Genomic DNA, 72,089 nt, shown 5'->3' with positions numbered 1-72,089 from the left:
TATTATATATCTCAAATATCATCTTTTAAACCTGGCTTCGTATTACAAAAGATCAAGTTTATATTGATAAAAATAGAAAATAAATGGTCTAAGATTTTAAATTTTTAATGAAGATGAAGATATATAAAATATTAACAAGTCATTTAAAAAAATTGGCGATGTTATATGCACAAGCGTTTTTATAATCAAGTCCAACTAAGTTGTCACAATTCTAGCAAAAAAACTCACACATTTATCATCATTTTTCTTTTTTCACTCTTATGTTGTTAACAGTAAGATATTTATCTTTAGCAATCAAATGTAATTAGTCAAATTAATTTATGAATTAATTGGCTTCAGTTAAAATCAATTAGGAATGAGTTAGTTATTTCCTACATTGTGTGGTTTGCTACCTAAGGAGCCAGCACCCCTTGTATATAAATCCAACTATGCAGTATAATAAAACTAATCTTTTCATTCCGATCATTCTCACAAAATCATTATCCTCTCTGATTCAATATGGTATCAAGAGCAATTTCTCAAAACCACACCTTCTACGATGTAAATCCCATAAAATTAGCGAATAATTGGTCAATAAATTAATTTTTAATAAAAGAGATTAGAAATATAAATTTTATATTAAAATAGGATAGAGTTAATTAAAACGAGAATTTGGACACTAATTTCAAAGAATTTGACCCGAAATTAAGCCGAACGGGCCAAACCGAACCCATAGGCCAAACCAACTCATTATATATAATGAGATGAAGCTCATTTAATTCCCATTTCAGCATGCAAAACACGTTGGGCAGCTAGCCAAAGGGAAGAACATGTTGAAAAATTCCAAAACCCTTGATTTCATTCAAATTCACGTAACTTTTGATCCAGAGCTCCGATCGCCGCACCGTTTGCGGCCACGCGATCGTAGCGTCGAGCTCTACAAAGCCCAGTACATTGTAAGATAAGAAAATCACATTTTCTTCCTCAATTTTCTCAGTTTCAGTTTCAAAATTCACGTGCAAAGAATGTTGAAATTTGTTAAATTTCGGTGTTTAGGATCAAATTAACTTGGCGGACTTGCCGAGTCTTGTCCCAATTTTCCGTTAGTAAAGTGAGAATCCTAGAACTCTAGTTAATTCTCTAATTTTGTGTGTTGGGTATTAAATTTGGATATGTATATATGTGGTAATGTGAAGTTAGGTGTATATATATTAATTGGAGCTTGATTTGTTGACACTTGAGACTTGATGGAGGTTGGGTGATGTTGCCTTGGTGATTTCGGACCTCTTGGGGCTGTGTTCGGTGCATTAGAGGGTTGTCTCGGAAAATACGTAGAAATCGACCAAGGTATGGTTTAAGTTTCTCGTATTTAATATGTAAGATTTTGTGAAAACTTAGGCTAGACGACTTAAGATTAAGTGTATTAGGGTGTTACAGCGTGCATTTTTTTTCTTTTCTCTTTTTCTTTCTTCATCTTATTTTCATGCCTTTTCCTCCATTTTCTTTTTCTGAAATTCATCTCTCTTCTTTATCCCATTTCTTATCACCTCACACTTGAACTCATCCGACAGAATTGATGAGAGTTGTCTTACTTTTTTCAAGTTCCGAATGCAACATAGTGGAGGTGTAAGGGCTCCGATCACAAGATCGAGTGTGAGAGGCTTTTAATTTCCGTTTCTTTCTCAAGAACAGACACAACTTCACTCATACGGATTCATACTTTCTCTCATCGGCCGATCAACCAGTCCTCATTCTTGTTGCACAACAGCTCACAGAGGAGAACTATAATACATGGATCCAAGCTATGCAAAAGGCGCTCAATGCCAAACGCAAGCTTGGATTCATCAATGGATCCATTCCACAACTAGATCCTACAATTTATGCAGAGAAATTCGAGACATGGCAATGCATCAAAGACGTCGTCAGCACCTGGATCCTCAGCTCCATTTCAAAAGATATTGCAACTTCTTTGGGGTACACTAATTCAACTGAGAACTTTGGAAAGATCTCAAAGATCATTTCCAACATGGAAATGGACCACGAATCTTTGAGATCAAGAGAGAACTCGTGAATTTGCAACAAGGCACAATATCGGTGTCACAATACTTTACCAATATTAAAGTTCTTTGGGAAGAACTTAGCTCTTATCGTCCAATTTTGTGCAATTGTGAAGAGTTTAAATCGTTACAAGATTTTCTCAAAGCAGAATATGTTCATTGTTTTTTTATGGGACTCGATGATTCATATGCTCATATTCGCGGGCAAATTCTCTTGATGGAGCCGCTCCCAGCGATAAAAAAAAGTCCTTTCCTTAGTTGTACAAGAGGAGAAGCATAGAGTTATTGGTTCTTCCTCCAATCATAACTAAGTTATCTTCTTAGCAAGAAATCAGCCTTACCTGTGCAATTCGGAAGAGGCAGAGGAACTATAAAGAAGGATAGGCCTTTGTGCTCCCATTGCAGTATTCTTGGGCACACTGTTGACAAATGTTTCAAGCTTCATGGCTTTCCGCTAAGCTATGGCAGAGGGAGAGGTTCCCCAATGCATGGCAAACAGACAATTCACAATGTGGTCACTGGAGAATCTCCCCCAGCATCTGAACCATCTCCAACGCTCACATTGAGTACCTTCCAAATGCAACACCTCATACAATTGTTGAACAACCAAAAGATTCAAGAATTTGCTTCCAGTGCAGCTACACAAGTAGTTATACCTGCAGGTATAGTCCTTAATACCTCACAAGGTCAAATTTGTCAAAACAAGACTGGATTTCAGATAGTGGTGCTAAAATTCATATTGCATGTGATCTATCTCTTTTTCAAACCATACACACATGACAAAATTATTCAGTTTCTCTTCCAAACAATGAACAATTTTGTGCCAATTTTATCGGTACAATAACCATCAGTTCTAGTATAACACTGCATAATGTTATTTATGTACCTGATTTCTATGTCAATCTTTTGTCAGTCTCCTCCTTTCTTTCACACACTTCACTTATCATCACCATAAATTTCCTTGACTTCAAAATTCAGAACGAGAAGACACTAAAGATAATTAGGAAGGGTGAGCTACATGAGGGAATCTATATCCTCAAAGCAACATCTCCTTCCAAGCAATTGAAATTAGAGTCTCAATCTATCAATTTGTGTAATTTTCAACTTTGGCATGCACGTTTAGGACATGCTTCAAATAAAATCATTAAATTAGTCATTTTGAATTTCAATTTGTCCACAATAAATTTCTTTACCAGAGTCTGATTTCTTAGACTGTCACGTGTGTCCAATTGCAAAGTTTAAGAATCTTACTTTTGAATCAAATAATAGTCTTTTTCCTAATACTTTTGACCTTGTTCATTGTGATGTTTGGGACCATACCATATTCTTACTTATAATGGAAAGAAGTATTTCTTGAGTTTAGTTGATGATGCTACAAGATTTTGCTGGTTATACATGTTGCAACATAAGTCTGAAGTTGCAAGTTTTTAAAAACCTTTTATGCCATGATAGAGACACAATTCAATATAAAGATAAAATGCTTCAGGTCTGACAATGCCAAAAAGCTAGCCATGACAGAATCTTTTCAAGATAAAGGAGACCTTAGCGTGGATTGAGCTCTATACTTCCAATCCCAAGTTCTGCTTACTTTTTAGGGAGAATGTGTTACAACAGCTGCTTTCTTGATTAATAGAACACCAAGTCCTTTCTTCCAAATGAAATCTCCTTTCGACCTTCTATTCAACAAGTATCCCGATTACATGTCCATGTCTTGCTTATGCTGCTACCAACTCACATTCCAGGACCAAATTTGACCCAAGAGCAAATCCAATTGTATTCACAGGCTATCCCATTGGCTACAAGGGATATAAATTATATAACCTTCAAACCAAGCAAATATTCATCTCCAAAGACATGACATTCCATGAAGACATCATGCCCTTTACCCAAAGTCCTCACACCACACTAAACAATGATAGAGTAAAGTATCGTTTTTGTCCTCAATATTTGGGATAAGTCCCAAAGTTGTCTCTAACGTTTAAATCGTCCTATTTAAGTCCTTAACATTTTAAAATTGACTCAATGTTGTCCTGCCATTAGGGATCTATTAACAGAATTGACAGCAGAACAAAATTGAAACAATTTTGAAACGTTAGGGACTTAAATAGGACAAAAATGTTGGGGACAAAAATGATACATAGAAATAAATTTTAATTTTATCCTTCAATAATATCACTTTTTTACGGTACATAATTATTCAATTATTTTTTAATCACATCTAAGTAAATTATGCTTAATCACATTACTTTCATTCTAAATAAATTTATTTTTATATAATGTTACTCTTAAAGATTTTTACTCATCATGAAATATTTGTAAAATGACTAGTACATAAACTTGCGGAAAAGAAAAAAATGATACATGATGAGTTTACTAACTTTGGGACTTTGTTCTCCTAAAGCCATGCTTAGATCCTAAACTGCCTAACCTTAAACCTAGGCCTCACTACAAGAAAATCGCTGAGTACCATCGGATTTTTCGTCAAATTTAGTGTCGCGTGTCATTGTCGGATTTAAAGGTAGAAATTGGAACTATTTCTTCGTGTCAAACATTTATCGTCGGATTAGTTATTCCAACGATAAATTCGCTGGTAATAATTAGAGAGAAAATGAAAAACTTGGCACGGAGTCATTATCGTCGGATCCGATGGTAACTCAATTTAGTGCGATGCAGCATTTTGGTCACCCGCAAACATTACCGTCGAATTTATTCGCTAGTAAATCTGATAGTAACGTGCCCTAAAATTCAAAGCATGAACCCTCTCCCCTTTCATTTCGAATCCCCCTTCTCTCTCTCTACCCTCTCTTCTCCCACACTCTCTAACCCTCTCACGTCGCTCCATCAGCCCCGTCGGTAGCCCCTATATAGCTCATTTTCACTGCCTCTTCTCCCTTTACCCTCTGCAACCTAATTTCTCTCTAACCCTCTCCCTTTACATCCTATCCGCTTGCCCCTCTCCCTATCGCCGCGCCATTCACCTCTGCCAGCTACCACCAACAGTTTCGGCCTTCCAACATTCGCCAATCGCCGTTGTCGTTGCTGTTATCGTTGTTACTACCGTTGCTGCTGCCGTCGTTACTGTTGCTTCTCTGTTCCCTTCTCTACTCTTGCATTCCAGGTTCTTCTTCATTTTCATATTAATTTCAATCTTTGTTTTAGGTATCCTTAGTATTATTATAGGTTTTAGTTGTTTATTAGTATGATGTTCGAGTTGGATTTAAATTTTAGTTTTAGAGAATTTAGGTTGTTCATATATGTTAGATTTAAAATATTAGGTTTTAAGTTTTTGAAAAGTGTTTAGAATTGTGAATGAATTGATCGATTAAAATTGTTTGTTTGGATATTCTGCTAAAAATGTTGTGAATTGCTGCAGCTAATATATTGTTAATGTTGACTTCTTGTCAATTAGAGTTGAAAGAATGCTTAGTTGTGCTTTTTGATACATTTGATGCTTTTGCAAGCCAAGTTTTCAATAATATGTCTCTTGTAATAATTAAGTTTTTGGTGCGTATGCAGTGATATAATGCCATATTGGTTTGTTTGTGAACTTACTTTCAACCACTACATATCACACTTTAAAACTTTATGTTTGCACAAATTCACGATAAATTGTTGTTGTCTTTTGTGTGTATTAATATTTTTAAATTTGGTGAACTTAATTGAGTTTTGACTAATGTTGTGAATTGAGGTTGGTTGGATTTGTGGGAACCGTAAAGGTGGATATATGTCCACTTTTAGGAGAGGTTATGTCAATTTTTTTTTAAAATAATATAAATATTGAAGGATTTGTATTGTATATACTGATTAATGTTAATTGGTATTCTCTTTGCAGATATGATGACAGGTAGTAGAGGTGTTACGAGTCGGTCTCGTGGTCATGGTAGAGGGAGGGTTTTCACTGGTACTCCAGAGACTTCTCAGTCATCTCCCTCTACCCCGACTACCCCGTTGACCCCTGTGACGTCACAAGCGGGTCCTCCAGTCTAGCAGTTCGTCATGATCCCGAATCCCAACTACGTGGCTCCTTCTACTATGCCCCTCCAACTCCAGCGACAGAGATCGCGGTGCTAGAATCCTCTAATGCGTGATGCGTCCCAGTCAGATTCCCCTCCACCACCGCCCGTCATACGAATGAGGATTTAGCTTAATGGCATGACAGTGTGAGTATTATTTTAATGTCTTTTATCCGTAATCTATTTTGAAATTGTGAAGTTTTATGTCTTTTTATATATTTGCTAATCTTAAGTTTTTCATTCATAAGTTTGCACCAAATAACAATGCATGTACATAGGAGAGCTCTAATGTGATTAAATCCATGTACGACAACCTATGACTGAGCTACACGAAGATCCCTGCTGATACTAGAGAGCGATTATTTCAAAAATGGGCGGTAAGAACCCAATGTTGTTGAACTAACTGTATTTTATTTCAACTAACTAATGTTGTCGAATTACTTTGTGCAGGAGAAATTTATATGGGATATGGAACATGATCCCATGATCAGGAAGATCTACAACCACCAGATAGCTAGACGACTTCAGTAGTTGATGCTGGACGTTCGTGAGGGGCGCGACCACCTCACGATTTGGATCCGTCTAGATATTAAGAGGGTACTGGACAACCATTTTAGTACTGATAAAGGGTTCATGTGTCATCGTCTGACGAACAGGGCTAACAGGGCATTGTCGAGGTCATCGAAGTTTACCGGTGGGTCAGTGACTTTCATGAAGATGAAGAGTAGGATGGTATGTAGTTTGCTAATCTTTGTTAATTATTACTTGAATTAATTGTTACTTGATTTATTTTATTACTTGGTTTCGATATGTGTAGTCTAAGTCATTAGAGCGTGAGGCAACATTAACGGAAACCTTCAAGTACACCCCTACGTTGAAGGCCAACAAGGAGAGATTTGCTGATTAGCGATTTGCAACTCATTATGTGAGTTTTTAATTAATTATATGTTTGAAATGTATTCGGTTTAAAGTCAATTAACTGTCATCTTAATCACAATGTGTGTTATATAGGAGGACTACACGCAGAGAATGGAGGCCACGACCCAACAATCTCAGCATTGGGGACGACCTCAACTCCGATGCCTCAATCATCGATGCTGATAGGGTTTGGCGTGACTTCGCCTCTGAACCCTACAAGAATTACGTCTATGGGTTAGAGTCATTCTTCACAAGCGGCCTCTATACCTCTACATTGGCGGCTTCATCTGCCTCAGCCATCAGTCCTACCAATCCCAAGAAAATCATCGATTTGAGAAAGCAGGTGCAAAAGCTCACACAGGAGCTTCACCACCAAGCTCAGCAGTTTGAGAAAAGGTACAACGAGCTTCTTGCACATGTGAGAGACACTATTTCCCTCAAGCTACAGTTGAGGGAGGACTTGGAGTGGCTAGAGCATTTGTGAGACCAAATGATGGTGTACAATGAGCAGATGCATGTTGGAGGCAGCAATGCTACTGGTGGGATACCAACATCACCACCTAGTCCGCCTTCAACAGGGGGAAGACGACAATGATGATGATTACCGAGATCCATAGGGTTTAGGAATTTTATTTATTTTATGTCATTGTATTTTAATTATTTGAATTTTTATTATATTTAGACCCTTGATATTTAATAAAATCATTACTTGATTTCTGGTATTTAGAATTTGTACACTAATTTTGTAAAAAAAAATTGAATTTCACTACTAATTGTGCAAAAAAGAATTGCATACTGTTGGATTTACCGCCAGAAAAATCCGACAGTAAATGGGCACCACGAAACATAATATGGTGCCGAAATTACCGTCAGAAAAATTCTTCAGTAACCAACCACTTATTTTCGTCGTATTAATTGTAAACTTTGACGTAAAATCTGCCAGTAATTAGCATCGGACAAAATAATCATCCAGTTAACATCTTCCAGTGTCGTTTATATCATCAAATATTTTCCGTTGGTAAATCCGATGGTAAATGAATTACCAGCAGATTTATTTGATAAATCTGCCAGTAAATTTGACGGTTCTCAGTGTTTATTTTACAGTACCTCCAATTCTAGTTACACAACCTACAAACTTAAATCACAACCAAACACCTGTTCTCCCAACTCCACAGCCACAAATTATAATTTCCAATTCCACCCAACTTCGAAGATCCACTAGACAAAGACACCCTCCCGCTTCCCTTAACGACTGTGTTTGCCACACCAAATCACCTTACCCGATCTCCAACTTCATAAGTAACCACAGATTGAGCCATACTTACCACCATTCCTTACACCAAGCAAGTACCATCTCGGAACCTCAGTTTTATCATCATGCCATGAAACATAAAGAGTGGAGACTTGCTATGAAAAAAGAGCTCGATGCTTTGGAGGCTAACAATACTTGGAAGTTGGTTCCATTACCTCCCACCAAAGTTGATATTGGATATAGGTGGATTTACAAGGCAAAATTGAAAACGGATGGGAATGTTGAGAGATACAAAGCATGGTTGGTCGCAAAAGATTACACACAGTAGGCATAGATTGATTTCAAGGGTACCTTTAGTCCTGTGGCTAAGGTAACAACAGTTCGGGTCTGACTCAGTATAGCATCCATACACAATTAGCATTTAATCCAATTAGACATTAATAACGTCTTTCTTAATGGGGACTTGGATGAGGAAGTGTATATGGAAGTTCCAATGGGGCACCTTGAGAGGAAGATGGGACTGGTATGCAAGCTTACAAGGTCACTTTACAGTCTCTGACAAGCATCGAGACAGTGGTTCCACAAATTTTGCTTTACTCTAAAATAGAATGGTTTACTCAGTGCAACAGTGGTTACTCTTTGTTCTCCATAGGCTCAGGTAGCTCTCTCACCTTCTTGCTAGTCTATGTTGACGATATAATAATCGTGGGTGCAAGCCATGACATGGTTAATCAGGTCCAACTCAAGTTGCAATCAATCTTCAAACTTAAAATCTTAGAAGATCTAAAATTTTTCATAGGATTGGAGCTTGCTAAGTCTTCTAAAGGGATCTTTTTGTCACAAAGAAAATACACCCTTTCCTTAATATACTAATTTCTTAGATTGCAAACCATCCATAGGCACTATAGATGAGAATGCCAAATTGAAAGCAAAAGAAGTTGTTCCAGTTACAGATGCTTCTGCCTATAGACAGATGATCAGGAGGCTCATGTATCTTACAATCTCTAGGCAGATCCACGAGTTCTACACCTTAATGTTGTCCATAAGTACTGAGGTACCTTAAGTCTGCACTTGGACAAGGCATTTTTATCTCTTCTACCTCTAAGTTTAATCTCTCCATTTACTCGGATGCTAATTAAGGGAGTTGCCTTGACACTAGACGCTCAAGTACTGGTTATTGTGCATTCTTGGGAGATTCTCTAATCCCATTTAAAAGCAAGAAGCAATCAATAGTGTCTCGAAGTTCAACAGAGGCAGAGTATTGGTCTATGGCTAATGCTAGTTGTGAAGTAGTTTGGCTAATTGGGCTGCTCAAATTCACGAGAATTCAAATTAGTTCTGCCATGTTGTTCTGTGACAACAATTTGACGATACATATGGCAACAAAACCTACCTTTCATGAACAATCGAAGCATGTGGAGATCGATCATCACTTTATAAAGAAGAAAGTAGAAGGTGGTTTCATCAGGTTGGTTCATATTCCCCCAAGCACCAGCTTGCTAACATCTTAATCAAGGCTATTCCTCCACCTCAATTTGGGTTCCTTATGTCCAAGTTGAGAATATACAATTTGTCTACTCCAATTTGAGGGGAAATGTTAGCAATAAGATATTTATCTTTAGCAACCAAATATAATTAGTCAAATTAGTTTATGAATTAACTTCATTCAGTTAGGAATGAGTTAGTTATTTCTTGCACTACATGGTTTGCTACCAAAAGAGCCAACACCCTTGTATATAAACTCAATTATGCAATATAATGAAATTAGTTTTCTCATTCCAATCATTCTCATAAGATCATTATTCTCTCTGATTCAATATACGCTACACATAAATTTTTTCATATTGATAGAACACAAAAAATTTTGCTGTAACACAAACTTATCGATATAGTATAAAAAATTTTGCGCATACCACATAAATTTTTGTAGGTGAGTCAATGTTTTGGCTGCTGGTCTTCCAAAATTGCATACTAAAATTTCTATGCTATGTACTAAAATTTTGATATTATACACCAAAATTTATATGTTGTACTAATTGAGTGTCAATATTTTGGACATATAATTCTTTAAAAAAAATTTGTGTTGTACATCAAAATTTTTATGTTATACATCTAAATTTTTGAATTGTACGTATTTTATTAGTTAGTTTCAATGTTTTGAAAATATATATTTTTTTTAATTTTTGTGATGTATACTAAAATAGCAATAGATTGACCAATATATAGTAGTAACCAATACTAAAGATATTATCAGAGTCATATGTACCTATCTAATAAAAGAGATCAATGAAAAATGTGATAAAAAATTTTCATTGAAATTGTTACTTAAATAATTTTTTTATTAGCAATAATGTAAATTTAATTGTAATTAATTTTGTAGTAGAAGTACATAAGGTATAATCACCTAATATATTTTATTTAGATTTTTACTAGTATTTTTATTCATAATAACATTACGGGAATATAAATTTTTTAAATTTACGATTTATTTTGTTCTGACAGTATAGATTATGCATGGCACAAAAAATTTATAAAATAAAACTACTTTTACAAAAAAAAGCTGTAGGTTGACAAAAGTCTTTGGCTAAGAAGACCAAGATATTTATAGATAAAAAATCAAATAATAAGATTTTTAGTTATTATTTTTATATAAAAAAAGTCTAATTTTTTATTAATAATTAATTTTAACATTTGTTATCTAAAATTTAAAACAATTTAATGTGTATACTTTTACATTTAATTAGGTGTTAATTGTTAAGTCTGTTACACAAATAAAAATAATTAATTTTTATACTTACCATTTAAAAATAATATTTTTCTCTCTATGTATATAAAAATATAATTAAATATTAGCATAAAAAATTATACTGATAGTTATAAAATTAACTCAAAATTAATTTTTTAAAAACAATTGAATCTTGATTCTAACTTTTAATTATAACATTAGTATTCTCTCCAAAGTATATGTAATAAATATTTGAAAGAAGAGGAATGAAAATATAGATTAGAAAGATAAGCGGTGAAAATTTAAAACTAAATAAAAAATTAAAAAAACTATATATAATAACAATAAAAATAATATTTTTTATTTAAATTATATTATTTTGTTAATTTTGTTTTCTGTAGAAGAGAAAGATAGAAAAAATAGAGAATGAGAGAAAAGAAAGAGAAAGATAAAGATGAAGAATGAGAGTGAGAGTGAGAGTGAGAGTTTGTTAATTTTAGAAAAAAATTTATTTTAATTGTAAAAAAATATTAGATGACATATTTTGATTTGTCAAATTACTAATATAAAATATAAATTATATATAGAGTAAAAATAGTAGAGAGAAATAGAAAAATAGAGAGAGGTAGATAAGAGAATTTAAGAAGAGAGTTTATTAATTTTGAAAAAAATTATTTTCTCTCAATTTTAATAAGAGAGTGTCATGTGACACATTTGATTGTTAAATTAGATAATAATATATGATGCATAATATAGGTATATTTGAATTTCAATTTTAATTTTAATGCAATTAAAGAATGTCATGCTGCACATTTTGATTGTCAAATTAGTAATTAGTCATTGATATTGATAATGATATATAAAATAGATAGTGGTTGAAAGAATGAGAGAAATAGAGAAAGAAAGAGGGAGGAGGGAAGAACTCTTTAATTTTGGAGGGAACGATTTGATTTCAATTGCAATGAGGGAGTGACATGTGGCACATTTTGGTTGTAAAATTAGTAAAGAAGAGGCAAAAATTCTTTAATTTTGGAAGAAAAGATTTAATTTCAATTACAATAAGAGAGTGACATATGACACATTTTGGTTGTAAATTTAGTAAGAAGGAGAAGAGAATTCTTTAATTTTGGAGGAAAATATTTTATTCCAATTATAATAAAAAAATAACATGTGACACATTTTGATTGTAAAATTAGAGATATATAATAGATAATACTTTTTTAAAAAAATTTAAAATAAAAATCTAAACAAATATTTATTTATACTTTATGTACTCTTTATATATTTTTACTAAAAAATTAATTATAATTGAATTCATATTATTGCTAATAAAAATTGATCTAGATAATAAAAATCATTGAATTAAGATAAATGGATTGATCTATAATAGGATCAGATTGCTAAATATATCTAAGCCTTAATTTAATTTTAAAATCAAACAAATCAATTCAAGTTTTAAATTTAAATTTATATATAGTTTACTTTTTTTGGCGGGTGTATTAAATAACCACTGAAAAGATAACAATTCCCAGCAAATGTGAAACTGATGCTATTGTAATCTCTATACTTCTGTTGGATTGAATTCCGACGGTAACTTAAACCTATATCTTGGTGTTTTATTATTCTGTGCAATTTGAAAGTAGTATGCTTTGATAGAACGTGGCAATTCAAGACAGGAGATTCCTTGCTGTTTTTTGGAAGGCTGTTGTTGCAACTTGCAATTTAAAAGATGTATGCTTTGATGTAACGTGCCAATTGAAAAGGGGAGGTTTCTTGCTGTTTCTTTGGAGACTATGATGCTGCAACCTGCAAAAAAGCTATAATAAATTAAAGCATTGCATACTCTTCGTGCATGTTTGCAGAATTTTGGTCTCATTATAAGAACGTTGAATTTTCAAATATATATGTATGTAACAACAATATATTATTAAAATTCAGACCCCACGTGCAAACAAAACATGCAAATACATATTATGTATATAAAAAAAATTATATATTTAACGTTTAGTTTTGGGATATTTTACTGAAATAAAATAAAAAAAAATATTATTTTTCAAAAATCTATTTTTTAATTTTAATTTTTTAAATATGATTTTTTTTATGTAAAGCATGTTCGCTATATCTCTGGTGAATTCTATCATTTTTATAGAGTTCGGCTGATACCGGCGAACTTCACTTCAAATTCCAAAAAAATGCAAAACTCAAATTCTTAAGCTTTACAATGGACAATAGTAACCATTATCATCATCTCCAAAGTACATAGGAATACACAATACACAGAAATAAGTCATATTTTTATTAGAGAAATAATAGTTTTTTAAATTTATAATGAGAAAAAATCCTTGTTAAATATGGCTTATTCCCATGTATCTGTGTTTGTCATTGCCGCTAGAAATGTTGAATAAGGTATAGTTGTTGTCGGTGTATTTTGATGTACTCCTATATACTCTTGGAGACGATGATAATGGATTATAAATTTATGCAAACTTTATAAATATTATAGAGTTCACCGGGAGTACGGCGGACTCGCTCTAAATAAAAAAAATCGTATTTGGCAAATTAAAGTTGAAAATACAGATATATAGAAATAATTATTTTTTATTTTATTTCTGAAAAAAAATCCTTTAATTATGATGCTGTAAGACCGTTTATATATTTTATTAACATAATGATATGTAATTATATACATTTAAAATTATTTTAGATTAACAATTTATCAAAATTAAATTTTATCTCTTACAAATATAAAAAAAATTAGTGACAAATCATACTATTTAAATGATCTTCATTCACTTTTATAACTAAATTTTATAGGCAACCTAAATAACTTGAATAGTGATTAATTTTATGTTTATAAAACATTTGATTATTTTGTTCTCAAAATTTTAATTATTTTTATTCTTTGATGATAAGGAGTCTGTCTCTATTATAACTCGTCATAAGAGAAAGACAGTCATCCTATCTTTTTCATAAATGAGGCATATGCTAGATTTTAAAGAATATGGGTGGATATCTGTAAAATATACTCCGACGTTTAAATCAGTAATAATTTAAAGAACAGAATGAGAGTAGCTCAAGTGAGTATTAAATTTTTAGATGTAGTTGAGTTTGTACGAAATATTATCATATTTATTACTAATGACCTGTGATTGAGTTTGTACAAAATATTATCATATTTTTGAGTTATGGGTCGAGTTATAACTTCTTTGGGCCGAGATATAAGTGTCATTGATCGAGTTATCGTTAATAGATTCTATTTATTTGACTTTTTCTCTGAATAATAAGGGCAACTACAAAATAATATGGAATAGATCAGATTGTAACGGTTAAATTATAGGTACAATGGCCGAGTTATAAGTATAACGCCAAATTATCACTACAAAAAAAATATGTTTTAGCGACAAATTTTTAGTGTCAATAACATAATGGCCCCTAATTCTTTAATTTAAGTTATGTTTTTGCGATAATTATATATTTGTCATTATTACTATATGTTATAGTAGTCATTATTACTATTGCCAGAAAATTATTATCTTTTTTATTTGTATTTTTATTTTTCTAAATTATTATAACAGCCATTACCATTATTGCCGCTAAACTTTTGTTATCAATTTTTTTTAATATCTTACCCTAAATCAAATTGAAAAGTGGAAAGAGAGAGAAGAGTTGAAAAAGAAAGAAAAATATCGCACTAGGTTAGTTCGCGTAACTTCCTTCCATCGCTGATCACCACCGCTGTAACCGTTGTCATCGTTGACAGCCGCCGTCCATCATCCTACTCCTTCGTAGAATATTTTTCTTTTTATTTTTAATTGTAATTAACTGTATTTTGTTTGGTTTAAATACTCAGAAACCTGTGATTCTCTTTGTGTTATTACTTTTACGTTATTTGCTTGCTTGATCCTAAAATCGAAGTTGAAATCGAAGCTCTCTCTGTTTCTCGATCGATTGATCTTCCAATCACTCTTCGTGTTTTGCACTCTAGCTAGGGTTCTTCCTTTCTTTGTTTACCTTTTTCTTATTGTTACGCACTTTCCGTTTTCTCTCTTTTCTTGCTCAGAGAATTCGCATTTGTGTTATTCTTTGATATTTATTATTATTACTATTTCAAATTTTTAGTAGTTTTTAAAATCTACATCTACAACAGCTGGAATATGTAAATACATCGAAATCTGTGACGGAAAAAAATGTCGGTAAAGAATTTCTCAATAAAACTGCGTTGCAAGTATATATCTAAACCGACAATTAAACCTCAATCAACGTTTAATTTGTTTGTCACTTAAGCAAACCCAATAAAATTAACCAAAGTATTTAAACCTCAGGTCGTCTCTCAAAGAATTGTATGAAAGTGTATTTATTATTGGTTATAATGTACTTCATTTTGGGATTTTGAAATAAGAAATAAGAAAGTAAAATGGCAAGAAAATAAACTAATAACTAAGAAAGCTCGTAGCAAGGAAAGAGAATTAGAAGTCCTATCCTCGTTATCATCGTCAATTGTGATGGTAAATGTAAATTGCTTTCACTTATTAGTTAACCTCTAACCAATGAAGCAAAGTCAAGTGCATACAATCAACTTGAGTTCACAAGTCCTAGTCAACTCATAGTGAGAGACTAGATTTAGTGAAGTTCAAGCTAACCGGCAATATTCAATTACCAATCAATAAGAGACTTTGACAATTCAAGAGTCTCCAAATCATCAACCCAGGCCAAGAATACAAAAATCTATTTTAAAATTCGACCAAGCATTTTATCAAACACTTGGAATGCACAGAATAAAAGCATATAAAATTAATAAGAGATAGTAAAATCTAAGACTAATAAATGCAAGGAATCAATAACCAACAATTAAAGAAAGAAGCCATAAACATGAAACACTTCTAATTGCATTAAAAGAGAATTAAATCTAACAAGAAGCGTTCATAAACTAAATTGAAAAAATAAAGAAATCAACAAGAGAAGATAAAGTAATATACTAGAACAATAAAAGGTAGAAGAAAACTAAATTAAAGCAAGATAAAATTCTGAAGCTAAGAAAAAGTAAGACTAAAAACCCTAAAACCTAGAGAGAGGAGAGAGCCTCTCTGTCTAAAAATCTACATCTAAAACCTAAAGTGTGAATGAATGAATAGTGAATTCCCTGTACAACTCTACTCCCCAACCTCTTGTCTTCATTTTTGGGCCTGAAACTGGATCAAAAGCAGTCCAAAAATTGCCCCCAGCGAATTCTCTTTACTGAGACACGTGACGCTTGTCACGCGTACGCGTCAGCCACGTGTATGCGTCGCTTGGATGAATTCCTGGTCACGCGTAGGCATCAGCCACGCGTGCACGTCATTTGGTTATGGCTTGGTCACGTGTACGCGTCAGCCATGCATACGCGTGGACACCAGCTTCTCAAAACTTCAATTTATTGTGTTCCTTTCACTTTTGCATATTTCCTTTCCATCCTTTATGCCATTCCTGCCCTATAAAACATGAAATCACTTAACAGACATATCACGGCATCGAATGGTAATAAAAGAAAATTAAAAATTAGTAATTTAAAGACCTAAAAAGCATGTTTTCAATTACAGCACAAGATTTAGAAGAAAACTTAAAAACATGCAAATTATATGAATAAGTGGGAGAATAATTGACAAAATCCACTCAATTCAATACAAAATAAACTATAAAATAGTGGTTTATCAATCTGGCACGTGTTGTTTCCTCTGAAACGAATTGGATCGAAGATATTATCTGTTGCGTGAATTTGCTATTACGGCTAGTAATTTCTCAGCTCATGATGGTTGTTGAAATTGTTGCCTTTTTTTTCTTTGTGCGGGGGAAATTAGATTTTAAAGTTGCCGGGGAATCATGCTCGGTATCATAAGGCGGAGGGTTTCTTCTAGTAGCCCATATCCCTTGGTGAGTTTTTCTCTTACTAATCTCTTATGATGAAATTTCAAATTCAATGGAGACATGGAGGGAAATGTGAAGGTAGTTGATCCGTTGATATTTTAAGTGAAACCTGATGTTATTTTTTTTATTTTTTCAGCTTTTAAGCCAGTCAGCGCGAAAATTCTGCTCTGGCCCCTCAGCTCCTACCAGAGTTTCCTCCATTGTTGAAAAGGAGGTAATCTTTATCCCTCATATTGAGAATCGTGTATATGTGTGGTTCTGTGATTCTTGGACAGTTTGAACTGTGAATTAGATCATAGTTGCTTCTCTGTAAGATTGGTTCTCTTCTCTGTTCTTTGAATTTTGTCCAAAATATGATTGGATATACAAATTTTTTTATTACAATTCTAATATAAGAAGTAGATGAAATGGAAGATTCCAAGTTCAAATTAAATGGAGGTTTTAGACTTAGTTGATTTAGCAAACTTTAGTGAAACTAGATTAATTGTTTTAGAGAAAAGGGATCTTTGGGAAACATTATGGTCATGCTTTTGAGGTAAACTTCCTTTTCTTTCAAAAAAGAAAATATTTTCCTAACAGCTCTCTAAAAATGCTCTGAAAAGTTTATTGACTATATACACTTATTTGTATGCAGGCATTCAAGATAATTGTGACTGATCCATGTAAATAAAACTATAGAAGTACCTGCCATGTAAATCACACTGGTAAATATCTGAAGCTTTAATTTTTTCCATCAAAAATCCCATTCAAGTATTTATTTTCATGCTACCACATGCTCTTCTAAAACCTACACACATCAAACTTTCATTTTTAAGTAAATCCATGCTTTCTATTGTCACTCTTCATTAATATCTTTTTAGTGTGTATTTGGTTCTGATTTTGTAAAATCTTTGTTTTGTAGTTTCTCTACAGAGAGAAATTCGGTAAGTCCATATTTCCATAAGAAATTAGCTGTGGCTGCCACATCCTAATCATACCTGTTGGTATATATATACAAGTTTGAAACATAATAGGATGCATAAAATTAGTGATAGAATAGGAAACTAAGAAGCTTATTGGTGTTCAGTACGTAGGTTCCTGTGGCTTGGTAGTTCATTAGATCACATAATGAAAGAACCATTTGACTAGTTAGTTAGAGTAGTTGTAGTGTGGTATACTATTTCATAGTTTGTGATTATAGAGAATGTTACCATTAAATCTAACTTTATTTTTGTGTCTAACAGCAACTTGAAGAAATTTAGCCTATATTATAAGAAGATAAAATAACCAGCATTCATTACAAGTTATTAGTAGAAGTATTCAGATTGTTATAGTTTCGTGAAATTTTCAATTAGGTCCCTATATTTTTTTTTCTTTTAATTGGGTTCCTACACCAATTTTTTTTTCAATTGAGTCCCTACACTTTTTTTTCCTTTTATTTGAGTCCCTACACCAATTTTTTCTTTTTAGTTGGGTCCCTATACAATTATGCCAATTACTACTAAGAGGGACCTAATTGAAAAAAAAAAATTGATGTAAGGACCCAATTAAAAAGAAAAAAGTTATAAGAACCTAATTGAAAATTTCGTGAAACTATAGGGACCAAAAGAGTAATTAAACCAAATGCTTCACTTACTAGATAAAGGAAATGGTGTAATATAGTCATCCCAGGAAGCAACTATGAAACTAGATAAAGGAAATGGTGTCTGTTTCTCCTTTGAATTTCATGTTGTTGTGCTTAATCATGTTGATTCATTGTTAATTGACTCATTATTGTGCATTATTATTTAATTATTGATAGATGATAAGTATAGTGGGGAAAGCTAGCAGCAGCAAGCGGCGTTAGGCACATGCCATATATACATTAAGGCAATTCCAATATAAGAACTATTAGGTGGTTCATTTTAATAATTCACTAACAGTTGGTACGTAAACTAAGTTCCTTTTTAATTATTTATTTAGTTCTGTTTTTTCTTTAGCAGTACTTGAACTTAAGATTAACCAAGGGATATTTTTCTGTTGTGTGCAAGTTTTGGACTCAACGTTGATCCTCGAGCTCAAGTATGTGTCTTCTAACATGATATATATGCTTACAAATATTATTTTGTATGTGATCCAAATGGTGTAATTGTGATTATATGCTTAATAATTGATAATTGTTTCTTTCAAGTTTAAAAAGGAAAGTGATGATGCTCTGAGTACCTAACTTATACTGGTGATTACTTAATCTTTAGTCCAGTCTTGTTCATTATGGTAGCATTTAGTAGAGAGACAGAGACTAAGAGACAGAGACCGAAATAAATTTCAGTATTCTATTTGATACAAAGTGAGAGACAGAAATTGAAACAAGAATAAAATTCTAATTTAATTTGCACAAAGGATAAAATTGGAATTAATTAATTGAAATGAGAGTATTTTAGGTATAAAATATTATTAAAATTTCAGTATCCGTCTCTAAAAATTTCAGTCCCTGTGTCCCTACTTTTTGGAGGTACTGGAATACTGAAATTTTAGGGATAGAGACAGAAATTTTAGTATCAGTCTCTGAACCAACAAACATGATATTGTGTCTCAGTCTCTCGGTCTCTGTCTCAATACCTCAAAACAAACGCTACCTATACGAGCCCTGTATGAGTGAATTGGAAAGTACCTCATATTTTGTTTGTTTTACTTTTTATTTCTTTTTTTAAGGTGAAACACTATCTTAGTCTAATTTATCCCTTGCATGCAATTACCTCGGGATGCCATTTATTTTATTTTTATTCTTTTCTTCATTCACTTCTTGCTTTTTGTTTCAATTATGTTTTTGTAAGAACTTTGTTTTGAATGCACATGATAGATAACTCATTCTAGCAATGTCTCTTCTCACCTGTGAGGAAAAGTACTGGCAAGCATTGAGACTATAAACTGCTTTCTACTATTTCTTTTGTATGCTGGTACTGCCTGATGGTACTTTTTCATGATAATAGATGTGATTCTTTTAACTCGTACTATTTCTGAGCTTGCATTGAAGGCCAAAAGCATTTAGTCTTTGTTATAAACAACATTGATAGACAACTAGAACTAGATTCATTGGAATATTTGTTCACTGAAATCATATAAGAATAGAAGTCATTACAAATCTAATTTTTAATAATTCTAATAGAAAACTTCTTGCAGGTGTGTGACTTTTGATCAAAGACTTATCCACAAGGAAGTTTGAAAAGTGAAGAAAACAACATGCTCTATCATTGTTCTTCTCGAAATTTTGTGATAGGTTTTAGTATCATTGTAAATGTTAATGCTTGAAACTCAAATATTATATGCAATCACATCTTATTATAGCTTTGCAATCACAAGATATTTTCTTGGATGTTACTATTGTAATTTTCTACATTTTAAAACATACTTCTTAGATTAGATATGTAGACTTATTATTGCTATTGTGTTTAATAAAATATTTCATTTTGTAGTAATTAATTTGAATATATTTATATTATGTGAAAATAATAATAATTGTCTTAAAAAATAATTTGAGATTTTAGAAAACAAATAGGTTGTTAGCTCTAATAAAATGAGTATAATATAATTAAAAAATGACTTAAGGTTTTAGCGACAATAACAATAACAACTAAAAGTGAATAATATTATAAACTTAGAATTATTTTTAGTGGCCATATAAATTACCAAAAAAATGGTCACAAAAAGTTATAACTTTTAGCGGTCATTAAAAAGGTCTTTACCGGCCATTGTATAATTGCCGCAAAAAATTATAACTTTTAGCGGCCATTAAAAAGGTCTTTATCGGCAAATGGATAATTGCCACTGAAACCTTTTAGCGACAAAGTATAAGACGGCTAATGTCTATTTGCTAGTAAATATATTAGTGGCTATTTTTATTGCTGCTAAAAACAAAATAAATTACCGCTAAAAGCAAAATAAATGGCCCTTAAGCACCAGCTTGCTAACATCTTAACCAAGGCTATTCCTCCACCTCAGTTTTGGTTCTTTATGTCCAAGTTGAGAACATACAATTTGTATGCTCCAATTTGAGGAGGAATGTTAGCAATAAGATATTTATCTTTAGCAACCAAATATAACTAGTCAAATTAGTTTATGAATTAACTGCATTAAGTTAGAATCAATTAGGAATGAGTTAGTTATTTTTTGCACTACATGATTTGCTACCTAAGGAGCCAGCACCCCTTATATATAAACCCAATTATACAATATAATGAAACTAATCTCCTTATTCCAATCATTCTCACAAGATCATTATTCTCTTTGATTCAATATATACTACACATAAATTTTTCAGAAAAACAAATAGGTTCCTAATCTTTTTTTCGCGAATATTTTCGTCTTCGAAGAACGGAAAACTTTGACGTGGCAAACGTGGAACTGACCTATCCGTAACGAGTTGACACGTGGCTATGAACTTTTGGAAAAAGGACAAATTAATCCCTAGGCATGAAAACGATGCCGTTTCGCTACCTTCTTTGGAGTCACTACCTTCTTTTTACCTTTTATACTTTTTTTCTCTTGCCACCAGCAACCCCGCCATTGCTATCAGTTTTCGTACTGTCGCTCTCAATTCCAGGTGGTGGAGGTTTATACAACACGTCTTCCGTGCTTTCGTACCCGTTATTTGAGGAAGAGGATGTCTTCAGTTCCTCTAAACTTTCATCTACCTCCACTACAGTATCTCTGTCCTGGACAGCATCATCAACAACCTCGGGATCATCAACAGGGTGGTCAAAGTATATATGAAACTTAGCCTTCTGTTGGTTCTTCATTATGTTTTCTCCCATTGCATTGATTCTTACATCCCCAGTTAATATGTTCAGCCCGGATTCAATGTCAGTGCTTGTTGGATCATACCATTATACTGCCTTGTATGACTGGTATCCCAAGCCCTTAAACAATCACAAGGTCTCCGAAATTCACAAAGTCCAGGTCCATCTCAGGGAACCTCTCTTCCTTTCCATTTTGATAAACCAGGGATCCATCACTTGCTCTGACAAAGTTACCTCCATGGTGAAAAATCGGCACCACAAAAACATCAACCATCTGAAATGAATCCATGAACAACTACGTGTAAATTCAAAAAACAAAAATACAAATTATGAATGAAACACCATTGCCCTAGTACAATCCCTCCCTCTAATCCTACACACGACAATTTATAAACCTTTTTTATAGTTCATTCCACCATTGTTACCCACACGGTAAATATGCACACACTATGCCTTCACAACTAGTTCACTCATGAATAACTGAAACTTCATCGTTAAACAAGGCGATCTTACCTTCTGACGAAGACAGCAACCACGATCTCAGCGCAACCTTCTTCTTAGCCTTCGATACCAACTTCAACCCCGCACCGATTGCTCTTCTATGTGTTGTAATTTTTGGAGGGAGAAACAGAGATGAGGGAGTTTAATCGTTTCTTTGCTTAGGATTTTCAGTAATTCTGTAACTCAAGTATGGGTCTTCTGGGTATTGCATAAGGGGATTAAAGTGTGTTTGGAGGGGAGGTAGCGAAACGGCGTCGTTTTCATGCCTGGGACTAATTTGTCCTGTTTCCAAAAGCTCATAGCCACGTGTCAACCCGTTACGGACAGGTCAGCTCCACGTTTGTCACATTAGAGTTTTCCGTTGGCCGAATTCAACGGAAAGGTTAATTTGTCTATGTTTTACACGGGTCAGGGACAGGAATGTATTTTTCATTCTTCGAGGATGAAAATGTCCGCGGGAAAAAAGATCAGGGACCAATTTGTCATTTTCTCTAAATTTTTTCATATTGATAGAACACAAATTTTTTGGTTGCCCACGGTATCCCCCAACCCGACAGGTCAAGGACTAATCCGTCGTGGATCTGAGCGCCATTTAAGGGTCTGCCGCTGGCCAATAGGTTGATGCACACAAAATATTTTGCTGTAACACAAACTTATCAATATACTATAGAAAATTTTGCACATATTACATAAATTTTTGTAGGTGAGTCAATGTTCTTGGCTACCAGTCTTCCAAAACTACATACTAAAATTTCTGTGCTATGCACTAAAATTTCAATATTATACACCAAAATTTATATGTTATACTAATTGGGTGTTAATATTTTGGACATATAATTTTTCAAAAAATATTTGTATTGTATATCAAAATTTTTATGGTATACATCTAAATTTTTGAATTATGCGTATTTTATTAGTTGGTTTCAATGTTTTGAAAAATTTCTTTTTTTTTTTTGAATTTTTGTGATGTATACTAAAATACTAATATATAGTAGTAACCAATACTAAAGATATTGTCAGAATCATATATACCTATCTAGAAGAGATCAGTGGAAGATGTGATAAAATTTTTCATTAAAATTGTTACTTACATAATTTTTCATTAGTAATAATGTAAATTTAATTGTAATTAATTTTGTAGTAGAAGTACATGAGGTATAATCACCTAATATATTTTATTTATATTTTTATTTAAAAAATTAAAATGAAAATCTAAACAAATATTTGTTAGATAATTATACTTTATGTACTCTTTATGTATTTTTATTACAAAATTAATTATAATTAAATTCATATTATTGCTAATAAAAATTTATCTAAATAATAAAAATCATTGAATTAAAATAAATGGATCCATCCATAATAAGATCAAATTGCTAAATATATCTAAGCCTTAACCTAATCTTAAAATCAAACAAATTAATTCAAATTTTAAATTTAAATTTATATATAGTTTACTTTTTTTGGCGGGTGTATTAAATAACCGCCGAATAAATAACAATTCCTATCAAATGTGAATCTGACGCTATTGTAATCTCTGATTCTCTGTACTTTTATTGGATTGAAACGTAACTCAAACCTATATCTTGGTGTTTTATTATTCTGTACAATTTGAAACTGGTATGGTTTAATGGAACGTGGCAATTCAAGACAGGAGATTCTTTACTGTTTCTTTGGAAGCTGTGTTGCTGCAACTTGCAATTTGAAAGATGTATGCTTTGATGTAACGTGCCAATTGAAGAGGGGAGGTTCCTTGCTGTTTTTTTGGAGGCTATGATGCTGCAACCTGCAAAAAAGCTATAATAAATTAAAGCATTGCATACTGTTCGTGCATGTTTGCAGAATTTTAGCCTCATGATAAGAACGTTGAATTTCTAAACATATATGTATGTAATGACAAATGTTATTAAAATTCAGACTCACGTGCAAACAAAATAAGCAAATGCATATTATGTATATAAAAAATATATATTTAACGTTTAATTTTGATACTGATAAAATGGTTTATATATTTTATTAACATAATGATATGTAATTATATACATATAAAATTTTTTAGATTAACCGTGTATTAAAATTAAATTTTTTTTGTTACAAATATAAAAAAAATTAGTGACAAATCATATTATTTAAATGATCTTTATTTATTTTTATAACTAAATTTTATAGGCAACATAAATAATATGAATAGTGATTAATTTTATGTTTATAAAATATTTGATTATTTTGTTCTAAAAAAAATTAATTATTTTTATTCTTTGGTGATAAAGAGTCTGCTCTGATATAACTGGTCACAAAAGAAAGAACGTGGTCCTATCTTCTTCGTAAATGAGGTATACGCTAAATTTCAAAGAACATAAGTGGATACTTACAAAAGGTACTCTGCGTAAGTTATTAGTAATAATTTAAAGAACATCATGAGAGTAGTTCAAGTGAGTATTAAATTTTTAGATATGATTGAATTTGTACGAAATATTATCATGTTTGTTACTAATGACCTGTGATTGAGTTTGTACAAAATATTATAATGTTTTTAAGTTATTGGCTGAGTTATAGTTTTTTATGGTTTATGAGTCATAAAACTTCTAATATTCTTTTGATTTAATTTTTGAACTATAGTCTATAGTATAATTATAGGGAGCAGATCAATTTTCTTATAAAATTTTGACTATTTTAATAATTAATTATGAAAAAATATATAAAATATATATATGATTAAATATAAATACATAATAATTTTTTTTTTACCAAAAATATGAGACTCAAACCCGCAACCTCTTAATTGAGTATGGGAAAATTATGCCATTTGAGCTATTACTCATTGGCATAAATACATAATAATTTATTTTACAAAAATATTATTTATACATTAAAGTAATGACTAAAATCAGTCATTAATATATTTATGTATAATTTAATTTATTTTTAATGTTAATTTGTACTAATGACTAAATTTAGTATACACGTAATATGATTATTTATTTTATGGCTAAATTTTCCTATTCATATAGTTTAAGAAAAAAAACATATTTGATAAAAGTTGAGGCTGCTATTGAAACCGCATGTTATTGTTGCGATCTCACCACAGCCGCTAGCATTATATGTATGTTGCAATGTTGCAACATGAAAAGGGTATTATTAGGACTATTAGATTGAAAATCAAAATAAACAACTTATTATTATTATAAAAAAAATATCTATTCTTGAATGATTAAGTGGAAACTTTTACTTTGATTTATTCTATTGTATTATCATTCACCAGTGTATCTCAAGGAGCAAAGTTGGAATCATGAGACGACAAAAACACATTAAACATGAAAAATGGTGGACAAAAACACATTAAACATAAAAACGGTGGCACTAAGCATGCATGCATGCATCTAAATAGACGGCTAATATTATATATTCATTAAAGTGATTTAAATGTGAATGTTAAAATTGACTACTTTTTGAATTGCACATATAATGTGATGTTGTAATGTATTATTTTTCATGGATTTGAGAAGTGGATTAAATCTGCTTCTTCAATTAAGTTAGAAATTGGCTATTAAATTTGTTCAAATTAAAAAAAAAAAAAAAAAAGTAAAAATGAGTAGATTAGTTGCATTGATTATGTTCTTGTTGTTAAAGGGTCTATTCAAAGTATAATTTCTTGTAGAAGAGATGTTATTTTGTCTTCTCCACAAATGAACTACATAATACTCCAAAAAATATTAGATGGATGGATATCTGTAAAAGTACTCAAGTCGGTAATAATTAAAAAAAAAAGACTTGAGTGAATATTAAATTTTTATATATCTTTTACTTTGATCTAATATTATTTTATAGGGATAAGTATTGTTTTGGTTCTTAACGTGGTAAAAGATTTGATAGTTTCAAAACGTTTGGACCATTAAATGGTCCCATAACAAAACATATTTTTTAAATTTTTTAATAACTGATAAATAGTCTTTATCTAATTTTAATTACAAATTAATTTCATATATTTTATTTAATCATAAAAACTATTTTTTTATTTTATAAATTATTATTTTATCATTAATCTATTATGTTTATTAACAATCAAAAACAAAAACAATAACGAATTAGATCTTCCATTGATCGTAATAAACTTTTTGGCTATTCCAATCGATTAAAAGATTATACACTACAAGAAAAAAGAGCTATTTTAACATGATTTTTTTTAACAGCCATAGTTAAGTGTAAAAATTAATATATATTTTTGACAAATATCACAAATGTCAAATTTTCTATATTTTTTGATGAATAATTTGATTGTAGAAAATTACTCCTCAATTTTGACACTCATTTGTTTTCAACTTACTCCATTATTCCTTTTCTTCGTTGAGTTCCGTCAATTTTAGCATCACACTGCTCTCAGTTTGAGATCATACTACTTATTCTTCATCTTCAAAATCTCAGCTTCAATTTCAAGATCTCATCTCATTCTTTGTTAAAAATTTTTGTTGAGATATTTTTATGGTCAATAAATGTCAAAATAAATAGTATTTTTTACGGTTAATAAGTATCACAAAAAATATATTCTCAAATTTTTCTAACAAATTATTTTTTATGGCTAATATTTATCAAAATAAGATTTAAATTTTTTTTATAATTACTTATATGTTAAAATAGTTAAAATAGTGTCAAATATTATTTTTTTTGTCGAATTTTAAATTTTTTTGACACATAATAATTCTAAAAAATAGTCTATATTGTTGTAGTGATATTTGATCCATGACGTTCATCCAGGACTGTGAAATCGTGTTTCTTTAAAAATCAATCGATTGGATTATCAAAACAATCGATTGAATTTCAGGTTTTCCATAACTCAATCGATTGGACTACAGGTTGTTATCACAAAACAATCAATTAAAAATTGCAAGGCAGCATGGTTTTCACAAAAAGCAATCGATTGGTCATATTACCCAATCGATTGAACGATGATTAAAATGTGGATTTTTAATAATTCAATCAATTGCTTATACTACCCAATTGATTGAATGCTTCAAAACAACCTGAGGTCTCACAATTCAATCGATTGGTTGTATTACCCAATCGATTGAAGTCGTCAAAACAATATGGATTTGCATATCTAGAACTTGATATTAATGGAAAGAATTGAAGCTGATCCTAATCCACTAAGAATTGCATCTTGTCCGTCTTTTAGTTTTAGCTATATTCAGATCTTAGAACTGTGATATCAATTTTGCATTCTTATAACATTGTCTTCTTGAGCTTATTCACTTGAGCATGTGAACGTGATTGACTGCATAAATGAATGAGACTCCAAACTTTCAGTCTTCTTTAGGGTAATTGGTTATGCATTCTCTCTTTTGGATAAATAATAATATATTATACGTATTTGAAAAGACTTGTGACTTTTTGTGCCTAGGAATTGTAAGTGATGGTTAATCAATTTTATATGTCTTTTATGTATCATTTACTGGGTAGCACAACCAATCGATTGAATTCGGCAAATCCATATTGTTTTGATGACTTCAATCGATTGGGTAACACAACCAATCGATTGAATTGTGAGAACTCAAGTTGTTTTGAAGCATTCAATCGATTGGGTAGTATAAGCAATCGATTGAATTATTAAACCCACATTTTAGTCATCGTTCAATCGATTGTTTTGTGATAACAACCTGTAGTCCAATCGTTTGAGTTATGGAAAACCTGTAATTCAATCGATTGTTTTGATAATCCAATCGATTGATTTTCAAAGAAACATGATTTCATAGTCCTAGACGAACGTCACGGATCAAATATAATCTTTTAATCGATTGGAATAGCCAAAAAATTTATTACGATCAATAGAAAATCTAATTCGTTATTGTTTTTATTTTTTATTGTTAATAAACATAATAGATTAATGATAAAATAATAATTTATAAAATAAAAAATAGTTTTTATGATTAAATAAAATAATGGGGTTAATTTGTAATTAAAATTAGATAAAGACTATTTATCAGTTATTAAAAAACTTAAAAAACATATTTTGTTATAGGACCATTTAATGGTCCAAACGTTCTGGGACCATCGAATCCGGTGCCCCCTAACGTTGAGGGTCAGAATCGAAACCGTCCCCAACGTATTCCATTTAGAATCATCCTTAACGTTTTTTTTCGTATTAAAATCGTCCTTTTAATTTTTTTGGACAAAAATACCCTCACCACTACCAGCACAATTACCTTCTCCTCCAGATTCAAAAAAAATTCATCAACAGAAATTACATATCAATCACAATATCAAATTCCAGATTCAGAATTTCAAGCAAAAATTCAAATCCAGTGTTTCATAGTAGACACAACAGAAAAACCATCAACAGAACACGAAATCAAAAAATTAGAAGCTGAATCATCAATCGAAATTCAAGATCAAGCAAAATTACAGACTGCGAATACAGAAATTACAACCTCAAGAATTCAACAATCTAATTCAACACCTCAACATCAGCTTTTAGCATCAAAACAACAATTCCATTTCTGCAATGGGAGATTCTGATTCAGGAATCAACCTACCTGAATGTCGAAACGCGACCTCTGAACGCCGACAATAGTACGTGGTGGGAACAGAACCAGCTGAGGAAGACGGACGCGGCGGTCGTAGGCGAAGCAGCTGCGAGAAAGACCGCGACGAACGACCCGGTGGCAGTAAGCGGCGCCTCCGCGAAGGAAAAGCTCGCGACGACCCGAGTTGACGAAGCGGCGAAGATGAGAGGAGGAGGAGGAGGAGGCAGAGGTGGCGAGGCGGCGAGGTTGCGATGCGGCAAGGCGGCGGTAGTGGCTCGCATCTCCTCTCTCCTTCGCGATCCCCAACGGCGACGGGTTGGCACTGGGTTTCCTGACGGCGACGGCGGCTCCAAGTTTCGCCGCCAGCGCCGTCCCCCCTTCCCCCTTCGTATACCCTTTTTCTCCCCCCTCCCAACGCGTTTTTTTATTATTTTTTAAAAATTTTATAATTTTTTTTAATTAAAGTATGGTAATTTAGGAATAAATTAAAAAAATTTATTAGAAAGGACGATTTTAAGTCAAAAATTACATCAGGGACGATTTCGATTCTGACCCTCAACGTTAGGGACCAAAACAATACTTATCCCTTATTTTATATAAACTTAATAGAGACTAAACATTTTGAATATGCTCAGTTAGCAAATCATAAATTACGGTTGTGATAAGAATCACAATATGGTTACCGTGATATTTTAAATATCTATATAACTATTTTATTGAATTGTTGGATGATGAGTATAATAGAGTCATCATGTTGTTGTGCTGAATATTATCATATTTTTGAGTTACGAATGAGTTATAATTTTTTTGGGCCAAGATATAAATTTCGTTGCATGAGTTATAGGTAATGATAATAGATCAAGACTTAATTTTTAAGTAATAAGTGACACTTACCGAATAATACGAGACGGACCAGATCATAAGTGGTGATTATTTATGAATCATAAAAATCTTAATGTTCTTTAATTTTGAACTAATCTCTAAATTATATTTTATAGCCACTAAATTATAATGACTAAATCAGATTTGATTATTAATAATTAACTATTTAAAATTATAATACCTATAAATTTTATATTTTTAAAAGTATATATTTTATATATAAAATATATTATTTTATTATATTAGATCTAATTTCAATTAAATTTTGATTAAATTTTTAAACTTTTAAATATATAATTTGAGTGATTCCATGACTCAGTTCGGTTTGAGAACATTAATTATTTCTCTTAAATAGTAGTAAAACAATGTCAATAAATTGAGAAATTTTATTCTAGTTCTATCTAATCTACGTAACCAAAGCCATGGACAAAAACGAGAGTCACTGAAAACAAGTGTGGAAATTAAATGAGGAATAAGACTTTTTTTTATGGCGGCTAGCATTATTTTATGTTGTTTTGGTGAATTCAACGGTGAATAGCGGCAAAAAAATAAAAAATAAAACTATAAAAGGCTACTTAACTCAGATAGATGTTGCCGCCCCTATATAGTGACCCCTTTTTTTTTGTCAAGCGGTTTCTCATTAAATAGTGCACATAGAAACAAAGAAACAAAACGTGTTCAATTCATTTAGACAACATAGCCGCTTCATCAAGAATGAAAAGGAAAAATCTGGTATGAACTATGAAAGGTCAAGCCAACCCACTACTATATATAACTTTAGTGGGATTTTTAGTGATATTTGTACTTGATTTAACCCGAATTATGCTGCCCTTTAATTTTGTACCTCCAATAATAATATAGCTTTTGTGTCTAATCACATTATAATGGAACTAGTTAATTGTTTGATTATTATTATTATTATTTATACTCACAACACATGATCATGGTTTAAGATGTCCCACCAATCTTCAATTTGAAAAAAGTATCCAATTTCAATCAAAGAATAAGTTTTCCACAAGTCTATTGTTCGGTATCCGATTAGATTCTTAGGATAATTTACATAATTAAAATATTTTAATTAAAAATGTTATTTGTATACTAAAATTAGCTACTAATATATTTATGTATAAATACATGTATAATTTATTAATTTATTTTAAATGTGTATTTATATTTTAATATATATTTTATACTTGTAGTTGATTTTAGTGTATATGTAACATAATTGTTGAAATATTTGCAATCCAGTTTTACTCAAATATCATAAAACATATTGCACTATAAATTTGTCCTATTTTTTATTATGTAAAACGTGGATTTTGCTAATGAATTAAAGTTGCTCAGATTCATGGAAAAAAAAGCAACAATAAGGAAAAATTATTGATGAAATAGTAAATAAAAATTATTGATATAGCTTGTAAAGAATGTAAAGAATTGGTATTGAAGAACTCAATTACATATCTCAATCTATAATGGGCGCTTGGTGGTGGTTGCTGTTAAGAAGAAAAAAAAAAATCTCTTTTTTAATTAATAGTTGACTTAAAGAGTTTGATTTTCATTTTAAATAAAAATGAAGAATTTAAAAGTTTGAGTCAATTATCTTATCATTAGTTTAGGAGTGTGTTGCCGTTGGTACTTTCTTTTATAATATCATAGATTGTTTTTATTATGAGTTGTTTTGGGAGTTATATATTGGTTTTAATTTGTATGAGCCTATGAGGTAATATTTGTGTAATTTTGGAATTGACACTTTTTAAATGTTATTATTATGACTTATAAATTGTTGGATTTGTGGTTTAATTTGTGTATGATGACTAGGACTGAAAGTGAGCCGAGCTGAGCCGAGTTATACCAAATTCAAAGGCTCAAGCTCGGCTCACGAAAATTGAGCTTGGCTCACGGTTCAAGCTCGGCTCACTAAAAGCTCACGAGCTGGCTCGAGCTCACGAGCTGGCTCAAATAAGAGAAACATAGATACATAATCTATAATTTTATATCAATAAATTATAACTTATATATTTTTAAAAATATTTAAAAAGATCAATTTTATATATTATTTATCTATCAATAAATTATAAATTTTTTATTTATGTCTTATATTAAAATTATATGTAAAAAATAAATATAAATATTAAATAATTAAGATTGTTATAATATATATATATATATATATATATATATATAATCGAGCCAGCTCACGAGTTAATGAGCTGAGCTTATCTAAACTTAAATTCGGCTCATTTAATTTATGAGCTCAATTTCAGGTTCAAGCTTGACTCACCAGCTCACGAGCTTAGCTTATCGAACTGTTAACGAGTCGAACTCGAGCTGGCTCATGAGTTAGCTTGACTCACTTTCAGCCCTAACGATGACAATGCTAACAGAATAGGTTACGAATTAAAAGTCTGTGTTGCTGTGTTCATGGGTAGAACGTGTATAAATAATTAAAAAATATTTAAAAGTAAAAAAATGATCAATTGAAAATGTTCTCGAATTGGGATAATAGCAAAGTATGCATAAAAATTTCTGTTTAAATTTTCTTACTTTGTGTTTTCTTCTATCTGAATATGTATTGTGTTTCTAAGACATATTTCAAACCTTAAAAAAAGTAAAGAAACTATTAATTAACGAAAATAAGATGAAATAGAATAAAAAGAAGAAAAAATGAAGAATGGATAAAACAAAAAAGATTTTCATCGTGACAGGATCGGACTTCGGAGTCCACGAGGTAATTGAGAAATCAACCGACTGGACCCAATAAGATTATCAAAGATTTTCAATGTTATTGACTAGGCTGTATAACTGTATATCGCTTAAGCAAATTACACAGCATCTCGTGTATTGTCAATGTAACATCCCTTTTCCCTTTAATAAGGTGAAAATTATATTTATTTTTAAGTTAATAATTAATAATTATTAAATAATAATTTAATTCAATATATTAAATTATTTAATAATTTTTAATTATAAATTTTATATAAAGATAATTATGTGTATCTGAATTTTTAACTTTTAATGATCACTACTTACTTTCTCTTTATATTTTTTGTTAGAGAAAAGAATAAATACGTCCCTGACCTTTTGTCTCGCGGATATTTTTGTTTCTGACCATTAAAAAATACTTTTAAGTCCCTGACCTTCACAAAACTTGGACGGATCAATTCCTGGCGGAAGCATTTGAACGAATCAGTCCCTGACGAAGGCATTTTGACTGAGGGACTGATCCGTCCAAATTTTGTGAAGGTCAAAAACTTAAAAGTATTTTTCAATAGTCAGAAACAAAAATGTCTGCGGGATAAAAGGTCAGGACCTATTTGTCCTTTTCTCTTTTTCTCTTTTTGTTATTATAGAAAGCACTAGAAGCTTTATTAGAAATTTAGAATGCAACCCACAACGACAACCAAATCATAGTACACCACGTAAGACATTTGTTTGTAAGACATTTATTTAAGGACAACGACAACAACGGTCGTGAGTCATGTTTACGTACCCCGTGGAACACAATAGCATAATCATTAGTTTTGCTTGATAATTAAATTGGTATATGCTTTTATTCGATTAAAGAAAACCTAATCATATATTAAAAACAATCATGCTAGATAATTAACTAAGATATTAATCAACAATAACTAATTATTAATTGAGTTGTAATAAAAAAAATCAAAATTAAATAAAAAAATATGTAAAATCTAACCCCAAAAAAAACATCTAAAATTAAATAAAAAATATTTAAAATCTAAAAAAAATCTAAAACTATTATAAAATAACATTTAAAATTTAATAAAAAACATTCAAAATCTAAACACAATAAAACTTTTTTAATTATGGTTAAAAAAATTTATCACTTTCGAATATTTTTTATACCTGAGTTTCAAATGTTTAATTTAAAGTGTTAAATATTTTTTTAAAAATATACAATAAAGATAAAAGTAAACTATTAAAAGAAAAGACATCATTTTAAATATTTTTTATATCTGAATTTTAAATGTTTAAATTTTATAAGTTTTAAATATTTTTTTAAGAATATATAATTAAAAGTAATTAAATAAAAATAAACTATTAAAAATCAAAGCATCATTTTGAATTTTTTTATACCTAAATTTCAAATTTTAAATTTTAAAAGATTCAGATATTGTTTTTAGGATAAATGAAAATAAATAATATCTCTAAATTTTGTATGTTTAAATTTTAAAAATTTTGGATTTTATTATGATTTTAAATGTTTTTTCAGATTTTATATTTTCTTTTCAAAAATTTTAGATGTTTTATTTTATTAAATTTTAAATATATTTTTTAGTAATTTTAGATAAATTTTTATATTCAGTATTTTGTTATAAAATTAATTAATTTATTAAAATGTTGACTTAAAAAAATATTACTTATCTAGAATTTTTCTTTCAACAATTAGTAGCAAGATAATAAGGAGCAAGCAGATGTGGAAATTGTGTGAGGCATTGAAGATGAGTGCTTAGTGCTTAGTAGCAACCACCGAACACCGAAAGCGAAGTGAAGCGGCACACACAGACACTGGACACAGCATTTGAATAAGAATAAGATACATTGCACCTTGACCTTTCTTCTCTCTATTTAAGCCTCTTATTCCTCTCACGCTTATCTATTGATCTTGACCGCTCCACACACATTATCGAAGAAAAACATGCTGCTTTCTCATTTTATATATATATTATTGAGGAATGCTATATATATATTATTGAGAAATGTTAGGGCCAGCAACTTTTGTGATTTGTAGTCATCAAATAGTTATCAATAATAATTTTAATGGTGTGAAATTAGTGTGAAATTTCATCCAATGGTTCACTTTCCTTTGCTGGTTACATGCTGGCCAGAATTTAACAAAATTGCTGGCCCTAGACTTTTCCTATATTATTTGATAGAAACTAAAGTGCGCAGAGATAATAGTTGAGAATTGTTAAATAATTTAATAAATGTGATTAAATTATTATTTTATAATTTTTATTATTTTGTTTTATAGAAAATAGATTAAAAAAAATACACATTAACAAAAAGTTTAAGATAGACAAATATATATTAAAAATTTGCAAATACAAAACTACACATTAAAAATTATTTTTAATAAACAAAGTGTCATGACGTTAAAAAAATTTTGATTTTTATGAATTTTTAGTATATATTTTTGTCTAACAAAAATAATTTTTGAAATATACTTTTACATTTATAGATTTTATTGTGTATTTTTGTTTACCTAAATTTTTTATATATACTTTTTTTTCATTTACTATGTATTTTATTTTATATTTATAATAATATTGCAATAATATTATCATTTCTTAATTGATGATGTTATTTTCTTATTATATATTATTCTTATAGTAAATAAATACTTTTTTACCCGTTATGAGGAATAATAAAATAATAAAAATAAAGAATAATTTAGTGAATTACATAAAAAAGAGTGATAAGTTTGAGTGATAAAATTATTTTTCTAATATTATATATAATAAAAACTTTATGTGCACATAAAAACTAAATATTAAATTAATTATTATGTATTTATATATAAATATATTATTAATATATATTTTATATTATTAATATATATTTTATATCAGTAGCTAATTTAATGATAATTTATTCGTAACATAATTTTATTTTATTATTTTTCTTACAAATTTCCTTTTTGCCGCCAAATGATAGTGTCTACTGCGCAATAATGTGCTAAACGGTTTTAGAATAATGTAGGAGAGTATAAATGTTGAGTTGAAAACAATTATTTGATGTATGTGTCTATACTACACTAATAAAGTAATAATATAACGAATTATTCATTGTTTCTTAGCTTGATCTTATCAGTTCCAGTGTATTTTAATTTTTCTTGTTTTGATTACAAGTGATTAAATAGTTTGAAACATGAATGTAATTTCAAAATACTAATAAATATTTTTTTTAAATTATATATTTTATAAGGGATTTTTATTTTTTAACGATAAATTTTATTAAAAGAATTATTTTTCAATAATATTGTAAGAAATTATTAACGATATATTCTTAGTAAAATCGTAATATTATGTTTCATTTGATACATCATTTATGATATAAAACTAATTTGAAAAATTAACATATTAGGTATACTAAATTGGAAATTATCAAAAGTTTAAATGGAGAATTAGTTTTATAATTAAAAGAAGATAATTCCTGAGTAACACCATAAAAATGAGTAAAAAATAATAACAGATTTACCAAAAGGAATTGATTACAATTTTTAATGATTAAAAAGTAATGAAAACAGAAAATAAAAAGTCTTCGGTGCAAGCATTTTATCACTTAGAAAAGGTAAAATACTTTTTGTCCTATTTTAATTTTTTACTCAAAATTAATTTTTCTTCTTCAAAAAATACTTTTTTCCTATTAATGTTCTTTTTAAGAAGTAATTAAAAATTGTAATTGTAGTGAAGGTAAAGTTGATTATAGTGATTTAAAAGTAAAAATATCAGAAAATAAAAGAAACAAAGATAATAATAAAAGAAAAGTTTTATTTTTTATACGAAAATAAAAATGATAAAATAAAATATTAAAAAATATTTTAATTTAAAGACGAAATTTGAAGGCACTCAAACATAAAATTAAAATAATATTTCATCATACTTAGAAATCTTAATCGGTATATAATTGAGCCTTATTAACAAAATTAAAGAGGTTGTGAGTTCGAGCCTCTTATTTTTTGTAAAAAAAATAATTATTTAAGCTAATGAATTATAACTCAAATGATATAGTCTTCCCATACTCAATTAAGAAGTTGCGGGTTCGAGTCTCCTATTAGTAAAAAAAAAAAAAAAAAGTATAATTAAGGATTGGGATTTGGGACGGGTACTTTCCTGGTAACTTCCTGACCTTTCCCTCTCTAACAATACGTGCAAGTCAATGTTCTTATATTCGAACGTCAAAGTTCAATGATCAAATATGAAAAAAATTATTCAATTGGCTAATTGATGAATTAGCGGCAACTGAAATAATTATATATAAAAAGAAAAAAAAAAACTAGCGAAAAATGCGGGATGGCAAAAAAATTTGGATCCGTAGACCCTACGAAAAAAATTTGCGACAGCAAAAAAAATAAAGATCCGTAAAATTTTCACTTTTCTATCTTCTATGAATAAATAGGATAGGAGACCACGGAGATTAAGATACCTATTTTATAAAGACTCATTAAATTCTTACTAATATGAAATTATTAAAACATTTTTTATATTATATATACAAATTAATGCAAAATTTTAAATTTTTATATATTTAATTTTTTTATTTAAAAACAAATTAATAATACGTATAATATTTAAATTTATACTAATTAATTATTTAAATTTGTATTATTATAGAAAGAAAGTACTATTATTGAGTTATAATCGCCGATCAAAATTTGATGTGTTAAAAAATTTTTATTTTAATTTATATGTGAAAGATTTTAAATTTATGTTATGTTAAATGTGTTTGAATTGTTTTTAATTTGATAAATTTTAATTAAATTGTATAAAAGTTTATCATAATTTTTTTTATTTTTAAAATTTAATATCTATGCATACCGATAGGTATCTACCTCTTCTTTGGAAAAAAATAAATAGAAACATGTGACTAAGATGAGGTGAGGACGGATAATTTTCTAAACGGTCATGGGAGTAAAAGAGGGTCTCCAGTCCACTCTCCATCTCATAAATATCTATTGTCATCTCTTTTTGGATTAGATTTTTAAAATGGTCATTTAAATGTACGGTTTTTATTATTTGAATTTTTTAAATTTAAAATTTATTATATTAATATTTGAGATTCAATTTTGAAAAATATATTAGTCCTTAAACTTTTTTCTGATATTAAATCAACAAAGTGTTGAGCTGATTTTATAATTTATCATCCTAGACATAGAATAAATGATATTATTTTATTTTGATATTTAAATAAGATAAAAATAAAAAAATAAAAAAATTATATAATGTATAAATTATTTAATTTTTATTTTTAAAATAATATTTTTTTGTTTAAATCTCAAAATGAAACGACGTCCTTTAACATATATCTAGAACTAGCCCAACATTTATTTATTAATTCAATAAAAAAGAATTAGATGACCAACATGTATTAACTGAATTTTAAAAATTATATTAAATTTAAATTTAAAAAATTAAAATAATCTCGAATCCCGCTAAAGATTTAGTTGTGACTTGTGTCACGTGTGTTTGGTTAACTGTTTCATCCATTTAAACATGCTTTTAATTTTTTAAATGACGTAAAATAAGTATTTAGATGTTTTTTTATCCAAAATTTTTTTAGTCTAGTTCTTATCCCAATTCATACAAGGCCAGAACAAGTTTTTATTGCTTTGGCATTCATCCAAGTACTGTTTATATTAAATAAAACTAGATAAAATTATTAAACTTACCTTTCATATATCTTAACCTACTTTTGTTTATGGACAAATTATCTGAATAAAATATTTAAAAACTAATATTATTAAAATATAATTTTTAAATATTATAGACGTAAATGTAATTTTTATATTTTTATATAAAAAATACAAAAAGTATAGTAAATTTCAAATTGTATGTGCGTGACGATTTACGTTAAAATGTGTGTGAAGAGAAATCGCTACGCTCATATAATGATTTCTAAACGAACTGAACAATGAAAAAATTGCAATACTCCTACAGCAATTTCTTTATAAATGGCACACCTAAGAAACCATGTGAGACTATATCGATTTTTTTTAGTTAGAAATGCCTATAAATACCAAGCAAAAAATAATGGTGTAGTAGTAGATTGTCATTTTTACGAATTCACAAATGGAAAAGTCTAGGGGCCAGCAACTTTGATAAATTCTGGCCAGCATGTAATCAGCAAAGAAAAGTGAGTCATTGGATGAAATCTCACACCATTAAAATCATCATTGATGGCTATTTGATGGCTACAAATCACAAAAGTTGCTGGCCCCTAGCATTCCTCATTACAAATGGATAGTGAGATGAATATTTTAGTTCTAGTCCATTGCTCTAAAAAAATTAAAAAAAAAAAAAACAAAAGGTACGGCATCAAGTTTACTAATAGAGAACTGGTGAGTGTTTTTATCCATTTATAAAATACGATGTCAGAGCTAAAAACGAGTATATTGTAAAAGGTGGGGTTGTGTGGAACAAAGTGAGTGAAGAAGTTGTTTTACAAGATTTTTACCGCGGTTGTGTCAATTGGTGTGAAGTATGAAACATTTGTGATAGGGTCGGATGAAAATATGCAAGTTTTGTTTCATTGTCGGCGAAGTTTTTTGGAAGTGAGAATACGCGAGCTGTATACCAAGTTGGAAGATAGCGTTGACTATTCTGGGGCATCAGCGCCGAATCCTCAATCGACTACGGTGGGGTGCTTCTACCTTGATATTTGTCGTTGCACCTACTTGTCTGTTGGCTGATCCTCCATCTGTTGCAGTTGGGATAGCTAGGTCACTCCGTATGGTTCTGGGTATTTCAGGTGAGGGTAAACCGGATCGGGTTGAAAATGCGATGCAAAAGGATGATTTGGACAAAGAGCCTACTCACATCGTGGGTGACAATGATGAGGATACTCTAAGGAACCCACCTATACATCAGGGGCCATTAAGTTCCGGGACACTGTAACATCCTCCACATTTCTCAACGTTGAACTTGGAAACCGTCGGCCAGCAACCGGACATGAATCCTATCTTTGGGGGATAAGAATTGCATGAGGAAAATTCTGTTCTAGAATTTCAGATTGGCTAATGTTTCCAAACTAAGGAGAAAGCCGTATTGAGTGTAAAGATTATAGCATCCGTCATGGAGTTATGTATAGGGCGATAGAATCAGATCATCTCAAATATCATGGGAGATACAAGGAGTTCGGTAAAAGTTGCACGTGGTTGATTTAAGTCTTAAATTTCAAATACTAAACTACAAAACTTCTAATTTTAAAATACTATATTTAAAAATTAAACCTACAAACCTTAAACACTATATTTAAAATTTGAATCCTAAATCTCAATTACTAAAGGACAAACATTCTACATTTAAAATAAATCTTAAACACCATATCCTTAATTTTAAATTTTAAATCTTAAATTTTAAATACTAAGCTACAAATCTTAAATTTTGTATTCTAATTCCTGCACCCTAAATACTACATATTATGTTATAAAATTTAACAACTAAAAAAAAACAAACTTACATCTTCATTGATGCCACCAGCAATGTGAGCAACGCCGTTGAGTCGGTACATGTAAACCTCGCAAAATTAGCGAATAATTAATCAATAAATTAATTTTTAATAAAAGAAATTAGAAATGCGAATTTTATAGTTTAATTAGATAGGGCTAATTAAAACAAGAATTTTGACACTAATTTCAAAGAATTTAGCCCAAGATTGGGCCGAACTAGTCGAACCGGATCCAAACCGGGGCCGTGGGCCCAACCAACTCCTTTAAGTTAATGAGCATCAGCTCATTCTTCTTCTTCTTCAAAGAAGAACCCGTGGAGCATGCAAGGAAAGGGGAAAAGGTTCCAAACCCTTGGCGTTAATTCAAATCCACGTAACTTTTGATTTGGAGCTCTGATTGACGATCCGTTTGCGGCCACGCGACCACAGCATCGAACTCTACAAAGCCCAGTACATTGTAAGGTAAGAGAGTCACGTTTTCTTCTTCAATTTTCTCAGTTTCAGTTTCAAAAATTCACGAGCAAAGATGTTGAAAATTGTTAAATTTCGGTGTTTAGGATCAAATTAACTTGGTGGACTTGCCGAGTCTTGTCCCAATTTCCCATTGGTAAGGTGAGAATCCTAAAACTCTAGTTAATTCTCTAATTTCGTGTGTTGGGTATTAAATTTGGATATGTATATGTGTGGTGATGTGAAGTTAGGTGTATATATATTGATTGGAGCTTGATTAGTGGACACTTGAGACTTGGTGGAGGTTGGGTGACATTGCCTTGGTGATTCCGGATCTCTTAGGGCTGTGTTCGGTGCATTAGTGGATTGTCTCAGGTAATACGTGAAAATCGGTCAAGGTATGGTTTATGTTTCTTGTATTTAATATGTAAGATTTTGTGAAAACTTAGGCTAGATGACCATAGGATATGTTGGAATGTATGAGAATGTTGATTCCTTAGTACCTTTGATGATATTTGTTGATGTGGATTGAGTAATTTTTGGTGATTATTATTTGCGACGAGATTAGGATGCTAAGTGATGAGTTTTTGAAGGTTGATATGTTGATATGGATGAGTATGAGTAGGTGGTGATATATGATGAATTTGTTGGCTAATTGTGGAGTCTATGGATGAAATTATGAACAATTAAGGTATGACTGGTTATGGTAGGTTGTGGGGCTGTGTTGTTATGAATCTAGTATGACTTGATGTAGGGTATTGTTGAGTGAATATAACTAGTGACTTATGTTTTGTGAAAATAGAGGTTTGGAAGATTTTGTAAAAAAAAAATTGATTTTTGACCAAACTTCGGTAAGCCATAACTTGGATTCCAAACCCCCAAATGATTTTAAACTTATTCCAAATGAAAGTTGGGTCCGTGAAGTTTACGCTGTTCGAAGAACAGATAAAAAATATTTTAAAACGAAAAAGTTATGCGCGTTAGAAGTTTGGAGGGCGAAGTTGGAATTCTGCAGACTTAGCCATTTCTGGCCAAACTGCATTGTATACGTACGCATACCCTTCATTCGTGAAGGGTTGATTCTACCTCGCGTACATGCGTACGCAGACAAGACTATGCATACACGAAATGGGCCAAATGCACTCCCACGCATACGCGTGACATTTCAGAAGTGCACTCCCACGCATACGCGTGACTCCTGTTTCAGCAAAACTTAATTTTATGTTTTATAAGTCTAATTTTAAACCTCTAAATCTCTATTTTCATTCCTTTAACCCTAGATCTTGTTAGTAAGCCTAATAATAAGATGAAGATAGGAAATTGAGGTATCTTGGTGGTGAAGTAAGGTTGAAAAGTGATGATTTAGGTATAAGAAGATAAGTGGTATATATATATATATATATATATATATATATATATATATATATATATATAGGGTACTACTTGAATTATGAAATTGGCTAAAGAAAAGAATGAATGTTGCATCTGAGTACTCTTTCTCAAAAGTGTGACCCTAGGAGATAGTGGAAGGTGAAGATCCCCTTCTTTGTTCCTCCTGGTATTGTAAAATCGCCCGCAGCGAGATGGTGGGAGGTTAGGATCCCCTCCTTTGTTTCTCCTGGGCATATGAGAACGTACCTCCTGGGTAGACGCAAGGGTTGTGATTTTGCCTCACTTGCTCCATATTGGTTAGTATAGAGGCTCCCCGGGTAGACGCGAGGGTTGTGGTTTCGCCCCACTTGCTCCGGGTTATGATAAACTATATAAAAGGATGCAAACATATGAGATATAAAGTGATTTGACAGCTATAATGACTGATTATGAGATGTATATGAATGAATATAAATGATTATCTGAGATATGAGTTTTCTTGGGTAAAGTACCGTGGCATGCCACCACGTGTTCTAGGTTAAAACTCAATACTCTATTGACCCTACGTCGTAAGAGTGCCGGGAACGTATAAATTCCCGGGAATGGCAACCCCCATTGAGTAAAGTTATATATATATGAATGTATGAATTATGAATGAAAAAGAGAAAAAGCTAAGCATAGACTCATGGGATGCGCGACGAGGGACAGTCCAAAGGTTTCAGACTTGTTGGGTTGGCTTGATAACCGACAGATGAGCCTCATCAGCCATAGGACAGGCATGCATCATGTACATATTGTTTGAATTGTTTGATTGTGCATTAACTGGGAATGCCTAACTGCTTATAACATGCTAGTTGATATACTTACTATTTGTACTACTTGTATTCTACCTGTGTCTGCTTTTGTCTGCTTGATTGTCTCTGTAATCTCAACGGAGATGGAGGATTGGAGAAAAGACGGAGAGATTTAGGATTCCAGTTCAGTTTTGGTTAGATTTAAGAAATCAGTTTAGTTTAGAAAATCTTAGAAAACTACCCTACTTTATGGCTTATATTTTAGTTCTTTAAGGTTTATAATCTTTGTGTCGGCGTTCTAGGATTGCCTCTGACATTCCCAGAACCTTATATCTTATGTGCGTGGCACCTTTACCATGCTGAGAACCTCCGGTTCTCATTTCATACTGTGTTGTTATTTTTCAGATGCAGGTCGAGAGGCACCTCGTTAGGCGTCTGGAGCTTTTGCAGTGAAGTGGTTTCTTTTGGGGTTTCTTTTGATCGTTTGATATATGTATATATAGATTCTCCTCTGATATATTTGTTTATTTTGCTCCTCCTAGAGGATTATGGAGAACTAGGGTTTTATATATGTATTTTTTGATATCGAGTTATGTTTATATGTATGTAAATACTCTCCGGCCAACATTGGCTTCGCAGGCTGAGTTAGGAGCTTGTTATCTTGTATCCTTGACCCTCTATTCCTACTTTTTGTTTGATTATACTTATGAACTTTAGTTTTCTTCTCACGCAAGTAATCACGTTTTTTTAGCGTTGCGCTTTTATATTTTGCGATTTTGGCTTTACCTTTTCTTTAAGGTTCATCGTATATTATATCCTTCCATTTATTATACTATATATATTTTATTTTAAGAGGCCGTAGCGCTTCGCAACCTCTGTTTTACATCCTAGGTGTAAAGCTCTGTGTGGTAGGGTGTTACCGTACAAGCTACCTTCATCCGCCATGGTCCCGCTTGAAAATGACACCTTAGGAATTTCAAGTGGCCAAATCATCTCCAAGCCTTTTCCTCTTTAATTTCTCTCAATCCACAACTCTCTCTCTCTAAACAAACAACTTCTCTCTCTAAAATTTTTTGTTTCAATTGAAATGAAGAATCCGCTACTGAATCCAGCAGATTTATAGGCATATATAAACTACTATAGGGGTACTGCGATTTCTGCAATGTATTATTTGTGAAGAAATTATTGTAGGGTATAACAATTTTTTTATTGTTTAGTTCGTTCAAAAATCGCTATAGAAATATCATACCTGCCACAATGTAAACTGTGACACCTTGTAGCAGTTTACATTCAATCCAGAATCTGTCATACCCTCTCGCGGTTTTTGTAGAAATATAAAAATTGTATTCGCGTTTGCAATATTTCAAACATTTTATTTAGGTAGCTTGTTTTTTGTTTATTAAAATACTTCTTAATAGTATAATAATGATTTTTCAATTGTTGGTTTGAAATTGAAAATATAGTAGAATTTGAGCACTATATACTTTCAGACTTAATATTATTTTAAATAAATGGATCAAATAGTATAATTTTACTTAAAATAAATCTTAATTGTAATTTGATATCTTTTTTTCAAAATTTGATTTTTATTTTTTAAACCATAAAATAATATTTAGGTTTTTTAAATATACATTTTATTATAAAATTAAATTACAAAAGTAATATAAAGAATTATATAAATTATGTTTTTTAATAATTTTATACTCTAACATAATTTTAGTTAATATTATTTAAATAATATTTATTTATTCAAAATTATATTTGACAAAAAATATCCAAACACAAATCATATTAACATCAATTTAATTTCAACCAAAATTAACTATTAAAAAATACATTTATACCAATATTCATTTACAAATATTAATTCTCACACACACACTAAATTCTTTGTTTATAATCATATTGTAAAGATAAATATATATTACTACCATATTATTCGAAACGTTGAATGTAGTATTCTGAATCGAAGGCGGCTGCTAGCTTACTAAGTTGCTTTCTAATTTACCATTTTTATTGAGATATAAAAAGTAGCCACTATGTTATACCGGTTAATGCATTATGCATGTTACTCGTTTCATAATCCGGAAAGAAATAATCATTCATGACAGCAATATTGCATTTTTCAGTTTTCTTCATCACCTACATATATTTAGAAATTAGAACTACCACATTCCTTAATAATAAATAACTTTCACAAAAAGATGAAACAAATATATTTATCTCTATTCTTAATTTCTAATATAGCGAGAGAGCCAGATAAGAAAAATCATTTATACCAATTTCAGAATCAGACAAAACCTAATTAATTTTCTTTTTCTAAAAATTGAGAATCTGCTGATTAAAATAATGAGTGATTATTTTAATTGGTCACTAAAATTTTTTAAATAAACTATTTTGATATTCAATTAAATTTTATTATTATAGAATTTTTTTAAAATTATTTTCATCACTAATAATAGTTAAGACTTTTAAAATAATAAAAATTGATTTAAAATTGATTTAAAATTCTTTGCAATAAATTTAGATATTTATTTTGAAATAAAAATATTAAAATATTTGAGTAGGGAAAAAGTTTTGGAGCCGCAAGAGACCACGCGGTATGGTGGGGCATGGTGTCGATGGAGAAGCTCCAAATCATAAATCACGCGAGTCGACGATCGAACGGTAGAAAATCCTCGAACTGCCACGTGCACCCTCATTTCACCGTGAAACACACTGCAACAAAATCAAAAGAAGGCGCCGACTCCATGAGCAGTGAGAAGATGGGGCCCAACCGACTGGGCCTCAGGCCCGTCCAAAACGAGTGTCGTAAGCAGTGACAAAATCATCTCTTGTGGGCTCTCGACACGCACGCACCACACTTGACTGATCGACACGTGTCCAACTGCGTCACCACCCCCTCGCTCTTTAGACCCCCCTCACCCGCTTCACGCTCACCACCACCACCAGAGAAAACGTTATCGCCCACGTGTATTCTAGAAACAGCTGGCTTACCATGCCACGTGTCCCCCTTCGCTCGCTATAAATACCCTTCTCTCCCTTACGTTTTAAGTTTCAAGCGCAGCCGTAGTTCTTCTAAGTCTTTCAGAGGGGCTAAAAGCTTCTTATCTACCTTCACCAGATCTCACTCTAATTATTTAGGTTTCACTAAAGTATCTCAGTTCTTTCAAAAATGGCATCGGAGCTTCAATTGCCGCCTGGATTTCGATTCCATCCAACAGATGAAGAACTCGTGTTGCACTATCTCTGCCGTAAATGCACTTCACAACCGATTGCTGTTCCGATCATTGCCGAGATCGACCTTTATAAATATGATCCCTGGGACCTTCCTGGTAATTACTGTAATGTTAATTAGTTTTTAATTCGTTAATATATACTTGTTGTGACTGACTATTTAATTATAATATTGTTTTTTGCAGGTATGGCATCCTATGGTGAGAAGGAGTGGTATTTTTTTTCACCTAGAGATAGAAAATATCCGAATGGGTCTAGACCGAATCGGGCTGCAGGAACTGGTTACTGGAAGGCAACCGGAGCCGATAAGCCTATTGGACAACCCAAACCAGTTGGGATTAAGAAAGCTCTGGTCTTTTACTCTGGAAAGGCTCCCAAAGGAGATAAGACCAATTGGATTATGCACGAATATCGTCTTGCAGACGTAGATCGTTCTGTTCGCAAAAAGAATAGCCTCAGGGTATATATCTAGCTGATTAGTTGTCAAGTACAGAGTCATAAAAAAAAAATTCATTATGATGGGATGAGATTACCAATTTACCCCTCTGGTCCCTAATCTTCTTGTTTTGCGGCCAGTCAGTGTGGCCAGCCATACAAATAAGCAGTGATTATCTTGTTGTACAGCATAAAGATAAGAAGCTGCGTGTGGACCCGTTGAGAATTTTTGGTGAAAAAACATGTGGCCCAAATTTGTTCTCATGACACACACCTTCGTGATCATTTGATGCGTGACATTGACTGATCACAAGTTGAACATGCAAACTTGTGGCGTGTGTGCATGAACTGTCTCAAATTGATTTTTATTTTTTAAAAAGGAAATTAATCAATTAATACGATCACGAAGAATCACAATCATTACCTTCTACAAGTTTTCTATGGATAGATCTAATAAACATTTTGCGGATTATTGTGCGATTATTTGTTGACTGATAAAACCATTGTGGTTTTTTTCAGCTGGATGACTGGGTGCTGTGTCGCATCTACAATAAGAAAGGATCAATCGAGAAGCAACAACCGAGCAGCGGCGTCAGTACCGTCGTGAACCAGAAGGCCGAATCTTCGGAAGTCGAAGACAAGAAGCCCGATATAGTTCCACGTGGCGGCGGCGGGGGCGTACTTCCACCGCATCCTCCTACGGCTCAGGCTTCGGCAGGCGGCGTGACGACAGATTATATGTACTTCGACAACTCCGATTCGGTTCCGAAGCTTCACACGGACTCGAGTTGCTCGGAGCAGGTGGTGTCGCCGGAGTTTGCGAGCGAGGTTCAGAGCGAGCCAAAGTGGAACGAGTGGGATAAAAACCTCGAAAGTGCGTATAATTACCTCGATGCCACACTCACCAACGGTTTTGGGTTCCCGTTTCAGGGTAACAATCAGATGTCGCCGCTCCAGGATATGTTCATGAACCTTCCGAAACCGTTCTGAACGCGCTAGTAATAGTAGAACACCAGAGAAAGAATCTTTTTATGGAAAACCTTTGATATGCAGTATGGTGCATTCCACGGCAGCACGAGACGTTAAGGTCCATGAGTGTGCCTGTGCGGGTGCGAGTCCATGGATGGGTCAACGAGATGGAACAGCAAGGGGAGAATCTGAAGAAGGGAAAATGAAAAAATGCATGCGTTAGGTGTGCAGCATTGTGCGCCCATTGATTTGGGTCGTGGGATTAGAATATCGTTTGGGGAGTCTGACGGTGGATGTTGGGTAGTCGCTAGGTTAGGCTGTGTATAGTTTATTTTGTACAATGTAGAGTGTAAGACCGGAGGGGGTAAACTATACGGTGGATGGTGGTGTATGTTGTTTCCATCTATTTATGATTAGTCAATATAAATGGTTAATTTTATTCTGTGCCACATAATTTCTTAAATTATTTGAAATTTAAATTTTAAATTTTAATTTTAATTTTAATTTTAAATTTCAACATGAGAATTAAAAATAATTTTATTTCATTGATATTAATGATAAAAAATAAAATTTGTTTCAAGTAGTTTGTATGATTGCGACCTAGTACTGCGTTTACTTTTTAATCTATATATATATATATTCTATCCATTCTATCATATCTGAAGTGTAACGCAGTTGAGTCTCGAGACCATTTCATTTCAATATTGTCTCTTGTTTTTTTTTTTTTTTCCCCTTATTGATTTTGACACCGAATTAAAATATATGGTGGCAAGAATAAAATATTATGATGTGATAATGGTGACATTATGTCAAATAGTTACATATTTAGGTCTAGGCATGATGTAATTTGTGTAGTGGTTGGAGGGTGAGATGTGTCTCTGACGAACACGCATATTTTACCAGAATATAGTATTAAATATTGTACTGTTCATTATTTTAATTAGATTACCCCGTATTGTGTGTTTAGGTCTATTGATTTCTCGAGCACGGATTTAGGAAAATAAAGTATGTATGCAGAATTCATGTTTTTTCCAGTTTTCACTTTGAAGTCATAGTAAGTCTAGTTTACATAATTTACTAGATAGTTGTCCAACTCTAGCTAAGTGATCTTATACTGCTGTCTACATATACATAACATTGATTAGTTTTTTTCGTCTCGAATTTTGACAGTTGACAAATGTTAGATAATAATTTAATCAAATATGATAAATTATTTAATAAATCTTAACTAGTCACTTTTTATACATTTTGCTTTCTGTAAAGAGATAGGTTATGTGTAACATCATAATGTCTTTGCTAGAATCGTGTCATGTGGGATCTTATTAGTTATTATTTCACAAATCCATTTATTAGCTTGACATTTGCATCCCTTATGACTTGGAAACTAATGTATTATTACACTATCAAATCATTGCATAATCTCATCCTTATTTCACTATGTTAGTTCTTTAATTCTAAAACATTTATCCTATACTAATTAGGATGCAACTCTAATCTGGCATTAACTTGTATGGGTTCAGTCAAAGGTAGGGAAGCCATTCATTCCGATGTCTCTCTTAAACTGAATAGCAGTGAACATGTTGATAAATTACGATAATAAATACTGAAAGATCTAACTTGAGATTATGTAAAGTGAAAACTGGTTTTAAGTTAAAAACCGACAAACAACGTTTGTCTTTACAAATTAGACCCTAAACTCATTCTTGATGGTGCAAAAGCTGGCAAGCCAAGCCAAAGAGCATGTGAAAGCAGTCACCAAGTTGAACAGATCAAAGTAGGCTATTTAGCAGCAGCAACCAGTGCAGATCTGGCTCGAGTAAACGTAGCAATAATTGAACCAAGCTGAAGCTTGTCATTGCACCCAAAACTTAATCTGTACCTGTAAGAGATGAAATTTCCTTCACATCACATACTAATCAATAGGAACAGGGGGAGGGGAGGGGACAACAACACGCTGTTTAACCCTTAACTGCATTGATAATAATGGATGATATCATATCTAACATAATAGAGACTGGTTATTTGGGCATATATACTTCCAATGCATACAGAATTACTGATTCTTCATTCATGTGTGAATAATAATTAAATAATGTTCTCAGACTTGTGCAAAAGAATAGATAGTATAGCGATACATACTCTATGTCTGCCAAATCATTAATCAACTGTACTCGGACATCTGGAGGCATCTTAATCTTAAAGACAAACCTGTGATAACAATATAGTAAAGATAAGGGGCAAAAAATAATAATAATAATTAGAGGAGAAGATGGACAGCAAGACAATGCATAAGGCTCACATTGTCACTTCTCTCACAATATCTACCAGGGCCAATCCTTTCCTTGTCTTGATTTCATGTATTCCTATAAAATTAATGCCAGATATAAATCATAAGTTGCATCTTTAAACTTCACTATAAAAGTAAGGAATCACTTGTTACTTCTAAAACTCTCTGAAAATTGTTCATTTAGCAGCCAATAAGATATTTGCTCAATATCTTTGGGCAATGGATTTCCAGTGCACAGGTATACAGCTTCTTCTGTTATCTGCTGAGAAGCCATATGCGTTGACTGCAAATATTTAAAAGCAACGGAAACTGTCATATAGGATCCATTGACACAATGGAAAAATTAAATAACATCAGGTTCTAATAAATGAGAATACGATTCCCAAGGATAAGAATTGAGACATGGTAGTTATCCCAGATAGTTAGACATGAGCTGAGTGAAAGAAAGTCATGGGAGCCTAACAACCTAAAAAGTCAAAACTTTGACAATACTGGCATGCATTCACATAAAGGATCAAATGATGATAATTTAATACAAAAATTAATAGCGGTGATGTATTATATGCAGTCTTAAACAGAAAAGTCTTGTCATTTTAATCAGAAAACAAGAATGAAATTAGTACAATTCAAGACTTCACCAGGAAGGACCCTAGATTCCATAATTTTGTATATTGACTCTGTAAATTTGCAAAATAACAGTATGAGTATGTACATCACAATATGTCTATGTAAGCAGCAAGGAGTGCACACAGATGAAATAAGTACCCATTCCAAAAATGAGGTTACAATTTTTTTTTTTACCAAAAATCTACAATTACCACTTTTATTTGACAAAAGAAACATCAAAATGCAAGCATAATTTAATTAAGAAATACCACCTGAAGAATATTCAAAGCCTTTCTCATATCACCATTGCTAAGGCGAACAAGTGCAGCTAAGCCACTGTCTTCAACATCAAGCCTAGTTCAATCACAGAATGGAAATCATCATATTCTAAGTTATTCAAAATTGGATCACAGTGATACAACTATCAATAACAATGTAGTAGAGTGAATATCTAGTAGGAAGGAAAGAGATGTGAGATGTCAATGGGATTGGAGATTAATATGCACAGCCCATTCAATATTATATTGCACAGATATTAGTTTTTCATTACAATAATTGCATTCCACATTTAAAGGCAGTGTACAAGATTCAAATTACAACTTTTGCTGAACATCCAAACAAATTAATCGTGTCCTTAATAAACCTTTAAAAAATTATGAATAAACCTCAGTGACAGACTAAACTGAATAGAAATTTCACTGCAATAATTGATCATACAAATCACATAAAAAGAACAAATAAAATTCGAGGATTTAATCATCGCAGTTGAACTGCATGTGGAGTTACCAAGCGATAGAAACAAGAATTGAGTCTTACAATTTTTGAAATTTGGCACCCGCAATACCTGTTTTTATCTCTCTAATTACACCTACTGTTCCAGTGTAGATGACCCTGATCCTATGATTTAATTGTTGGTATTAACCAGAGAATATAATACCCTTTCCATTTTAAATTGAGCATTTCAGCATACATCGAATTGGAGGCTGTATAATACAGTTGGTGAAACTTACCCTTCAGCTTTAATAACATGCTTCAGTCTATCAGTGACATGGACTTCATCAAGAGGGGCAAATCGAAATCGAGTGCACCTTGATTGTAGTGCAGGGATAATCTTATTTACATGATTGCAGATAAGTGCAAACCTTGTACTTTTTGTATATTTCTCAATCACTGCACCCAAGAAGATGAATGGTTATATATTGAAGCTATACACAGAAGTGAATCAGAGTATAAAAACGACCATATACCTCTACGTAATGCAAATTGGGCATCCTTTGTCATGGCATCTGCTTCATCTAGCAAGACCAATTTCACTAAGGCCTTTGCACTAAACAGAGGTAACTTGAGGGTTAGTTAAAGGGGAAAAAATTGTCTCATTAACCCATCTAGTGGACTAAAAATTACACAATACAATAACAACAACTTTAATGTGCAACTTTCGAATAGACTAAATTAGGAGCTCACTGATGAGGAGATTCATGAAAACACGTATATAAGTTACAACCTGCATATTCAAGTCTCAAAAATAGAGATTTCTGAATATTACAATGCCAATGATATAGGACTGTAAAGAACTCAGAATCAGGTACACCACTGACACTAACTCCAAAGCACAAACCATTGAAGTAAAAAACTAGTCAATCACACAATAAAGATTTATAAGTAGAAAAAGAGAATGAGCAGAGAATACAACCCAAATGTTAAGCTCTGGGTGCTAGCAAAATCTTGAATCTGCTGCCGTACAACATCAATTCCTCTTTCATCAGAGGCATTGAGCTCCAAAATCATCTTGTGGTATTGCTTTCCATAGAGTTTGCGTGCCACGGCAAGAATAGTCGAAGTTTTGCCCGTGCCAGGTGGACCATATAGTAGAAGATGTGGCAATCTGTTCTCAGTAGTCAGCCTATCAACTACCAAAAAGAGAAACAGTAAATGAATAAAGTGAAAACCTGACCACAAGAGATGAAAGAAACACCATAATCATTTTATTCCGGAAAAAAATTTACGGAAATTAATCCTTTTATTTTCAAAGCATCTACTAAACCAAATTAAGAAAGAAACATAACCGAAAAATAAAAAGATCTAAGACTAGCTGAATAATGCAAGCTCCTCTATTTCCATTACACTTGCACGAATATATTAAATTCCCAAACGAAATTCCAGGACTGAAGTAAAAGGAATCCCTTACTAACCATGTTGTCGCGACTCAACTAAATAGCACCACCATTCACCACATACCTAAAACCCTAGTAGTATTACTATCATAGGAGGAACAACTATTCACCAAAAGAAATAAAGTAACTCACGCAAAAAATACTGAAAAAATTCTATATAATGAGATTAGGTTCGAAAAAGGATTAACATTTAACAAAAAAAAGGAAATCATAAACCCTAAGGGGGGGGGGTTGACAGGAAAAAAGCAGCTTACTGGTACTGATGATGTCACGGTGAGCAGCGACGTCATCTAGGGACTGAGGGCGGTACTTCTCGACCCACGGAGTGGCCTTGCCTTTACCGGAGTTGTTCCCGGCGACGAAGACCCTCTTACCCTTGTCGGTACTTGAAGGGAAAGGGGTTTCGTTGCCGTCGATTTCCATGGGAGAGATAGTCTCCGCCATCGATGCGTTGCTACACTAAACTCTTCGTTGATGGTAAATCCGAGTTAGGTCGTTGATACTGAAGATTGAAGAACATCAAATTGGCACTCAGTAGTAAATGGTGAATGGTTATGCTTATGCCTATTGTATAATTGGCGCCAAACCACAGATTCTAGCGGGTCTACACTTCACACTTTGAAAAAAAAAAACAAAGACCCAACAAAGAAAAAATAAATGGGCCTAGTGGTTAGTCCAATAATTAAAAGAGTTCTCTGTCAGAACGTTTAAAAAAAAAAACCCTAGAAGATAGAAGCAAGCAAGCAAGCGAGCAATAACAAGTCCAAAATTAGCTCAGCAGCAGTAGTAACGAGAAACATTTAGGGCCTTTTGGATAGGTTCATAAGTGATTTTTTTTTATTTTTAATTTATGAAAATGTGTAGTATTAATGTCTGTAACTTTCTAAAAAGCTATTTTGGTGCTTAAGGAGAAGTTAAAAAAAATAACTTCTCTCATAATAAAAAGCTTTTTATCACTTTTCTCTTAAAATAAGTACTTTTAGAACTAAAAAACCAAACACAAAATAACTTATTTATAAGCTACTTTTAATATAAGTATTTATTGTTTAAAGTATTTCTTCAAAAATAACTTAATTAAGCTATTTACCCAAACTGGGCCTTAGTCCTCGATACGACGACACCGTTCTACCTTAATAAATTATCAAATTTAAGAGATCACCATGTCTAAAAGCATGGATAAATAAATAAATAAATAAAAGGCAAATAGAGAAAAAGAAAAAGGCATGGAACAATTAGCTCAGCAATAAGAATTAAGAATTAAGTCTTTTTTCTTGATAAAAATTCTTCTTCTCACTTTCTTCTATACTGGTTGGAGGCCTCTCCTGTGGAGAAATACGGCCTGCATGACTTGGATGAGGTTGAAGAGGTTGTTGTGGGGTTCTTCCAAAAAGTTTGGAAAAGAATCCCTTATTTGGATACAAAAAGGTTTCTTCAGGAGTCTCCGAATTTTGTGCGGACACAATTAGGTAGCTTTATTGTTGCTTTTTAATAAATTTCGACTTGTAATCTTTCGATTAGTTGTTTCCGACTTGTGGTAACCTAACTTTTTGTTTTCTTCTTTCCAGAGATGGTGAAGAAAGGTTCCAGTGCTTCTTACCAGAAGGTTCAAGATGCTAAAAGAAGGTCACGGGCACGGGTTGATGCCGCGAGGGCTGCCGGCACTCTTCCCCTTCCTCCTCCTCCTCCTCCTCCTCCTCCTCCCCCTCATGATTTGGGGGCCTCTTCTTGCCCCATTATGGTAACTTCTACTTCTGCCTCTTCTCTTCTTTCTCCTACCCTTCTTGCCCGAGCTTCCCTTGAACCTGAGAGGAAGAAGCGCAAGACATCGGGGTCAGGTACTTCTTCCAGGGATTTTGATGGTCCCCAATTCATTCAGAATCACATCTTTCCCCATACTCATATTAATATGGATGATGCTTCCGTTCGAAACCATCTTAATATCCTGGTTCAGGGGAGTGTTCGGGCTACTGGGGTATGCACGAAACTTCTTGATATTTTTGAGAATACTCCCCTTAGCTCTTTGGGTTCTACCCAAAAAGTTGAAGAGTTGGAGGGGAGGATTTTCCTTTATTAAGAGGAACAGAAGAGGCTTTTGGAGGAAGTTGCTGGCTTGAAGGAGGAGAGGTCCTGACTTCAGGAGAGGGAAAAGAAGCTGATAGCCCAGTGTGCCATGGCGGAGGGCCTGAAGGAAAAGGCGGAGTAGAATTACATCAGGATCTTTACTGACAACATTGATCTTCAGCGGGAGTTGGAGAAAGGTTGAGAGGCTTATCAGGATCTGGAGGACTCCGTAGCGGAGAGCTCGGAGGAGGCCTGTAGGATCTTTAAAGACTAGGTCGAAGTTATTGCTCCTGGCCTGGACCTTTCTCCTCTGGATCCTGATAAGATTGTGGTGAATGACACTATTGTTTCTCCTCCCCGTCCTGAGACAGATTCTGAGCTAAAGACCCGTGGTCAAAGGATTGTAGAGTCTCCTCCTCGTGAGGATCAACGAGAGGGATCTCAGCCGACGTCTTCAGACGTTCCGACTCCTGCTGCTGAAGAGACTGCTCCATCCTCCCCTACTGCTGACCCGACCTCCCTACCTTCTGGTGATGCCGATCCTTCTTCTACTTGATTTGAGCTATTTTGGGCCCGGCTTGTGGGCCTCTTTTGAACAATTTTTATCTTTTTATTATTTTTGTGGTGATTACTCTTGACTTTCCTTGGCCTTTTATGGCCGTTTAACAAAAAATGCTTTAATTCCTGCCCCCCTTTTTGGATAAGGGGTTTATGATTAATTGTCTTGTGCATGCTTTCTATGACTTTTCCTTTGTTAGGCTTTTTATGAAAACCCTTTTGATCTTTTTGTTTTTGGAAAAAAACCTTTTATCTAGGCAGGCTGTGCTTTGTCTGAATTGTCGTTAGATTTTTCAAAGACTTGAGCTAGCCTCTGCCTTTGATTTTTGATGATTTTCTTTTTTTCTCTTTTTGCATTCCTTATGAATTCAAATTTTTCTATCTGAATTGTTCATAACTTAGGTTATTTTCGCGATGCATTTCAAGTTTTCTCGGTTTTTTCGACTTATTAGTCGTAACACTTCCGAGTTATCATGATCTGCTTTTATAACCTCTTTACACCGACTTGTACCTCGTCGTTTTATCCTGTCGACCACGCAGGTCGGGCATGAAATTTTCACGTTTTGTCGAGTTTAAGTCGGCGCATTTCATAGAAAAATGATAGTAACTTAATGGAATGTACAAAGAGATGTAGAAAAGGATCTTTGTTTATTGATGAAGGTACTTTTTACTACTAAGGGGTTGAAAATTGTTGCCCCTTAGCCTACACTTTGATGCCTCGTTAAATCCCCTTCAGGAAAAATCCTTCTTTTTGGGAAAAAACCATGAAGTCGGGAAAAAGAGTACATCAAGGAGTGGAGTTCGCTTTTAACTATAGTACCTTTTCATATTACAAGCATGCCACGACCTAGGTAGTTCGGTCCCGATCAAGTCGGTTACCTGTAGTATCCCTTTCCTAAGACTTCACTTATCTTATATGGCCCTTTCCAATTAGCAGCAAGCTTTCCTTCCCCTGACTTGTTGACTCCGATGTCATTTCTGATCAAGACCAAGTCGTCTGAGGCGAAGCTTCTTCGAATGACCTTTTTGTTGTATCTGTTTGTCATCCTTTACTTCAGCACTGCTTCTCTTATCTGGGCTTGTTCTCAAACTTCGGGAAGTAGCTCGAGTTCTTCTTTGTGCCCCTGTACGTTGCCAACCTCGTTGTAGAAGCTCACTCTTGGACTTTGCTCATTGATTTCCACTGGTATCATGGCTTCTATGCCATAAGCAAGTCGGAAGGGTGTTTCTCCTGTAGCAGACTGAGGTGTAGTCCGATAGGCTCATAGTACTTGAGGGAGTTCCTCAATCCATGATCCCTTTGCATCTTGCAATCTTTTCTTTAGTCCTGCCAGTATGACTTTATTGGCTGCCTCGTCTTGCCCATTTGCTTGTGGGTGTTCTACCGAGGTGAACTGATGCTTGATCTTCATACTGGCTACCAGGTTTCTGAAGGTTGAGTCGGTGAACTCAGTGCCATTATCAGTGGTGATGGAGTGGGGGACTCCATACCTTGTGATAATGTTCTTGTAGAGGAACTTCCGACTTCTCTGGGCTGTAATGGTGGCTAGTGGTTCTGCTTCTATCCACTTCGTGAAGTAGTCTACTCCCACTATTAGGTACTTTACTTGTCCAGGCGCTTGGGAAAAGGGTCCCAATAGGTTCAATCCCCATTTTGCAAAAGGCCATGGAGAAGTTATGCTAATGAGCTCCTCGGGAGGAGCGACATGGAAGTTTGTATGCATTTGGCATGGTTGACACTTCTTTATGAACTCGATGGCATCTTTTTGTAAGGTCGGCTAGTAGAACCTGACTCGTATGACTTTCCTAGCCAAAGACCTCGCTCCGAGATGATTTCCGGAGATACCATTATGGACCTCTTCTAACACTTCAGTTGTCCTTGAGGTCGGGACGCATTTTAACAATGGTGTAGATATCCCACTTTCATAAAGGATATTTTTTACCAAAGTGTAGTTTTGTGCTTCCCTCCGTATTTTCTTGACCTCTTTTTCCTCTTTGGGTAGGATGTCGAATTTCATATATTCGATTAGTGGGTTCATCCATTGGAGGTCTAATCCAGATACTTCAAGGACGTCTTGTCTTCCCTCTGTTTTTGTAATTGAGGGTTCTTGGAGAGTTTCTGTGATCAGGCTTCTATTATTCCCTCCTGGCTTGGTACTTGCTAGTTTGGAGAGTGCGTCTGCTCTGCTGTTGAGATCCCGAGTTATGTGTTTGACTTCGGTCTCTGCAAAACGCCTAAGATGCTCCAGGGTTTTGTCTAAGTACCTCTTCATATTGGGGTCTTTAGCCTGATACTCTCTATTTATTTGGGAGGTTACCACCTGAGAGTCGCTGGACACAACTACTTTGGTCGCACCGACTTCTTCTGCTAGCTTTAATCCTGCAATCAAGGCTTCATATTCTGCCTGATTATTAGAAGCTGAAAATTCAAATTTGAGGGATACTTCTATTTGAATACCCTCTTGGTTGGAAGATCCATCTACGTATAACTCCCATGCAGTGGAAGTTTCCTCTTGATCTCCTGCATACTCTGCCACGAAATCGGTAAGGCATTCGGCTTTGATTACTGTCCGAGTTTCGTACTTGAGGTCGAACTCGGATAGTTCTATAGCCCATTGAACCATTCTACCCGCGCGATATCCGTCTTCTGCAGGATTTACTTCATGGGCTGGTTCGTTCGAACTCTTATTGTGTGAGTTTGGAGATAAGGCCGTAACCTTCGAAAGCTACTATTAAGGCATATGCAAACTTCTCGAGTTTTTGATACCTCAACTCAAGGCCTTGTAGAACTTTGCTGGTGAAGTATACAGGATGCTGTCCGACCTCGTCTTCCCGTATTAGAGCTGATGCTACAGTTTTGTCGGCTACGGACAAATACAGGACGAGTTCTTCCCCAACTTCAGGTCGGGTTAGGATGGGAGGTTGGCTTAAAAACCTTTTGAATTCCTGAAATGCTTCTTCGCACTTAGGAGTCCATTCAAACTGGCATCCTTTTCTTAGTAGAGAGAAGAGTGGCAGGGATCTTAATGTTGATCCTGCCAAGAACCTGGAGAGAGCTGCAAGTCGGCAATTCAACTGCTGGACCTTCCTTAAACAAGTCGGGCTTTTCATTTCTAGGACTGCTCTGCATTTGTTAGGATTGGCTTCAATCCCCCTTTGTGTAACCATAAATCTTAGAAATTTTCCTGCCTTCCCCGCGAAGGTGCATTTTGTGGGATTCAATCTCATTACATGCATCTTAATGGTGTTAAAGACTTGCGAGAGATCGGTCAAGAGGTCACCCTCATCCTTGGTTTTTACCAGCATGTCGTCTACATAGACTTCCATTAAACTTCCAAGGTGAGGGGCAAAGACCTTATTCATCAGCCTTTGATATGTGGCTCCTGCATTTTTCAATCCGAAAGGCATGACCACATAGCAATAGTTTGCTCTTGGCGTGATGAAAAATGTCTTTTCTTTATCCGGCTTGTACATCGGAATTCGATTGTATCCCGAGTACACGTCCATAAACGACAAGTATTGATACCCCGAGCTGGAGTCTACTAAGGTATCAATGTTAGAAAGTGGATATGGGTCTTTAGGACACGCCTTGTTCAGGTCAGTGTAATCGACGCACATCCTCCACTTGCCGTTTTGCTTTTTGACCAGCAACACATTCGCAAGCCATGCCGGATACTTGACCTCTTTGATGAAGCCGGCTTCTAGGAGGGCTTTTACTTACTCTTCTACTACTTGAGCTCATTCAGGCCCGAGCTTCCGCCTTCTTTGCTGAACAGGTCGCGATCCGGGGTATACTGATAGTCTATGTGACATGAGTTCGGGATCTATCCCTGACATGTCGGAGGCTTTTCAGGCGAAGAGGTCGGAATTCTCTCGTAGGAGCCTTATAAGCTTCTGCTTCAAATCTTTTTTCAGGTTGGCTCCTATGTTGGTGTTTTTTTCCTTCCTCTTCTCCAACCTGTACGTCCTCAGTTTTTCCCCTGGGTTGTGGTCGCAACTCTTTTTTAGCTCTGATTCCTCCGAGCTCAATGGTGTGCACCTCCTTACCCTTTCCTCTCAAGTTCAGGCTTTCGTTGTAGCATTTTCTCGCTAATTTCTGGTCTCCTCTAATGGTTTCAATTCCCTCTGGTGTTGGGAATTTCATGCAAAGGTGGGGGTGGACACCATTGCTCTGAGCCAATTTATGGTGGTTCTGCCTATTAGGACATTGTAAGCTGAACCCACATCGACGACTATGAAGTCGATACTCAGAGTTTTGGATTTTGCCCCTTTTTCAATAGTTGTGTGGAAGGGGATGAATCCTAGTGGCTTTATTGGTGTATCCTCCAGCCCATATAGGGTATCGGGGTAAGCTCTTAACTCCTTTTTATCCAGCCCTAGCTTATCAAATGCCGATTTGAACAGAATATCGGCGGAGCTTTCCTAATCTACCAGAGTTCTGTGAAGATGTGCATTGGCCATGATCATGGTTATCACGACTGGATCATCATGTCCAAGAATGATACCTTGCCCATCTTCTTTAGTGAAAGAAATAATGGGTAGGTCAGGAGCTTCGCTCCCGACCTGGTAGACTTCATTCAAGTGTCTCTTGCGAGATGACTTGGTGAGACCACCTCCACCGAATCCTCCTGAGATCATGTGTATATGTCTTTTCGGGGTTTGTGGTGGTGGGTATCTTCGGCCCTCGTCATCTCGCTTTGTTTTGCCATGATGATCCGACCTTTTTATGAGATATTTATCAAGTCGACCTTCTCTGGCCAGCTTTTCTACCACATTTTTTAGGTTGTAACAATCATTTGTTGAGTGACCATATAGTTTATGGTACTCACAGTAGTCGCCACGGCTTCCCCCCCTCTTTTTATTTTTGATGGGCCTAGGGGGAGGTAGTCTTTCTGTATGAAAAATTTTTCTGTATACATCAACTAAGAAAACTCGTAGAGGAGTATAGGAGTGATATCTCCTAGGCCTTTCTGGGCCGACTTCCTCTTTATTCTTGGGCTCTTTTTCTCTCTCTTTTGATGAGTGAGAGTGCCCAGGTTGCCAGCTTGTCTCTCGAAGTCTGACATTTTTCTCTATGTTGATGTACTTCTCAGCTTTCTCCTGTACATCACTCAGGGAGGTCGGGTGCCTTTTCAAGATGGACTGGGAGAAGGAGCCTTCTCGGAGTCCATTTACTAGGCCCATAATTACTGCCTCCATGGGCAGATCTTGAATTTCTAAGCACGCTTTGTTGAACCTTTCCATGTAGTCCCTTAAAAGTTCCTCGATCTCCTGTTTTACTCCCAGGAGGCTTGGTGCATGCTTTACCTTGTCCTTTTGGATTGAGAATCGCATGAAGAACTTCCACGAGAGGTCGTCAAAACTGGTGACCGACCTTGGGGGGAGGCTATCAAACTACTTCATCGCTGCTTTAGTAAGGGTTGTTGGGAAAGCCTTGCATCGAGTAGCATCAGAAGCGTCGGCTAGGTACATCCGACTTTTAAAATTGCTTAAATGATGCTTTGGATCTGTGGTTCCGTCGTAGAGGTCCATATCAGGGCTTTTAAAGTTCCTTGGCACTTTTGCCCTCATAATGTTCTCACTGAACGGATCTTCTCCTCCCAAGGGAGAGTCTTTTCGATCACTGCGAGAGTTTCGACCTTTGAGAGCGGATTCTAGCCTTCGGAGTTTTTTCTTAAGCTCCTTTCGTCGCTCAATCTCGTTCCTCAAATTTCTCTCTGCCTCTCGCTGTCGCTCCAGCTCTTGCTCCAACTACTCCAGACGCCCCTAGTGGCCATGGAATAATCCCATGAAATTAGTTGAATGGGGTTATCCTTCTTTGCCTGATGCATGTCCCTCAGAGGAGTTCCCTTTCAGGTCCTTTACTATCGAGGTGCCTTCTTTGTGCTGATTAGTCACCCCTTGGTGAGTGACTATTACTCTGTCGTCATTACCAACGTCCTGATTCTCTTGCTCAGAATCGGAGGCAGTGTTTCCGTCCTCGTTGAATTCGTCCGCCATCATGAGTTGATCTCCAGGTTCCCGGCAACAGCGCCAATATTACGTGGGCAACCTGTAGTTAATGGGTTGGGCTTGTGAAACTGGCCCACGCATTGAGTGGAGGTAGTCTCCGACTAGACTCGCGTTTGGGAGCTGCCGTCCGACTTGTGTATGTGAAGGAATGGGGGGTGGTACCTGCAAAGACACTCCGATACTTAAGTTAGCAAAGGGTTTTAGCAGGTTTAGAGAGTATTGTAACTTAAAGATACCTGATGGGTGTTAGTGTATTTATAGTGGTGAACCAATAACCACCGTTGGAGTAGTTCCACCTTTTTAGGTGGATAACCATCCCTTTATATTAGGGAAGTTGAGGAATGGCCCCTGGAAGTGGGTTGAGAGATTTTAGGGACAGTTACTTATTTGAATAATGGTTATCTGCCAGCTAATCTTCGATCCCGACTTCCTCAGGGCAAGTCTGTGTTGGATCTGATTTCTTGTGAGGAGGTCGGTGTCGTGTGAAGGCTAATCTTTGGATTGGGTCTTAGTGTTGGATCAGGGTATGAACAAAAATATTATTCGTACATTAAAATTAACTACTAAAATTAATTATTAATATATTTATATATAAATATATGTATAATTTAATTTATTTTTAATGTATATTTATATTCTAATATATATTTTTATTAATAATTAATTTTATTGACTAATTTTAATATATATAATATAGTCTATTTTCATGTGTAAAAAAATAGCCACTAAAAAAATAATGCATTGTGACAAACGTACATAAGGTACATAACGGATCATCAGAAACGTACGTTCTCACGTATAACTATATTACATTTCTGATTTCTCACCACCACTCCATCACTCTGTGCTTTTTTCATTTTGCTCCAAAAGAGAGTCACGATTCTTCTTCCATCTAGTCGAGTTTGAGGTTATTAATTGGTAAACTAGCTCGATTTTATATGTATATAAATAAAATATTATTAATATACATATTTTATATACATTTAATTTATACTTTTAATATTATATATACATATGAAATAGTAATATATAATTATACATATATTAATAATTTTAATTATTTAAAATTTTATATTTATTTTTTATATATAATTTTATTGTAGAATAAAAAAATTTATAATTTATTGATAAATAAACAATATATAAAAATAATCTTTTTAAATATTTTTAAAATATATAAGATATAATTTATTGATATAAAATTATAGATTATGTGCATATTATTTGAAACAGTTCGTGAGTTCGAGCCAGCTCGTGAGTTTTTAGTGAGCGGAATTTGAGCTTAAGAAATATGTTCGATTTTTAATGAATCAAGCCGTGAACCAAACTCAATTTTCGTGAGTTAAGCTTGAACTTGGTCTAATTCGACTCAGTTCGGCTCATTTCTGACCCTACAAAAGACTATATATTTATTATTTTAATGGTTGTTCACCAATTTTGGTTATATTATTGTTACTGTCAGTTAATATTAGAAATACTAGTGCTATTAACATTATTATATTATTATTAGATTATTATTATTATTAGCACTACTTTTGTTGTTATGATTATTATTAAAACGCAACCTCTATTTTGGTTATTCTTAAACAAATTTTGAAAATACAAAATACAACTTGCATTTTTCAACTTGGGATTTGCATAATAACGGTATAAATATATATTTTATTGTGTAACACTAATATTTTTTTATTAAAAATAATATTCATACACTAAAATTAATCACAAATATATTTGTATATAAATACATGTGAAATTTAATTTATTTTTAATATGTATTTATATTCCAACATATATTTTATAGCTAATTTTTGTGATTAATTTTAGTGTATATATAGTACTTTTTTCATAAGTTAAAAAATAACCTACATTTGTATTATCCAAATTTTAGTGTTTATTTGAACTACATATTATTTTTTTTACCACATGAAGTGGATAAATATAAAATAAATAAGTAAATGACTAAACTAACCATGAGCATTATTACAACGTGAGCGTATACGAAAAAAAATTTCTATCATACGCAGACATGAGCGTTTGTATCAGAACCATATTTCATTTCTCACCATGCCACCACTAACATATTTATATCTAACTATTTTTCGTATATATAGTCTCTCATCGTCTCCCTCTCTCACACACTGTGCTGCATTTTTTGTTCTCTCGTCATCGTCTCCCTCTCACACACACTGTGTAAGCTGTATTTTTCATTTCCAACCATTTTTTGTACAGTGGTCTTTCATCGTCTTCCTCTCTCACACACTGTGTTACCCAAAAAATTAGGAACTCTAACCTCCGGGCGTTCAGAACCAAAGACCCCTGTATTAGACCAAGGGGACGTGCCGTCCTCACATCGCGTCCAAAAAGATAGAACACTTTCCGGAGACACTGAAGTCGGTGGATCAGATAAATAAACACAGTACACACTGTGTAAGCTACATTTTTCATTTTCTTCTGGCCATGGATCTCTGATATTTTTGGTCTCAGTGTGCTGTATCAAGTGAGTGACTATGTAACTGACGTTCTTTATAGTACAATGCATAAATTTAAAAATATTTTTTTTATTATTAAAATTTGATAATTTTATGAATGATTATATTTTTTTAAAAAGTAAAAAAGTTTAGAGCTTTAACTTTTTTTTTACATTTTCTAAAATATTTATTTAAATATTGTCAAAAAATTTATATTTAATAGATAACTAATTTGTTAAATATAATTTTTTTATTACTTAAAAAAATATAATATTTATGAATTATTTTTATTATATTTTTAAATCATTTAAAGACTGTTTTGTTGATAATATTTTTGAGTGACCTTTTATAATAAAAATATATTTTAGAGTGAAATTATTAACACCATATTGTATTTTTTTACTTCAATTAATATTTTTTATATTATACGATATTATTTTTTTTAAATAATTTATTTTGATATAAGAATAAGAACAAAAACTATTATATTTTTTTTTTCATTTGATTCAAGGATCAATCTGAAAATCAAGTAGTTCGTTCATCTCTCGAATCGTCATATTACTCTTATCAGACGGCTACCTTAAACCAACTACCGCCGGTATGTTAAAATTTTTTTGAACGTTAGAACGAATCAATTTAAGGTATGGTTTTTTAGTTTGTCGATCGAATCGGTCGGTTTGATCTAATTTTAACAACTATATTCTAAGGCATGTCTGTTGGAATAAATTAATTTTCATATCCCAGATCATCCATATTGAATCACCAAAAAATATAACATATCATAATGCGGAAGCGTACCTGAATTCATAAACATGAATCATATGATCGGAAGAGTTTGGATCTTGTGGTTCTTTCGATCTTCCTCAACCAAAGCCTTCTGTATTCCTAGGAGGCTGAACTGCAACTCTTTTGATGGGGAAAGAGTAACAAAGGCGGCTTTGGCATATTGGGGACCGAAACCCTGAAGGTCTATTTATATTTGAGCATGGCACCCATTAAACCCTTAAGCCCAAATAAAATAGTATCTAAAGCCCAAAAGATAATATATCTAAAATCCAAAAAAAGATAATTATCTAAGGAACAAAAGATAATATCCGGTTTTATTCTCATTTAATTCCAAATCAAAAGTAATAATGACTTATTTAATTAGCATTTAAAACAATAAATGAGATCATCATTATATAAGTCATTTAATTTGAAATAGCATAATTTGTGATTATAATTAATATATGTATTGCCCATAAATAAGTTAGGAAATCAAATAATTTCCTAACAATCTCCCACTTGGGCTATACATATATTATTTCTTGACATAATCACATCTTTATAAACTTTATGCGCGCATCTGAATGCTATTTCTCTCATTACTTTAACAATCTGGTCCGTCTCATACATTAGATATGGAACTACCGCAGCTTTTATCACATTAAATACCGTGACTAAACCACGCCAATCACCATCCTAATATAATCAACGACATAGATCAAATTTGGATGAGTAATATGGAAATTACATGCCAAGTGATCTCATGCATGTCTATTTCCATCTGGTCCAACTTTATTGAGATCAAACACAATACAAATATTGCAAAATGAACATTTCACATAACATGAAATAAACCATCAACTTAATTCTGCAGAAAAATAACTCAATATCTGTCATAGGACATATAGCATAAACTCCCACTAAACCAAGGCATCACAAATATTGACACCCATCCGAGCAGTGTGCTCATGAAAAACTTTAGGGGTCAATCCCTTGGTAATGGGTCTGCTAGCATATACTCTGTTCCTATATGTCCTATGGAAATCTGTTTTTCTTAAACTTTCTCCTTGACAACTAAGAACTTGATGTCTGTATGCTTCAATTTTGTCAAGCTCTTATTGTTATTGGAGTATAGTACTGCTGACTTATTGTCACAAAATATCTTTAATGGCCTTTCAATGTCATCTACTATATGAAGCTTAGTGACAAAGTTTCGCAACCATATGCCATGAAATCGGAATCAGAGTACCTAATGATCTCCAAATTTTCTGATCTCCGCTAAATATGCATGTAATCCTTTGTTCTCTTTAAGCAACGCATTACGCGTTTAACAGCTATCCAATGATCCAAATCCGGATTGCTCAAGTATCTACCCAACACTCCCACTATAAATGATATATCGGGATGTATGTAGACTTGAGCATACATTAAATTCCCTAGTGTTGATGCATAAGGTTTATCATGCATTGTTGTCTTCTTAAGATCTTTTTGGGGCATTGCTTGAGACTAAATTTGTCTCCTTTAACTACGGGTGTGTCCATTGGTCTATAACTTTCTATGACATATCTACTTAAAATCTTTTCGATAGTTCTTTTGTGACAATCCGAGAATACCTTGAGAGTAATCTCTTAGTATCTCGATTCCTAATACAAAAGAGGCATCACCAAGATCTTTCATTTCGAATTTGTTTGATAGAAATTTCTTAGTTTCATGCAACAAGCCTATATTGCTACTGGCAAGTAGAATGTCATCAACATGTAAAACCAAAAGGGTGTATTTACTCTCACTGAACTTGCTGTATACACACTCATCTATGATGTTTACCTCAAAACCATGAGGTAATGACTTGATGAACTTGTGATACCATTGACGGAAAGCTTGCTTGAGACCATAGATGGATTTTCTCCTTTCTCTATTGGATCTCCTTAATGACACTTCTTGAGGTTGTTGAGCTTGCTGTATGGGTTGGGTTTGAGGAGGATTCTCATTATTTTCCTGTACTGTAGTAGTATCTTGAGCAACAACAATATTCTCATTGTTCTCTTGTACTGTAGCTGGATTTACAACAGGATTCTCATTGTGCTTTTGTACTATAACTGTATCTTGAACAATAATAGGCACAAGGTCCTGATCATTGTTAGTTATAGAATCCTCATCAAAAGCAACATTCCTAATATTTCCTTCCCCCCCAAACTCAACATCCTCAAGAAATCTCGCATTTCCCGTCTCAAAATAGACCTTGATGCAGGATTGTAAAACTTGTACCCCCGTGAACGCTCAGCGTAACCAACAAAGTAGCAACTAATTGTCCTTGAGTCCAATTTTCTTTCATGCGGCCTATAAGGTCGCGCCTCAGCTAGACATCCCCAAATATGCAAATGCTTTATACTAGGGCTTTTCCCAGTCCAATTTTCATATGGGGTTTTGTTAACTGCTTTGCTTGGCACCCTATTAAGGATGTACACTGCGGTCTTTAAGGCTTCTCCCCAGAGTGATTCAGGCAAGGAAGAATGACTAATCATACTTCTCACCATGTCCTTAAGAGTTCGGTTCCTTCGCTCTGCAACACCATTCATGCTAGGTTTGCCTGGCATAGTGTATTGCGGAACAATACCACACTCCTCTAGGAAAAGAGCAAAAGGCCCAGGACGTTGCTCACCTGAACCGTCATATCTTCCGTAGTATTCACCACCACGATCAGATTTGACAGCTTTAATTTTCTTTCCAAGTTGAAGTTCAACTTCAGCTTTGAAAGACTTGAAAACATCCAAGGCTTGGGACTTTTCATGAATTAAATATAGATACCCGTAACGAGAGTAATCATCTATGAACGTAATAAAGTACCGTTGTCCATTCCAAGAGACAGTAGGGAATGGGCCACATATATCGGTATGTATTAGTTCTAAGACATCTTTAGCTCTCTCGGCACCTAATTTCCTTTCGTTTGTCCTTTTCCCCTTTATGCACTCAATGCAGACTTCAAAGTCTGCCAAATTTAGGGGTCCAAGAATTTCATCCGACACGAGCCTCTGAATTCTCTGTTTAGAGATGTGGCCTAGGCGTTTGTGCCATAATGATGCCGAATTCTCATTCAGTTTTTTTTTGTTTTGTACCCGTTTGCAGTATTTCATTATTATAGGAATTTAAGTTAAGCCTATATAGATTATCTACCAAATGACCAGAGCAAATATTATTCAAATTATAAAAGAGACTGACTTTATTATCTCCGAATGAACAAAAATAACCTGATTTGTCCAAACGAGAAACAGAAACCAAATTTCGTCTAAATGACGGTACATAAAATGTCTCTAATAAATCCAAGTAAAATCCACTCGTGGAACATAATCTAAAGGTTCCTATAACTTCGACTGCAACTATATTGTCGTCTGCCACGTAGATGTATCCTTCAGCATCACTTGGCGGTCGGCTCCACAGGCAACCCCTTCTTTACACGCCAAGTGGCATATTTGGTACAATCCTTCTTCATGCGTCCCGCCTTCTTACAGAAGAAACAAGTTGAAACTTGATCTTGTTTCTTAGCCTTTTTCTGCTGAGAAGACACATCCGCAGTAGTATCACGCTTTCTTTTATACTGAGAAGATGAAGCCATGTGAGCACTTTCAGTCTTATCTTGCTGTAGCCTCTCTTCTTCTTGCACACAGTGAGATATAAGCTCATTTAAGGACCAAGTATCCTTCAGAGTGTTATAACTCACTTTGAATTGCCCAAAATGTGTAGGAAGGAAAATCAAAATGAAATGCACGAGTAAATCTTCAGACAACTCTAACTTTAGTGCTTTCAATTTTGAAGCAAGATGAGACATTTCCATAATGTACTCCCTTATGTTCCCTGTACCTTTATACCTCATGGAGACAAGTTTGCTCAAAAGACTACTTGCCTCTGCCTTTTCATTCTTAGTAAAGAATTTTTCAACATCCTTTAGGAACTGTTTGGCATCTTTATCCTCAGTAATTGAGCCCCGAAACGCCTCAGGAATTGAGCGTTTCATGATCATAATGCTCATTCGATTGGATCTCTCCCACTTCTCTATTTTAACCTCGTTGAGATTTTCCGGAGTGGAAGTGGGTTTCTCCTCTCGAAGAGCTATATCCAGATCCATACAACCGAGGACAATCTCCACGATATCCTTCCAAACTTTAAAGTTTGAACCATTCAGCATAGGAATACTGCTAATTTGCGCAGAAACATTGGTAGCTAAAGCCATAGTTTCTGGATTAGAACAAAAGAACATGCAGTAAATATTAGTTAATTAATGGGTAAAAATTCATATTGAGATATCCAGCACAACATTAATTTTCAATCTTTGGATAGAAAAATTAACTGTAAGTGATACTCTCATTGCAGTAATCAAATATTGTCAAAATTCCCGTCACACATTAAGCCTTTCTTTGGACCGACTTAATGCGCACATGGAAACTTAAACTTCGCAACCTATTTATTACCGCATATATTTTCTATTAATTGGCCAAACAATAACCTTCCTTTGGGCCGATTATTGACCGCATAATTAATAGAAAATAAACAGAAGTGTGCAATGCTTATTATTTGGCCAAACAATAAACTTCCTTTGGGCCGATTATTGTTCGCATAAATAATAAGTATTACTTTATTCTTAATTAGTTATACCCAAATATTTATTTACCATTAATATGTATATGTAATTCGGCCAAATATAGGCCTTTCTTTGGGCTGACCAATATTCGTATGAATTATATATCACTATATTCCTAATATTTTAAATAAATTAATTTTCACAAAAGAGGCTACTTTGGCAGCATAATGTTCAATCAATTTATTTTAAAACTAAATCTTTATAAAATAAATGGGTATAATAATCCAAATTGTTACTAATTTCCTTATGTGACAATTAAATAGCATTTTTTTTATTGTTATTCTATTAATATTTATTTATCAAAATAATTTTATGAGTATCATCTCAAAAGAAAAAAAAGATAACCGAATACAGGACGTATCCATCACAGATACACAGCAATGTGTATAGCCGAAAAAAAAAATGATGATGATGTCTCCGAATTTACATATATAATAGCACCAGTGTATATATATATAGAACTAACCTATGACGGCATATATACATATATATATTTATAATGCAGGCACATAGTAAATTATATATATATGCGGTAGCAACAAACCGAACCAGTTAAGGATGTTTAAAAAATATATATATGTAATTTTACAGCACAAAAAACGCAAATGTATACGATGTACGCATATACATATATTAATCCAAAAGAAATAGTAAACTGAATATTTTGATGATTAAATTATGGACGGCTCTGATACCACTTGTTGGAATAAATTAATTTTCATATCCCAGATCATCCATATTGAATCACCAAAAAAATAACATATCATAATGCGGAAGCGTACCTGAATTCATAAACATGAATCATACGATCGGAAGAGTTTGGATCTTGTGGTTCTTTCGATCTTCCTCAACCAAAGCCTTCTGTATTCCTAGGAGGCTGAACTGCAACTCTTTTGATGGGGAAAGAGTAACAAAGGCGGCTTTGGCATATTGGGGACCGAAACCCTGAAGGTCTATTTATATTTGAGCATGGCACCCATTAAACCCTTAAGCCCAAATAAAATAGTATCTAAAGCCCAAAAGATAATATATCTAAAATCCGAAAAAGATAATTATCTAAGGAACAAAAGATAATATCCGGTTTTATTCTCATTTAATTCCAAATCAAAAGTAATAATGACTTATTCAATTAGCATTTAAAACAATAAATGAGATCATCATTATATAAGTCATTTAATTTGAAATAGCATAATTTGTGATTATAATTAATATATGTATTACCCATAAATAAGTTAGGAAATCAAATAATTTCCTAACAATGTCATCACAAATGCAGATAATTTTTTATATCCAGATCATAGTCACTCCCTAAAAGATATTAAATATTTTTAGTGGTAAATATTAATTTGTTTCGTAAATACGAAAGAGAATAGTAATATTCCTTTCCTTTCTAAATACCATGGAATAACACTTTTAATTTCTTTTTTCAATTTTAGTTTTAATTTGTTATTACTTTTCTGTATTTTAAGTTAATTAATTTGGTCATATTTATTTAAAAGTACTAAAAATAAGAATAAGAACTAAAACTATTATATTTTTTGTTTCATTTGATTTCAGAATGATATGGTTTATTTATCTTCTATTATCATTAGATTATCATAACTTGGACGCCAGATGTTGTTCTATTAGAGATTGCTACAGTAACTTTTTAGAGAAAATACTTACCTGGACTCTCCAACTTTTATATTTTAAACTAGAGTAGGGATCCGTGCTACGCACGGGCATGAATAAAATAACCACATGCAATTATTCTCAGCTAATTGATGAAAATAAATGATTTAGTTTTAAACCAAAAAATTGTATGGTATAGAATTTCATAAATGAATTCTCGTTACAAGTATAGTTTTAAACCAACAATGAATTCTCTCATGCAAAAATTTGTTTGTCACTAGTACAAACCCCAATAAAAATAACCGAAGTATTCAAACCTCGGGTCGTCTCTCAAAGGAGTTGCAAGAAAGTGTTCTTGTTATTGGTTATGGGACAAGTATTTTGGAGTTTTGGATAAGGAATATGAAAGATAAATTGCAAGAAAGTAAATGAAATTCAAATGATAAAAGGTCTTGGCAAGGAATGATAGTCAATGATCTTTATCCTTGTTACTAACCACAATATGATACTTGTAAGGATCAATCTCATTAAGTCATCCTCTAACAAGTGAAGGAAAGTCAAATGAGCTACACCAATTCTAATCCATAAGTCCTAGCCACCTCACTAATTAACTTAGTGGAAGCTAGAGTCAATGGATGTCAATTATCAAAACTTGGACATTAGCAACTCAAGTTCACCTAAGTTACCATCCCAAGCCAAGAACACAAAAATATACTCTAACATCCTTTCAAGCATTTAATCAAACACTTGGAAGGTATAAAAGGAAAGTAAGATAAAATTGCAAGAAATATAAATCTACACTACCAAATGTAAGAAAATAATAATAACAAAGTAATTAAACAATAAAGAAAACCAAACATAAATTGTATTAAAGAAAAATAGAAAAAGCAAGAGTGCATCAACAACAAAATAAACAAATACAAGGAATGAAATACTAAACTAGAGAAGCAAAGGTAGAGGAATAATAAATTAGAAAGGAAAAGCAAATCAAAGCATGAATTAAACCTAGATCTAAGAAATTCTAATCTACTTCTAACCTAATTCTAGAGAAAAGAGAGAGCTTCTCTCTCTAGAAACTAACTAAAGCATGATGTAAACTAAACTATGTGCTTCCCCCTTGACTCCTCTTGATTTCTGCATGTAATAGGCTTAGAAAATGAGTTGGATTTGGGCCTAGGAAGCTCAGAAATCACCCCCAATGTTTTCACTTTAATGAAGTCACGTGCGAGCATCGATGCGTACGCGTTGGTCACGCGTACGCGTCGCTTGGAATTTTTGCTTACCACGCATACGCGTCATGTCACGCGTACGCGTCGCCATGCGACTTCATATCCACGCGTGTGCGTTGGTGAAAGCACTCCCAATCCTTGATTTTCCATGAAATCTCCACTTTGCATGCTTTTCTCTTCATTTCTTTGATCCATTCCTAGCCTTTTGAACCTGAATTCACTAACAAACACATCAAGGCATCTAGTGAAATCAAAGGTGAATTAAAATTAATCAATTAAGGGCCTAAAAGTATGTTTTCACTCTTAAGCACAGATTAGGAGAAAGTCATAAAACCATGCTATTTCATTGAATAAATGTGGGAAAAGTTGATAAAATCCACTCAAATTAAGCATAAAATGTACCACAAAATAGTGGTGCATCAAATCTCCCCACACTTAAACCAAGCATGTCCTCATGCTAGACCAAGAAAGAGACAAAAGGTATCAACATTTATTAAATGCAAACTAATTAAATGCGATCTACCTACATGCAACTATCTAAATGAATGCAATTGCTTGGTCAAAACAAATCAACTTCCAAGAAAGCATCTATAAGCACAAGGGCTAAAGGTATTAACAACCAAGCGAAACTCACAATTGAATTGAGTTATTAAAGATTTTACAAACTTGCAAGAAAAGAGATGATCATGGGTGGAAACATGTAATTGAGCAATCAAACCCTCACCGGATGTGTATCCGCTC

General features: G+C 33.0%; 3 protein-coding genes and 3 long non-coding RNA genes across 7 annotated transcripts; 3 read left to right on the top strand and 3 right to left on the bottom strand.

Annotated features, from left to right (window-relative positions):
* The first annotated feature begins 18,645 nt into the window (after window positions 1-18,645).
* On the top strand, window positions 18,646-20,163 carry LOC148554273 (uncharacterized). The gene is made up of 2 exons (XR_015892025.1): window positions 18,646-18,885; window positions 19,984-20,163. It is a non-coding gene; the product is annotated as an uncharacterized LOC148554273 (long non-coding RNA).
* Window positions 20,164-40,008: 19,845 nt separating this feature from the next.
* LOC107608491 (uncharacterized) lies at window positions 40,009-43,019 on the top strand. Of its 2 annotated transcripts, none has more exons than XR_015892138.1 (4): window positions 40,009-40,150; window positions 40,246-40,300; window positions 40,390-40,536; window positions 42,709-43,019. It is a non-coding gene; the product is annotated as an uncharacterized LOC107608491 (long non-coding RNA). The 2 variants fall into 2 exon arrangements; XR_001612882.3 differs by having other exon boundaries at window positions 40,386-40,536.
* Window positions 43,020-44,833: 1,814 nt separating this feature from the next.
* On the bottom strand, window positions 44,834-47,641 carry LOC148554272 (uncharacterized). Its single transcript, XR_015892139.1, has 2 exons — window positions 46,468-47,641; window positions 44,834-46,425 (listed from the first exon to the last, which is right to left on the bottom strand). It is a non-coding gene; the product is annotated as an uncharacterized LOC148554272 (long non-coding RNA).
* On the top strand, window positions 45,247-47,393 carry LOC107606052 (NAC domain-containing protein 2). The gene is made up of 3 exons (XM_016308018.3): window positions 45,247-45,638; window positions 45,726-46,000; window positions 46,495-47,393. Exons 1-3 carry the CDS (start codon window positions 45,479-45,481, stop codon window positions 46,963-46,965), a joined length of 906 nt encoding a protein of 301 aa, XP_016163504.1. The 5' UTR covers window positions 45,247-45,478; the 3' UTR covers window positions 46,966-47,393.
* An 830-nt stretch (window positions 47,642-48,471) lies between the features above and the next one.
* Window positions 48,472-52,626, bottom strand: RFC3 (replication factor C subunit 3). The gene is made up of 9 exons (XM_016308017.3): window positions 52,266-52,626; window positions 51,531-51,747; window positions 51,085-51,164; window positions 50,848-51,007; window positions 50,110-50,191; window positions 49,385-49,514; window positions 49,244-49,307; window positions 49,084-49,152; window positions 48,472-48,823 (listed from the first exon to the last, which is right to left on the bottom strand). Exons 1-9 carry the CDS (start codon window positions 52,453-52,455, stop codon window positions 48,724-48,726), a joined length of 1,092 nt encoding a protein of 363 aa, XP_016163503.1. The 5' UTR covers window positions 52,456-52,626; the 3' UTR covers window positions 48,472-48,723.
* Window positions 52,627-59,052: 6,426 nt separating this feature from the next.
* Window positions 59,053-59,964, bottom strand: LOC107607819 (uncharacterized). The gene has a single exon (XM_016309721.2). It carries the CDS (start codon window positions 59,962-59,964, stop codon window positions 59,053-59,055), a length of 912 nt encoding a protein of 303 aa, XP_016165207.2.
* Window positions 59,965-72,089: the final 12,125 nt, after the last annotated feature.

The sequence above is a fragment of the Arachis ipaensis genome, chromosome B7 (genome assembly GCF_059453495.1).
Source record: "Arachis ipaensis isolate K30076 ecotype BB chromosome B7, ASM5945349v1, whole genome shotgun sequence".
Lineage (NCBI taxonomy): Eukaryota > Viridiplantae > Streptophyta > Magnoliopsida > Fabales > Fabaceae > Arachis > Arachis ipaensis.
Note: the sequence above shows the minus strand (reverse complement) of the source record. Positions and strands in the feature narration are given on the sequence as shown.

Excerpts from the sequence above, each read along its gene's own strand:
- LOC107606052 (XM_016308018.3), top strand. The coding sequence starts at position 45,479 with ATGGCATCGGAGCTTCAATTGCCGCCTGGATTTCGATTCCATCCAACA. Across the intron at positions 45,639-45,725 it reads TGATCCCTGGGACCTTCCTG|GTATGGCATCCTATGGTGAG; the intron begins GTAATTACTGTA and ends TGTTTTTTGCAG. Across the intron at positions 46,001-46,494 it reads GCAAAAAGAATAGCCTCAGG|CTGGATGACTGGGTGCTGTG; the intron begins GTATATATCTAG and ends GGTTTTTTTCAG.
- RFC3 (XM_016308017.3), bottom strand. The coding sequence starts at position 52,455 with ATGGCGGAGACTATCTCTCCCATGGAAATCGACGGCAACGAAACCCCT. Across the intron at positions 49,515-50,109 it reads AGGCTTTGAATATTCTTCAG|TCAACGCATATGGCTTCTCA; the intron begins GTGGTATTTCTT and ends AAATATTTGCAG. Across the intron at positions 49,308-49,384 it reads ATTTTCAGAGAGTTTTAGAA|GAATACATGAAATCAAGACA; the intron begins GTAACAAGTGAT and ends TTAATTTTATAG.
- LOC107607819 (XM_016309721.2), bottom strand. The coding sequence starts at position 59,964 with ATGCGATTCTCAATCCAAAAGGACAAGGTAAAGCATGCACCAAGCCTC.